At 58.1% G+C, this 54,039-nt stretch overlaps 1 protein-coding gene across 1 annotated transcript; it reads left to right on the top strand.

Moving 5' to 3' along the window:
• Window positions 1-1,198: 1,198 nt before the first annotated feature.
• Mcm5 (minichromosome maintenance complex component 5) lies at window positions 1,199-20,178 on the top strand. The gene is made up of 15 exons (XM_015482778.1): window positions 1,199-1,429; window positions 1,512-1,640; window positions 5,725-5,897; window positions 7,215-7,370; window positions 9,086-9,252; window positions 10,530-10,701; window positions 11,489-11,600; window positions 12,927-13,070; window positions 13,382-13,447; window positions 13,613-13,789; window positions 14,537-14,649; window positions 16,129-16,257; window positions 17,083-17,225; window positions 18,757-18,884; window positions 19,878-20,178. The coding sequence occupies exons 1-15, from the start codon at window positions 1,214-1,216 to the stop codon at window positions 19,977-19,979; spliced, it is 2,127 nt and encodes a 708-aa protein (XP_015338264.1). The 5' UTR covers window positions 1,199-1,213; the 3' UTR covers window positions 19,980-20,178.
• Window positions 20,179-54,039: the final 33,861 nt, after the last annotated feature.

Here is a 54,039-nt window from a genome sequence, read left to right as displayed (position 1 = left end):
GTGATGGGTCCACGGCGCATCCTGCTCCCCTCAACCCCCGGTTTTGCTTGCTTTGTTTTGCCCCCAGAGTTAAGGTTGGAAGGAGTCACCTGTCGCGTGGGCTGCCAGCAGCCCAGCTAGAGCAGGGCCACTTCCTAGTTTCCGTCCTTGCACGTAGTGTCTATGACAAGGTCCCTGCGTTCTCAGTGGCACAAAAGTTGGGGATGGCAGGTGTGATTCACTTCCCTGCCCGTGCATTAGTTCTGGTTTTCATTGGTTCTGGTTTTCATCTGGTTGGGCGCCTGCTGCATGCCAGGCACTGTCGTGGGAGCTGGGCGGCCCTCCTGCTCCTGGTCCACTGGGCAGCCGGCCACCGCAGGTGGAGCCCCTGCAGGCCTGGCCTAGCCTCCCCCTCCCCCGGCACCCATGACTTTTGATGCCACAATGTGAATTCACAGTTCCAGCAATGGTAGCCCACTGCCTCCCCGGGGGCAGTCTCTGTGGGCCTCAGTTTCTTTATCAGAAGGATGGGTAGAGCCATTCCTGCCACCATCTGTTGGTGCAGCAGCTGGCATTGCCTATGTGCCAGGCACTGAGAAACCGACATGGAAAGACAAACTGCCTGTCATCAGGAAGCTCATAAGTCTGGGGAACAAGGTGTGGGCACCAACGGATTCCAAGTGGTACTGCCTCAGTGGAGGGAGGTGGGGAAGGTTTCCAGAGGAGCTAGAGTTTAAGGTGACTCGCTGAGTGGACAGTGCCAAGCATGTGTGGCATTCTAGGTAGGAGCAGCCGTGTGCATGGAGTAATGTGTACAGGGTGTGCTTTTACAGCTAGGGCCAGAGTGCACATCTTATTGGCTCCTGGATATAAGAGGTAGGAGGGACTGGATCTGTGATGCGGTGGGGCTGGGAGCAGATTGTGTTTAGGTCCATGGTCCCCAGATATGTCCTTGGGACAGGAGCCCATGGGATGCTCCTTATAGAGTCTGTATGGTAGTTGGCAAGGCAGATGTGGGTTTGCTGCTGCCCTGGACCCTCTAAGTTGAGGCATGTGTCCTGTTGCTCTCCAAGAGTGAGTTAATGGTGCTGAGGAGTCCTGCAGTGTAGGAACTGGTTGGCCAATGTGTGTCCGTCACTGTGCTTGGACGCACCTCACTAGCTGCACCATGGAGCTGTTCTTTGGAAGACGTTTCTGTTGGCAGTAGGGAGCCTCTGCAGGGCTAAAGGGTGGAATGAGGAGTGGTGGGGCAGGTTCTGGGGGTGCAGGTGTGCCACAGCCAGTTATTTCCCTCTTCTCTGCACCCTTCCCTGCCTACTCCAGAGATGAACTCAAGCGGCATTACAACCTGGGGGAGTACTGGGTCGAGGTGGAGATGGAGGACCTGGCCAGCTTTGACGAGGACCTGGCCGACTACTTGTACAAGCAGCCAGCCGAGCACCTGCAGCTGGTGAGTGGGACCCTGCCTCAGCTCAGCCCCCAGGGTTGGCCCTACCCAACCACCAACAGCCTGTGTTCTCCCTCCTCTCCAGCTGGAGGAAGCTGCCAAGGAGGTGGCTGATGAGGTGACCAGGCCACGGCCCTCTGGTGAGGAGGTGCTCCAGGACATCCAGGTCATGCTGAAGTCAGACGCCAGCCCGTCTAGCATTCGGAGCCTCAAGGTGGGTCCATAGAGGCCAGGGATTTCAAGACAAGCAGCCCTGGGCCTAGCTGTGTAACCCTGAGCAAGACACTTGGCCCTTTTGAGCCTGTTTTCTTCTCTCTAAAGTTGGGTCATTGGACAGATAGTTATTGAGCTTATCCCGTGGGCAAGACATTCGGCTGAGTCCTGGAGAAGCAATGATGAACGTTATACTCCCAGCTCTTTCCTGTTCTCAGTTTATATCTGGGGAGACCAAGAAACCAGTAAACGTCACATATTCTTAGATGGTTGGAAATACAGTAAAAGGCATTAAGAGAGGGACCTGAGGGTGTGAAGCCTCTCTAGGAAAGATGGAGAAGCCTTCATGGAGGAGGTGACATCCAAGGGGGTTCAGCTGGTGCAGAGCCTGAGAGGGCATGGTGTATGTGTGTGCACATGCGCCAGGGCAGTGCTGGCAGCCCCCCACCGTGGCTGAGGAGTCACGAGGAAGCAGGAGAGGCTGGCAGAACAGTCTGCTGTCTACTCTCTGTGTGTTGTTGAGCAGATGCGCTGGGTGCTCACTGTTGTGAGCAGAACAGGCGCTTGCTTTCTTGGAATTTACAGTGGGAGAAACAGGAAAGGAACAGTTAGAAGATCGCAGCGTGATAGAGGCATGAAGAAAAGAAAGTGGGTGCCACGTGAGCCTGCCCGAGAGGTGGAGGGTGGCTAGAGAAGACCTCCAGGAGGAAGTGGGTTGGAGTTGGAGCGTGCCCATGCCCACCCAGCCGGGTTCCAGTCTGTGAATCAGCTTTCCAAGCTCAGGGAGCAGCGTGTGCCCAGGCAGAGCAGCAGCAGAGGGACGTTCAGGGATCAGGAAGAAGCAGCTGGAACCCAGAGAGCACAAGGTTGGGGAGAGAAAGGTGGAGAGGCCAGATTGCAAGGGCCTTCATGGCCACAGGAAAGAGCATGGGTTTTGTTTGGAGCACAGTAGGGAGCCAGTGAAGGTGTCACCTGTCACCTAGTGTCACCTCCATCATGCTCTATGTCTGAGAAGGCCGTGCTGTGTTTACCAGAACCCCACAGTCCTCGCAGCTTTGTCAGGGTCGTTATCCAGCCTTCCGTGGTTAGTAGGACAGCAGGTCTGTTCCCCAAAGCTCTGGGCTCTCCAGTCTCTGGATGGTGTCCACTTTGATGGGGACTCTGTGAGCCTGTGTGGAGCCAATTGAGTTTCCCTGGAGTGCCTGCCTGTAGGGTGGCATGGTTTGGCAGGGCAGTGCTAGATCAGAGGCCGACTTCTCAGTGTCTTCTGTCTTGCTCCGTAATGAGGGGTCCACTTCAGTGAGCATGAGCCCTCTCTGGAAGGATTGCCTGTTAGGGTGGGTCTAAGGGGGCGACCTCAGGCCCTTTGATCCTGGAGAGCCAGGGGCCCTGTCCTTTGCAGGTTGTTTTGCACAACACTTGCTCTGTGGGTTGTTGCAGGCTTCTATGTCCCTGGTCTGGGCAGAGCCTTGTGACTCTGGACATGTTTACTCCAGAGAGGTGGCCAGCCTCCTGTGTTTCTCCTAAACCTCAGGCTTCAGAGGGGGCTGCAGCATGGATGCAGCTCCTCTGTTCCAGAAAACCTACTGGAATAGGAAGAAAAGATGATGGAAGGGACTTTTTTTTTGGTACTGGGGATTGAACTCGGGGACATTTGACCACTCAGCCCCAGCCCTATTTTGTATTTGATTTAGAGAAAGGGCCTCGCTGAGTTGATTAGTGCTTTGCTAAGTTGCTGAGGCTGGCTTTGACCTCGAGATCCTCCTGTTTCAGCCTTCTGAGCCACTGGGATTATAGGTGTGCGCCACTAAGCCCGGGCAGGAAGGGACTTCTCTTTCTTTTCTTTCTTTCTTTATTTTTGGTACTGGGGATTGAATCCAGGCACACTTAACCACTGGGCCACATCCCCAGCCCTTTCTATATTTTATTTAGAGACAGGGTCTCGCTGAGGTGCTTAGGACCTTGCTGAGTTGCTGAGGCTGGTTTTGAACTTGCAGTCCTTCTGCCTCAGCCTCCCAAGCTGCTGAGATCACTGGCATGCACCACTATACCTAGCTATTTTTAATTTTTATTATGAAAAATTTCACCCCTATACAAAAGTATAGAGTAATAACGTGCCTCATATATCTTCACTACCCTNCTATTACCTTAGCTATTTTTTAAATTTTTTATTCATGAAAAATTTCACCCCTATACAAAAGTATAGAGTAATAACGTGCCTCATATATCTTCACTACCCTTACTGATTGTAACATTTTGCCTTTTTTTTTTTTTTTTTTTTTACTCTTTTCTGAATTTTATTTTTTTACTAAGGAATTTTAAAGTAAATACAGATGTAACACTTTATCCCTAAACACTTTAGTATGTATTTTTAAAATATGGCTTCTCACATACTCCGCACTATCAACACCCAAACAAAGTTAACAAAGATCCCTTGGTATCAGATGCTGAGGCTGGTTTTGAACTTAGTATCAGATATCATATAGATTCATATTTACCTAATTCCCTTAGATGCCTTTTTTTTAAAATTTAATTTTTAGTTGTAGTTGGACACAATACCTTTATTTCATTTACTTATTTTTATGTGGTGCTGAGGCTCTAACTCGGCCTTGCACATACTAGGTGAGCTCTCTACGGCTGAGCCACAGCCCCAGCTCCCCCATGCTTTTTATAACTCATGTATTTCAGCAGGACCAGGAATTATATTAGCTTGTTATATGGAAGTCTTCTTTAATCCAGGGAGCCTCCTATATGTTTCTGGATATAAATATTTTCTCAGTTATATTAGAAGGGGCTCATTGTCCTGTAGAAGATTGTGCTGCCTTGTCAATTTATCTAAGGCTTCCTTGGGTTGGTGGCATGCCCCTTGCCACCCATGAATTTTGGAACTTGGGAATTGGGTCCAAAGGTCTGGTTGTGTTTGGTTTCACACTCTGGGCAAGAATACTATTGAGTGGTGTTGGTGTTTTGTGTTGCATCCCAGCAGAGGAGAGGGATGGCTTGGGTGCCCGTCATCAGCCATGTTGGTGCTGATCAGGTCCCAGGTTAAGGTGGCAACAGCTTCATCTTCCCATAGTGACAACACAGGCACAGACCCTTGAATTTAGCCTCTTTCAGCCTCACTCCTTCCCACAGTGCCTGGTTTGTTCAAGAGCTCCAACGAAGCCTTGTGCCTGTGTCTGTTCTTTCATTCAGCCCAAGGTAGCCCTGGTGGAGAGCTGGTGGAGAAAGATTGTCCTAGTCTTGCAGACTTGTGTCCTAGGAGCTTTGTGAGCTGGGGGCTGGCAAGGAAGCAGCAGGCGCCTGGAGTTTTCCTTAATGTTTTAGGATTTAGAGATTAGGCTAGTGGATTCCTGTACCTCTCACCCGGCTCCATAGCATCTGTAGCCAGTCTTGCCTCCTCTGTGGCCCTGGGGTTCTTTTGAAGTGATCCCCATACATCGTCAATTCATCTGAAAATTTTCCGGTGTGTATCTTGAAAAGACAAGAAAGCGGGTAACTGCAACTTCACACTTACAAATTCACATTATTGCCTTGGTGTCCAGCGTCGGGTGGTCACTGGTGGAGAAGCTGCGGTGGGTGTTTAGTCTGTGGCAGAGGTGTGCTTTGCATACCCAGGACTTGATCGTGGGCACTAAAGCGGGAGGAGGAGGATGGGAAAACTCAGGCTGAGAGAGAGGGCCCTGTGTGGCTTTTGACAACTTGAAAGAGAACCTGGGTCCCTGCCTCCAGGTTGGTGCTCTGGTCTGCCCTGGTCCAGGGAAATTGCTGTCAGAGCTGGGTCAGGTCTCCTGGCTCTGCTGCTGTGGAGTGGAGTGCGTCTCCTGGTCTCGCCCCTGTCCCTTTCCCTTGTGTGGTGAAGTCCTGAGAAGCAGAGGCTGCACCTGAGGCTCCTGGAGCCCTTGTTTCCAGACAGCTTGGCATTTGGTGGGTGCCCAAGAAATCTTCTGAGCTGAGCAGAAGAGCTGCGACCTTCCCTGTGGCTCAGGGCCACCTCCTCCAGACCCTGTGCAGGTCATTCCCCAGCAGCTCTATGGTGTCCTCTGGCTCCCTAACCAACAAGCCTTTTGATGGCTCCCTTACAGTCAGACCTGATGTCACACCTGGTGAAGATCCCTGGCATTGTCATTGCGGCCTCTGCAGTCCGTGCCAAGGCCACCCGCATCTCCATTCAGTGCCGCAGCTGCCGCAACACCCTCACCAACATCGCCATGCGCCCTGGCCTGGAGGGTTACGCCCTGCCCAGGAAGTGCAACACGTGAGTGTGGCCAGGAGGGACTTTGGGGCCGTAAAGCAGTGGAAATTGGTGACAACCCTGCCTGCCGCATCTCATTAGAGACCTGCTGGGACAGGCTGGGGCAGGCTGTGCTGTGATACCTGGGGTGTGATGTCCTTCTGCCACAGTGAGTTCTGTCCCTGCCAGGATGCCCAGACAGCCTGAATGGGCAACCAGGTTAGGAAGGAAGCACAGTCCAGGGCAGAGTCTGTTGGAAATCCCCTAGAGCAGCCTGGCTGCTGGCCAGGTGCTGCATGTGAACCGCATAGCTGCGCGCCTTCACTGCATGTGGCCATGGCTGCAGAGGCAGAGCCTGTGGCCTGTGCTCAGAGCCTGGCGTATTCACTGCCTGGCCCTCTAGAGGACTCCACGCTCACACTGGCTGCTCCTTGGCCTCCACTGGCACCTTCCTGGCTTCCCAGCCACCTGTGGCATGTCTGCCTCAGTCCCTGCTGTTGTGTCTCACCTTGGAGTCATGTGGGCTTAGGCCCCTCCGGTCTGCTCCACCTGCCGCCAGGCTGCCCTCACTGCAGGTGCTGGGCCTTCCCTCAGTCTGCTCCGCCTCTCTCTGGGCTCTCCCCACTCCTCTGTCACCTTTCTGTTCCCAGCTTCAGGACCTCTGAACTTGCTGTCCCCTTCCCTCAGGCTGCCAGTCTGTCCTGAGTGCTCTTCACACGATCCTCGCAATAGGTGTCTTGCCCACCCTCATCTTGGTCTGGTGCACACAGTTTGGCTACTCATCTGCCTGTCTCTACCTTGGAGCACGTGCCGGTCATCCTGTTACTGAGTTACTTGCTTGTTTTGTGTAGAACTTGGCTCCTTGAGAGCGGGAGCTTCTGGTTCACCGCCGTGTCTGGCGCAGTGTCTGGAGTGTGCGAGTGCATTGCTGTGGCGTTGTGCCCATTGCTGTTGTGTTGGTTGAATGAAGACTTTGCATAGGGTTTATAGAGGCCCGGACCCTCAGAATGGCCTGCAGGTGCCTCGAGTCTCATGAGAAAAGGTCCCGGGATGTGAGTGGGGTTCAGTAAGGGACCTGATGATCTCGACCTCTTCAACTGTGGGGTGCTGGGCCCTGGCAGGGGATTGTGAGTGAGGCTTGTCTGCTGCCTCACCATGCTGGGGGGCCAGGCCTCCCATCACTCCCCCGACTCCTGTGTGCTGCTAGTGCAGCAGACCTGCCCTCCATTTAGGGCCTTTCCTCAGTGACCTTCAGCCACATCTTGTTGCTGACCTCTGGAGTGGATGAGCCCCAGCCTTTGGGCTCTCAGGGTAGCTCTGGTGACTATCCCTCCCGAACAGGGACCAGGCTGGACGCCCCAAGTGCCCGCTCGACCCGTACTTCATCATGCCGGACAAGTGCAAGTGCGTGGACTTCCAGACCCTGAAGCTGCAGGAGCTGCCTGATGCAGTGCCCCACGGTGAGATGCCCAGGCACATGCAGCTCTACTGTGACAGGTGAGGTGGGCAGGCCCGCGAGGGGGCCTTCGTGAGGGCTGTTGCCGACATGGATCATTTGAAGCGTGGGCGGTGGGAGGAGGATGGCTCATTGGGTAGCACTTTCTCTGTGCCTGGTGCTTCCTGTTGGCTTCCTCTTCTTGGCTTCCCTTAGTCAGCCGGGGCACATCAGCTCCTGTTTTGTATGTGAAGAAGTGTAACTTGGAGAGGTTGAATGACTGAGCGGAGGAGCCGCCTCAAGCCTGCATCTGTTGCTTGCCAAAGCCCATGTTCGTCCTAGGAGATCTCCACAGCACTCTCAGGACCCACAGGCCCTGGGCACATCCAGCTAAGCAGCAGCGTGGAAAGCCTCTGCCCAGATCACCCCACCCCACCAGGCTTTCTGTTGAGTCTGCTTTGGGAGCTGGTTGTGGTGGTGCATGCCTGTGATCCTAGCCACTTGGGAGGCCGAGACAGGAGGATTGCAGGTTCAAGGCCACACTGGGCAATTAGCAAGATCCTGTTTCAAAAACTAAAAAGGGCTAGGGATGTAGCTCAGTGCTGCCTCTAGGTGTGATCCCTAGTATCAAAAAAGCCTAGAGTTTTGCTAAATAATTGGAAAGGGAGAGGTGGGTGTTTGGTTTGGTCCCCCACGGGGACCTGGAGAGGCTTAGAGACCCTGGCCTGGAGTTCTTAGCCTGGCCTTGCACCTCTGAGGTGGAGGTCACGTGTTCTATATGTAAGCGTACTGTGGAGTGATAGTAGCTTTCCTGAGCCCCACTGGTGGCCATGGAGGGTGCAGGACAGGTCAGACTTGAGCTAGTTACTAGTTTGCCAAGCCCTGGTTTTCTCATGTGTAAATGGTGACAAGCACAATCTGATCTCTGAAAGGGCTGCTTAAAATACAAGCCAAGAGCTTAGTAAAACCCCTTAACACAAATTAAGGCTTGGGTTATTCTTCAGAGGTACGTGTTCCTAAAGTTAAGTAGGGTGTGGAATGAGTCATTGGGAAAATGACGGGGACAGTGGTGGTCTTTCACTAGACGTGACTCTTGGTGGTGTGTGGAGCACCTTTGTATTTGTTACCTTACTTAGTTCCACTGTGGCTGAGGCAGGTTAGAAATAGTATATCACCCCCCAGGCTCAGAGTTGCAGTGACTTCTTTGAGGTCACATGGCTACTGTGTGCCTGCTCTGTGCTGCCCAGCTTTGGGGGGAACTTGGAGACTTCCCTGTTGCAACATTTTATTTCTAAAAAGAGGAAATGAAAGCCCAGAGGCAAATTGATTTGGCTAAGCTCGTGGGGCGAGGTAGAGGCTCAAGTGGGGAGCACCTCAAGGATGGCCTGGGGAGGAAGTCCTCCCAAGATGGTGGAAGGGATCCGCACAGGAGCCTGACTCGGATAAGACCAGAGGGGGCTTCTCAAAGACTAGGGGCAGGACCCTGAGCCACCTCCTCGGACACCTTACAAACGAGCTCTTGAGTTCAGAGTGAGGCTGCCACGCCAGAGTGAGGCTGTGCTCTGAACAACTGAGCCATCCAGGCATGGGGTGGTGGTGTTGAGGGGAGAGGGACCCTCCTCTGGGCCTGGTGTGGGTGGGGCTGGCTGAGGGTGTAGTGCTGGAGGTGGGAATGCCAGGGTGGCTCTGGGTGCTGTGGGAATGGGCGTAAGCAGGTATTTGCTGTCCCCACCAGGATCTCACTCTTCTCTCTCTTCCTTCCCTGCCCTCATCTTAGGTACCTGTGTGACAAGGTTGTCCCTGGAAACAGGGTCACCATCATGGGCATCTACTCCATCAAGAAGTATGGCCTAAACTCCACCAAGGGTCGTGACAGGGTGGGTGTGGGCATTCGGAGCTCCTATATTCGTGTCCTGGGCATCCAGGTGGACACAGATGGCTCTGGTGAGTTGGCTTTGGGGTCCTGGTGTGGCCCCCTGCTGGAAGGCTGGGCTTGCACACTGCCCTCAGCAGGTAGCGCAGTACCTTGGGAGGCAGCCCAGACACCCTTGTGTTGTTCATGCCCTTGAGTGTTGGTGTTTTAGAGTGAGCAAGCATTTCTTGGCCTGACACTTGCACCTTTGGTCCCTGTTGTTGGCCCTTGACTGAGGGTGTTTGCCTAGATGCAGGGTTGAAGCTGGCGGGGAATTCCTGCGTGGCGGTCTGCATCACCATAGCAGCAGGTATGGGAGAGGGGAATGCAGGCCTCTGGGAGGCAGGAGCGAGGAGTGTCAGGTGCTGGGGCGTGCAGTTCCCATGGGGTGCTGAGTGACTGTGGGGTGTCTGAGCTGGACTTAGAAGGCTGGGGGAGGTCTTCTAGGTGGGAGGGGATGGGTTGAGCTGGTGAGGACCCTGGCCTGGCTGGGGGGTGTGTGGAGAGTCAGTGGGAGTCTGGGTGGTGAGTGGGTGAGCTGGGTAATGGAGTGGAGGGCATGTGATTACAGCTGAGGGTGGGAGAAGTCCCTGCCCTCCCGCTGCGGTGAGTTGGTTTAGAGGGGTCGCTGTACTGCCTGGATAGTTGAGTCACCTGTATGCTGTCAGTTTGCATATGTCCGTCTCTAGCCTGGAGTCTCCCTGTGTCAGACTCATATCCAGCCGTTGACTTGGAGCATCCAAGAGGCGTCTCAGACTCAGCGTGGCTATGGCTGATCTCCTTTATCCCCTGCCCCCAAACTGGCTCCCTTTCAGTCTTTCCTTTCCCTCTCTCCCCTCCTTCCTGCTGCTCAGCAGAACCCTCCAAGACCTCCTCAGTGCCTTTCTCCTCCCTGTGCCTCATCTGTGAGCATATCTGGCCCTTCCTCCTTTAAATGTGCCCAGGATCTGACCACTGCCCATCACCCCAACCTGGTCTGAGCCTCTGCCCTCTCCCCTGGATTGTTGGTCCTCATCCTGCCTTTCCCATTCACGGTAGTCAGAGTGAGCGGTGCTGTTTGAAGACATTACTCCCTGGCCGAGATGGCCAGTAGTCCCCAAGGCCGACACCCTCTGGCCCTCTGAGTCCTCCGTCCTCCTGCACCCAGAGCCTACGCGGCCCTCATGAGGGCTTGGTCTCCAGAGTAGCATTTACTTAGGCTGCAGCTGTGCTGTGCGGGCCCTGCTTTCGGGGTGCCTGAGCGGGGGCCCCGCTGGACGGTGAGCTGGAGTAGATCCCCTCACACTCTGCACCCTCCCTGCCCACCTAGGACGCAGCTTTGCAGGGGCCGTGAGCCCACAGGAGGAGGAAGAGTTCCGTCGCCTGGCCGCCCTCCCCAACGTCTATGAGGTCATCTCCAAGAGCATCGCCCCCTCTATCTTTGGGGGCACAGATATGAAGAAGGCCATTGCCTGCCTGCTCTTTGGGGGTTCCCGCAAGAGGTGAAGGGCCTGGGTAGTGGGGGCTAGTGACATGGCCTGCAGGACCAGTGCTCTTTCCCCGTTTCCCAGGCTTGCTGTTAGCTGTTCGTCCTGGTGCCAGTCTCGGGCTCCTCTGGCCCTGGGTGGAAGTGGGCTGGGGAGAGCTGGCAGGAGCAGTGAGAGCACTGGCTTAGAGTCTGGGTACCACTGTTCCTTACTGTGTGTCCTTGGGCGAGAGACACCACTTATCTGAACCCAAGTTTCTGTGTGAAAGAAATGGGTGAAAAGCCTGACACAGGACATTATGTCCTTTTGAAACGCTAACAGCTGCCACTTCCTGCAGTCCCACTGTGCTCCAGGCTTCTTCCTGAGTGTCTGAAACCCAGCAGTCCTTGCAGGAACCCTGTGAGAACGCTGCTCTTGTGCCTGTTTTATAGATGAGGAGATTGAGGCAGAGAGAGCAAAGGGACTTGGTCCTAGGCATCTGGGTGAGCCACCCTCTGGCTCCCTTTCCATTGTACATGCACAGCCCACCCACAGGCAGCGGCCTTTCCTTTCCAGCTCTTGCTGGCTGTGGCCCCGCACAGCTATAAGCACCATTTCCTTTCCCTTTCCTCCCCTGGGAGGTAGTTTCTGTCCTCCATTGTTAGGCCAGGCCTGCCATGGTCAGGGAGCCACAGAGCTGGCTGTGAACCGAGGTCTCAGACCAGAGCTCCTGCCTTCTTACTGCTCTGTCCTCACGAGAGGCTGGGGTGACCAGCCCAGGTAAGCCCTCACTCAAGTGAATTCTCTCTCCCTCTGTCCCCAGACTCCCAGATGGACTCACTCGCCGAGGAGACATCAACCTGCTGATGCTGGGAGACCCCGGGACGGCCAAATCCCAGCTCCTGAAGTTCGTGGAGAAGTGCTCTCCCATCGGGGTGAGTGGCCTGGGATACCCTTTCCCAGCTGGCTGTCCCAGCAAGGAAGATGCTATGAGCGGGACTGTGGGGTCCCTGGATGACCCAGGGTGGGCTGGCTCATTCAGAACCTCCTCTTCCCTCCTAGCTGTGTTGGGACGGCAGAGGGGAGGGAAGAAAGGGAACCTACAGGCATGTGCAGGTTGGGTGTGGGGGCGAGCGCACTAGACTGAGACTGGGGCTCTCAGCCAGGGCAGTAGTGGACAGTGGATATTGAGCAAGTCTCCTAATCTCCCTGAGATTAATGATATTGGTAATGATAATTGTGAAGATCAAGGGCCAGGCACTGCGGAAGTGCTGGGGTGTGTTTACTGACCCCCCAGCTCTGCAGTGAGAGCCATTACCCCACGTTATGCCTGAGGGAACGGAATGGAGAAGTGTCTTCCCGGGGTCCTCCTGCTGGTGAGCACCAGGTCAGGGCTGGCACCAGCCATCTGAACCGGGCCCCCTGTGCATCGAGTGGGTCTGGCTGTCCAAATTGGGGAGGGAGTGGCCGCTGGGGTCAGTGGACAAGGCTGCACAGTGGGTGGCGGGAGTAGAGGAAGTGTCCAGCTCTGTCCCATGGTAGAGGCTCATGTGACCTAGGAGTGTGAGCCGTGCATCATTTTCTGTCTTCTAGCAGCCACACTGAAAAAAGTGAAAGGGATCAGAAATTTTCTCAGTGTGATTTATGTAGCGTGATTTAAACAGTTGTGTTGATGGTGGTGGTTTATTTTGTGGTGCCGGGAGAGGAGCCTGCGCTCTGCAGGCTAGACGCTTGCCTTAAGCCGCGCTGCACCCGCCCTGATGCAGCAGCTATCGAGGGAGCGCTTTACGCTCTTGTTAGTGCTGTGGTCAGTGTGCACCTGGCACTTAAATGGCATCTCAGCTTGGTCTCGCCATGTTCCAAGGGCTCAGTGGCAGCATGTGGCACCCAGGTCTATATAGATGCCAGGGGGCTCTGGGTGGGGCCAGCCATATGGGAACCAGTAATCCCCACCCAAGCCCTGAGGCTACCTAGCAGTGTGTCTCCCTTCTCTGGGGGTCAGTGCTCTTCTCATGGGAGATGGCAGGACCCGCTGAGCCATGCTTTTTCCAGGGTGAGTGTCCAGGCCAGCTGAAGCCAGGCTCCTCCCTGCCAGAGAGAGGGGCTCTCAGTGAGCCTTGAGTTCTTTGCAAGTTTCATGGTTTGCTTTGATGTGAGACCTGGGCCATCATGACCCACGGGGCCCCTTGACTGACATGCTGAGTCAAAGCATGGGTTGGAGCTGGTGTTGGGCCCTCGCCACCGCCTCTGCCTCTCCCCAGGTGTACACGTCTGGGAAGGGCAGCAGTGCTGCAGGGCTGACCGCCTCGGTGATGAGAGACCCCTCATCCCGGAACTTCATCATGGAGGGCGGAGCCATGGTCCTGGCCGATGGTGGGGTTGTCTGCATTGACGAGTTTGATAAGGTGAGTCTGCTGAGGTGAGTGAGTGGAAGATGGGACCCAGGTGTGTGACGTCAGGTGCTCCTGACTTGGGAGACTTGTATTTATTCTAGAGCAAGTTTGGAGAGTTGTTTAACCTCTGTGAGCCTCAGTTTCCATATCTAGAAATGAGGGAGAGTAAAGCCAAGCCCATGTGCTTGTCACCATGATTAGAGGTGACCAAGTTCCTGCTGTTGCCACAGCCTGTCCTTGAGAATGGTAACTCCTGCTGGTTTTTCTTCTGTTACTGCTTCCTACCTGGGTAAGCGTGGTGCACGTTTCTCTCCCCCTCTCAGATGCGGGAAGATGACCGTGTGGCAATCCATGAGGCCATGGAGCAGCAGACCATCTCTATCGCCAAGGTGAGCACCCTGGTCAGCCTTCTCAGCCTGCTCTGATGGGCTGCCCTGGACTCTGCTTGCCCAGACTTGTGTTGGCAGCAGCAGGCCTAGAGGTGAGCGTGGACCACCTGGGCATATGTGGGACAGACCTGTCTCCCCGCTTCCCCTCCTGCTCTGTCTCTGTAGGCTGGCATCACTACCACCCTGAACTCACGATGCTCCGTCCTGGCTGCTGCCAACTCAGTGTTCGGCCGCTGGGATGAAACAAAGGGGGAAGACAACATTGACTTCATGCCCACCATTTTGTCCCGCTTCGACATGATCTTCATTGTCAAGGATGAGCACAACGAGGAGAGGGATCTGGTATGTCCAGGGGCTCCAGACCAGCCTGTGGTCCTGGAGGAGGGGGAACAAGGTGCTTGGCCAGTGAAGCCCTCACAGTCACATAGGAGTTAGCGGGGAGAACACAAGATGGTAGCCTGGAGCCCTGTGGCCTGCCTGGCCTCTGCCAAGAGGGAGACCCTGTGATTTCGGCCCAATCACCCTCCCTGGGTGTCACCTTCTTACTGTGGAACAGAGGGGCTGATGCTGGGTTACACGTAAGAGAACCCCTGCTCTGGTTAGTGGGTTTCTGAAAGAAAAGAACTTAAGGCTTGTAGAACGGACGTGCCCAGCAGTGGGTCCAGGCTGTTGGGCAGCTCTTCTTCCTCTGCTTTCCCGTGGAAGCTTCGTTCTCAGGCAGCTGCTCTCCTTGAGGTGGACCAATGAGCTTTTGTCTTTGAGCTGGTAGCTTATCTGCCCCTAAGTTAAGAGGAGGGTCCAGCAAAAGTCCCAGGGTGGAGAGTTGTTGGTTGGATCCAGTGTCCATTCTTAAAATAGACACATTCCCAAGCACTGGAGGCTGGACTCCATCTGAGCCATGGTATCTGGGCAGATGTGCGCAGAAGGGTTGGGGCCTGTCCTGTGGGACGAGCACTGTCCTGAGACCTGAGCACTCTTGCTGGTTTCATGATGCCAGGACCCCATCAGCTCTTCTCGCCTGCCTGACCTTTAAGGGGACCCAGGCCCAGGAAGGTCTGTGGGATGACCTGGTGACCCCTCTGTTCCCAGATGCTGGCCAAACACGTGATCACTCTGCACGTTAGCGCGCTGACACAAACACAGGCCGTGGAGGGTGAGATTGACCTGAACAAGCTGAAGAAGTTCATCGCCTACTGCCGAGCGTGAGTGCGGGGCACAGCCCCCCGCCACCCCGCCCCATGTGAAGGGAAGGGGCCCAGAGGCCTTGGTCCTGCCTCCTGGCTTGGGATGCCTCCAACAAGGCTGTGTGGAGTGGCCCTGTGGGATCTGCATTGCTCCTCTCCGGCCTCACACATAGGACTCTGCCTCAGTTTCTCTAGCTCCATGAGGAGTGGGAGTTAAGATGGTCTTGAGAACCCCTAGAGTCAGCCATAGGGAGGTCATCGTGGACATGGCTCTGGGTAACACCCACCCTTCTTGACCTTGGACAGTGTGCTGGACTCTGTAAGGATTGCACAGGACGACAAGGACCTGGCCCAGCCCAGCACCAAGCAAGGGCCCGTGAGTGGCAGTCAGGGTTATGATAACGCTCACGGGTTTTCAGTAATTATGATCATACACGTAGAGTTTCTTCTGTGTGGGGCGTGATTCTGAGTGTTTTGTTAAACTCCTAGTTGTCCCCCCAAACCTGAGAGGTTAGGTGATGAGGTATACTATAGTTTTATTACACCAGTCGGGAAACCAAGGCAGAGCAAGGCTCAGTAGCTCTAGGGTCTCACATAAGAGAATATGAATTCAGCCGCCTGCCTCCAGAGACAGGTTCTTTATATTTTAAACACTTTTTTTTTTTTTTGTAGTTGGGCACAGTAGCTTTATGTTATTTATTTATGTGGTACTGAGAATTGAAGTCAGCACCTCACCCAGATTCTTGACACACAACACCTTAGTTATCTTTTATTTGTTTTTGACGATGGGGATTGAACCTAGGGCCTCTGGCATGTGAAGCCAGCACCTACCACTGAAGTCATCCCATCTCTCGGTTATCTTTTGAAGAGGCTAAACCTCAAGGGTAGAGGGCTCTTGGTCCGTCCACCGTGGCGGTCAGGTAGGTCCCTAATTCAGACGCCTCTGCCAGGATGAAGCTCGGAGTCTTCAGAAGCTAAGGCCCATGTTTGCAAGTCAGGGAGCCCTAAAATATAGTCTCTTCACCACCAAATCCTGGGGAGCTGCTTCTTCCCTCTGGTCCTCAGTCTCCTCAGCTTTAGGGTGCCCCTAAGTCAGGTTGTCAGTTGGCCTGGGGTGGAGAGGCCGGAGGGAGGTAGAGGCTGACCAGATTTCCCTTTGCCCGTCCAGCCTCTTGTGGATGTGTCCACAGGTGTGCTGGGGTGGAGGAGCAGGAGGCTGCTGTGAGGATGGCCAGCTGGTAGCCACTCCATGATGTCCAGTCGTAGGGTTCACCACTGGAAACGTGCTTAGACCTCCTCCACCCGTTTCTGACAGAGGCACCTGTTTTTGTCCCCTGCATTGATCTCTGGTGCCTGCCCACAGGCAGCCCAGGTTTCTCTTCAGTCCCTCTCATTGATGTGGCTAACCCATGCCAGCAGGAGCTCTGACTGGGGACACGGTGGGCACCCCAGGGTTCCTTCCTGGGCTCAGGCTAGTTGTTCCCTACCGTCCTGCAGGAAGTGTGGCCCTCGGCTATCAGCAGAGGCTGCGGAGAAGCTCAAGAACCGCTATATCATCATGCGGAGTGGGGCCCGCCAGCACGAGAGGGACAGTGACCGCCGCTCCAGCATCCCCATCACTGTGCGGTGAGTGAGCAAGGGTTCCGAGGTCCGCTGCTGACCACCCTGCACAGGCCCGGGGAGGGTCCAGGTGGGGAGGGCCCTCAGGAGTCTGCACTGTGGCCTCCTGATGACCTGCCTTTCTCAGTTTGTTGAAGTCTGTCGCCTCTTTTGAATTTGGTCTGGCTTCCCGCTGGGGGGGTGCAGCCTGAAGGTGAGTGAAGGACCCAGACCTGGAAGTCAGGGTGTTGGACCCAGCTTCTGGCCCACAGCGACTGCGAGAAGTTGCAGTCGTAGTTTTCTTAGCCTCCACCCCTCCTTGCTGTGAGTGTGGAGACTGCATCGTGGATGGATTAGGGGCCTATGCGGTTGAGTCCTCCCTGGAGCACTGATTGAAGTGGATTTGGCTGTGGCAGTGGTGAACTCAAGCAGCTTAGGTAGCCCGGAGTTTATTTCTAGTTTGCAGTGTCGGGAGGTGACGGCCCGTTCAGGTTCTTTAGTTGTCGCAGCGTGTGCTCTGTCAGCCCGCTCCTGCCGCAGAAAGCTGCTCTTCCACGTTGCAGGAGCAGAAGGGATAGAAGGGCACATGCTCTGAGGATCCTTCTGACGTCCCCTCACAGGGGTCAGATTTGTGGCTTACTGGGCACACTTGGTCACACAGACACACCAGAAGAGACTGAGAAGTGTCCTTTAGAGGGTTGGCAAGTGCTGGAATAAAGCACAGAGTTCCATTACTAAGGTGGACTATAGGCAGTGGCCATCTCCACCACAGTACTGCTGCCTTGGACGAGTCCCTCCCGGCCACGGTGTGGGCTGCGCCAGTCCTGAGCACGCCTACCTTTGCTCCCACAGGCAGCTGGAGGCCATCGTGCGCATTGCAGAGGCCCTCAGCAAGATGAAGCTGCAGCCCTTTGCCACTGAGGCAGATGTGGAGGAGGCCCTCAGGCTCTTCCAAGTGTCCACATTGGATGCTGCGTTATCGGGCACCCTAGCAGGTGAGCAGGTGCTGGGGCCGTGTGGGCAGGGCCATGGGTGCCGACGGCCTGCGGGTGCTGCTTCTCTGAGCGTCCTCTACGTACTCTCCCCCAGGCTGTCCTCTAGCATGGGAGGAGGCAGCTTCTCTCCAGACCCTTGAATGCAGTCATTAAAAGAAATCTTGGGTGCCTTGGCGCACACCTGTGATCACAGGAACGTCCAGGGCCAGCCTCAGCAACTTGGTGAGAGGCCCCGGCAGCTTAGTGAGACCTTGTCTCAAAAAATAAAACAGGCTGGGCTGTGGCCAGTGGTGCAGTGCCCCTGGCTCAGTCCCCAGTCCGGGTGTTTGGGGGTAACCTTGTTGTTGCTTAGGAGCAGTCGTCAGCCCTCCGTGTGCTGAGCTCAGAACTGTTTTCAGTGCTTCCCGAGCTGTTCTCATTTTCCTGCATGGCCACACCCAGAAGCTGGTCTGGTCTGTCCGTCCTTCCTGTGCTAGCCATGAGAAAGCCAACCCTCCGGGAGCCCTTCTCATGGTGCCCCCGGTCAGGGGTCTTGGTGGGAGTGCAGGCTGCCTGGCCCCTGTCCCTGTGCACACCACCTGCTCCTGGCCAGCCTTCCAGCAGCCCTTCTGAGCATGGATGTGCGCAGGCCCTTCAGAGGTGGGCCATTCCTTCCCCACAGGCGGCACTCTCTGGGTCCTGGGGACTAAGCAGACCATCACGAGGTCTCTGCCCTGTGGGCTCAATTTTTCTTGAGGGGAAGAGGTAATAAACAGACAAATGCAAGTGAAAGGTGCCCTGGGGACATGACACAGGACCAGGATACTGGAGAAGGAGTGGTGCTACTTTCCATCGGGTGGTGGGGGCTCTCAGGGTGACCTGTGTGAAGTGAGGTACTGGGCTCCCTGGAGACCCCAGGTGGAGGGAACACTGTCAGCTCAGGGAAGTTGGAAACCATGGACCTCCTTGCCGAAGGCTGCTTGGCACTCTCTGGATGTGGTCTCTAGGGTGGCCCGCCCTCCCTCCTGGGTCACTGTTGGTCCCCTCCACCTTGGGTCTTGGCTCTACATCAGGAAGTTGTCCTGTGGCTGTCCAGCTGGACAGAATCCGTGGGTCCAGTCTTGCAGGACTTGCTTGCCAGCAGTTGTCACACAGTGGCCCGTGTCCTTTCTTCAGAGCCCTGCAGTGGCTCTTTCTCTCACCAAAATTGAGACAATCATGTGCTGTGGCCCCCGGGGGCCCGTGGGAGCTGGCCCTTAGTCACCATGCTGGCACTGGGGCCCCTAGACTGTTGAGCGAGTCAGGCGTATCCCCCCTCTGCGCTGTGCCCGCTGTGTGCTGTGCCCGCTGTGCCTTCTGCCTGTAGCGCCCTCCCTCACGTGGCTGGTCGTGGCTGGCCCTCACTGGCCCTCAGCGCCCTGTGTTCTCCAGTGCACTCTTTTGGACTTGGCTTGGGCCCCTTTCTTGGGTTGGAGGCCTCCATTTCTCCAGGCCTCCCAGCTTGGGCCAGAGGTCCCCAACACCCTGACACCCACCCATCTCACACCTGCAGGGGTGGAGGGCTTCACCAGCCAGGAGGACCAGGAGATGCTTAGTCGCATTGAGAGGCAGCTCAAGCGCCGCTTTGCCATTGGTTCCCAGGTGTCCGAGCACAGCATCATCCAGGACTTCACCAAGCAGGTGGGCTTTTGCTAGGGCTAGGTGGGCAGGGCAGGATGGCTGGGAGCCTGATGGGGTACAGGAAGTGTTCTTTGGCCCAACTCCTACCACCCAGCACTAGTGTCCTTTTGCTCAGTAGATGGGCCCTGTGTGGGGTGGGGGTGCTACAACTGTGGTTCCCTCCCGGGGATGCTTCAGTCAGGGGCAAGGATACTTTTTGATATTTCCCAGGGGATAGGGAAGGGGCTACTCAGTTTCCCCTAGTCCTCCTATTCCTCCCCTCAGTTGCCTGGCTTCTTACGGGGCTGGGAGGGCCAGAGCCAGGAAGGTGAGCCTTCCCGCTCATTGAGGACAGGGTTACTGATCCCATAGAGAAGAGGTAGGGCCGCACATGGTGGTGAACGCCTGTCATCCCAGCAACTTGGGAGGCTGGGACGGGAGGATTGCAAGTTCTAGGTCAACCTCAGCAACTTAACAAGGCCCTAGCAAGATCCTGACTCAAGAAAAAAGGTCTGGGGATGTGGGGATGTGCTCAGATAAAGCCACCCTGGAGATAAATCCCCAGTGCCAAATTGGGGGGAGCTGCCACCTTTAAAATCACGGCAAGTCCTCGTTTTTGGTTCCCCCTGCAATATTGTTTTCCATTTTCATCCCGAGAGCACTCTCTGGGGCCCGTGGTCTCTAGCTGACTGAATCTTAGGTTTAGGGATGACAAGGCTTGAGGCCTGGAGTTACAGGGACTTAAGTCTCAGCTCTGCCACTTAATTGCCATGTTACCCCAAGCATGAGAGTTAACCCTCTGTGCTTCCGTTTTTTGTGAATGGGGCTGTGCCGGCTGCATGGGGTTATTGGGGGTGGGATAAGTTAATGCCTGGTGCACAGCAGGCGCTCCGAAAGTCTGAGCCCTTCCTACAGCCAGGGCAGCCTGGAGTTGAAAACTTAGCCGTCAGCAGCAGGTACGTGGGCTCCCGTGTCCCGGGGGACATGCTCCTATATCTGTCCTGTGCTCTGCAGAAGTACCCGGAGCACGCCATCCACAAGGTGCTGCAGCTCATGCTGCGCAGGGGCGAGATCCAGCACCGCCTGCAGCGCAAGGTGCTCTACCGCCTCAAGTGAGCCGCCTTCCCGGACGCCAGGCCGCCAGCTGCACCTAGCTCCTGCGCCATCAGGACTGTGCCATCGCTTCTGCCACCGTCTGCCTCCCTCTCTGCTCTGGAGGAAGGAGCCCTCATCTGCCTCAGGCGACTGCCTTCACTGCAGTTTCAGGAAATGTGCTTTTTGTCTGTCGAAAGAATAAAGCGAGCTGTGCTCGGTACCTGGGGCTTCTGCACCTGGTGGCGTCTCCATCATGGTGGGGCTAGCTGGGGCAGAGGCAGGCTTTGGAGCCAGCCATCCTGGTTCCCAACATGTGCCTTCACGCAGGCGCCTGGTTGAGTCGCTAACCTCTTGTGCCCCGGGGTCTTCCTCTGTCGGGGCTGCACTGGCCTGAGTCCCTGCCAGTGGGTGCAACGAGGCAGTGTGTGCCTGGGTGCTCTGCACCGCAGGTGGGTCTGACCCCCCTCGGCAGTCCGGGCATTGCTGCGTGGTGGAGCTCCTGTGCCCAGCAGTTGGACTGCCCTGCCCTGCTCAGCCCTTCTGTGCCTCAGTCTTCGTTGTCCTAAGCAGGGTGAAGCTTCCCTGCTCCTTGGGGTTAAGAGCAGGAAAGGCCTGGCAGCCCCTCAAAGCTCCAGTGGCATGTGGAGTCTGGCAGCAGGGGTTTCTACCAGCCTTAGAGCATAGCAGGTCGGAGCAGAGGGCTGGGGTCCCGCAGGCCCGTAACCCTGGGTCGGGGGCACGGGTCGGAGCCCAGGTGTTGAGGTGACGATGAGCACTGATTGGCCAGAAGCACGAGGGCCACGGGGCCGGAGGGAAACTGCTGGTGTTTTGTCCTTATTTTTCTTAATATTGACATAGTTTGTGTTTCAGTTTTTAGAATCTAAGATTCACAAAATGGAGGAAAAGTTAGTGAAATAAAATCTTTGATACTTAAAACATTTAGAAATGTGAAGTCTAAGGGAAACCTGAACTTTGAGTTCTGCTGGAACATCTCCTGGTGCGTTATTAGCGGGTGACGTATTTACAGATAAACACTGTGAGTGACAGGAGGCACTCGAGGCTACTGAGCTGGGAACAAGGAAGCCGGCATCGCTGTGGTCATTGTTCATCACAAGGGTGTTTTTGTGCGTAGATTGCCAGTTGCTCAAAGACCTGGCGTCCCTGTTCCAGGAAATGGTGAGATGAGAGGAGCTAAGTCACGTTCCCCTGACTCACTACGTTCAAAGCCTGTTCCTTTTCTGATTTTTAGGAGAACGTGGAACAGCAGATGCTTGCTTTGGGTGGCATCTTGGTTCCTTGCACCTGAGGCGGCATTTCTGTTTGCTATGAGCCTTTCATCTTGTTCAGGTGGAGGCTTGCATCCCCCAGCCTGAGCACTTCCTGTTTTGTGTTCATATTGGACTTGAGTGACCTTAAACCTGTAGCAGCAGCTTGGTGTTGCTGGTGCCCTTCCCCCAGTTGGGTGTGGTGCCACCAGGATCATCTCTGTCTTACGGATGGAGATGTAACTGGGAGGGAATGCAGCAAGGTCAGGCTTCAAGCCAGGCTTGGGCGAACCCCATGGCACGTGGCCTCCATTCCCTTCCCGGGCATTCCCTGTGGCCAGTCTGAGTGAACACTGGGCACAGATGGCCATGGCCTTCTGGAGTAGCTGATCAAGTGGGGGAGACGAGCCCTGCTTGGCTACTGTCCCACAGGGCAGTGGCGGGACCAGAGCACACTGCTGGCTTGATTGGGGTAGGATGTGGGGCTCATAGGAATAGCTGGACTTGGAGCGTGTCCAGCTACCTGGTGGTCATGGGGGTTGGAGCTGAAGAAAGACCTGAACCAGGAAATACCTCAGGCCTTGCGCAAGCTAGCTGAGCCTCAAAAAGCCAAGGGGAAAAACAGGAAGAAGCGGGCAGAACCCAGCTTCTGAGAGGGGAGCCCTCAGCTGGGTAATGGCAGAGGCCTGGAGGTCTGTCATTGCAGTAGTGCACACCTGTAATCCCAGCCACTTTGGAGGCTGAGGCAGGAGGATGGCAAGTTCAGGCCAGCCTCAGCAACTTAGCCAGGCCCTGTCTCAAGAATAAAAATAGGTGGAGGATGTAGCTCAATGGTACGGTGTTCCAGGGTTCAACCCCCAATACTGGGGGCAGGAGGGAGCTTGAGCAGATGTTGAAGAGGACAGATGGGACACAATAGGTCTCGCATGGCCTTCAGCACACCCACCAGACCAGAAGTCTTGCAGAGGACCATTCGCACTTGCTACTTGAAACTATGTGAAGCTATGTCCAACTTTGTTTTCTATTTGTTGGAAATAGACAATCCACACAACATTAAAGTGTTAATGAAAATGTGTAATTTTAGATGTGTTTGTAAGTAGTGGCTTTCTCTTCAAGAAAAACTATCAAATTCCAAAAATGTAAAAGGTCAGCCTTGCAGACAGGCTGGTGGGAGTTGTCATGCTTTGGGATGCCATAGCAGCTACTCATTTAAGTTTAAAATGGCAGTTTGGTGTTTGTTTAACAGGGTTTAACTGGAAGCTTCAAGTCTGGGTGAACAAAAGTAGACATTTGTTTTAGAACATTTGGGGACAGGCATGTGCCCAGTAGCAGAGCGATTGCCCAGCACATGTGAGGCCCTGGCTTCCGTCCCCAGACTGCTTTCCAGTGGTTTCCATTAAGGCTTTTGGTAGGATACAGACCCCCAAACTGCATTTTCGTCTGGAGGTCATGAGGAGTGGGGGTGTAGCTCGGGGGTAGTGGACTTGCCCAGTGGGCTGTGTGCGGACCTGGGTTCTTCCCCCCGACCCCAAGGGAAAATGTTAAAGGCTGAGTGAGATTCAGGAGGAACACGGGCTTGGCCAAATGGCCTGGGTTCAAATCCCAGCTCATCCACATCCTGTACCCCTCAGCCCTAATTTACTCACCTGAAAAGTGGGGATACTGCCTTGCCATGCCCATCAAGGAGGACCAGGGCAAGGCCTGCACAAGGTGGTCGGTCTCCACCTCGATAGTGCTGGGGACATTCCAGCAAAGTGGTACAGAGGTTATTTATAACCTGATTCCTGTGAGAAGCACTTGTGATCTCTGGGTTCCATTTTCTGAGTCTTAGCTCTGGTAGTGGGGAGTTGGGTAACCAGCCATGGGGGTGAGTTGGTGACTGGCACCTTCCCCAGTGTCTAGCAGAAGGCCAGTGTGGACAAGCTTGGAGCAGGCCCCAGGGAAGAGAGGGATGCCAGGGGCACTTGCTGGTTTGCTAGGAATGTCCTAACAGAGCCACAAAGTGGGGGAGGGTGTACCAAGTTCATTCTCCATTCTGGAGGCTGGAAGTCCTAGATGGAGGTGTCCAGGTTGGCGTGTCCTCTTGCCCGCTGGGGCTGGGGGAAACCCCAGGGCCTGTGCATGCTGGGCAAGAGCTCTGCCACCGAGCTGCACCCCCAGCCCAGTGTTTTCACAGTCCACCGTTCTGGGGCCCAGGGGCTGGGGCTTCAGCAGATGGACAGGGCAGGGGCACAGTATATCCTACAGGGGAGGGGTGGTCAGGGCAGAAACGATCGGAGGCCTGGGTGCCCGGGACAGAAGGGAAGTCCCCTGGCCAGCAGAACGGGTTTTCTTGGAAGCTAAGGAGGGACAGTACAGTCTGAGTGCCCCTCTGGTAGCCTCAGCCTGTCTCACCAGAGATGAAGTGGGAAAGGCACACGGCACGGTGAGCTCAGAAGGCAGATGTGGCTGCTCAGCAGTGAGCCAAGTCCCTGTCCCTGTAGAGAGGAGGACAGGGAAGGATTGGGGATGAGGCTGGAGGGGTGCTGGAACAGGTCCAGCGAGGCAGGATGTGCAGGTCCTGGGGTTCCCCAGTGCTTGAGTGGTAACCAGATCACACCCGCTGCTCAATGGGCCAGGCACTGCAGAAGCACTGGATGCACATCCTGATCTCAGCCTCCCACAGCCCTGTGAGTTAGTGGGTTTATTCCCATTAGAGGTAAGGAACAGCCCAGAGGGGTTAGGTAACTCCCCCAGAGTCACACAGCTGTTGAGTGGTAGCCATGGGATCTCATGAGGACTCTGGCCTTTTCATCTTGGACAGACACAGATGTATCTGAGCAGAGAACAGACTGCAGGTCAAGAGTCTGTTTTCCAGTCTGTGATGTCATACTGGGGCCCAACGATCCCTGCGACCTTTGTCAGGGTTTCTTCTCAAGCCTCTGTAGTTCCTAGGGAGGACTTTGCAGTCACAGAGCCTGGGGTGCATTCTTGCCCTGGGACGTGGATTGTTGGGGGCCTGTATCCCCTGGAGGGGCCCCAGAAGCTGCTGGTCAGACAGCCTGACCACTGGGCTTGCTCTGGATGGAAGTTCCTGGTCAGCGGGTCAGTTCCTGGGGAGTGGGCTGGAGCTTGGGCTTCATTGCTGGGAGGAGAGGAGGTGCTCACAGCCAGGCTCCTACTCCCAGAGCCCTGGTGGCCAACAGGTCCTGCTGTATACTGGGCTGGGGGCCTCAGGGAGGCCTCATACCTGCGCTTAGTCTTCCTCCTTCCACGAGAGGGCGCCAGAGCACCAGTCACCAGGCAGCACTTCCTGCTCTGCAGGGGGAGCCCTCTCTGGCTTGCACAGCGCCTCACCAGGGCTTCCCAGGACTCCTGGCTCCCCACCTGGGAGTTGGAAACTTCTGGCTCCCTTTTAGAAGCTGGGCTCGGGCAGCTCTTCACGCCGGCCTTGTTTGGACAAAGGTTTTTGTGGGTCCACACCCTGGGGTCATGCCTGACACACTGGTCTCATTTAATCAGTTCTTGATCCAGGGGAAGTAGGTATCTCCATCCCCATTTCAAACCAGGAAACTGAGTCACAGCGAGTTAAGTCCCAGCAGTGGGTGGAGCTGGGATCCAGACCCAGGGGTTGCCAGCTGCCTGTGAGAATCATAATCTTAGAGGCTCAGAAGGTGGGATTCAGGAATTCACACACACACGCACGCACACACACGTAATACCAGCCAGCCAGCCAGGGCCCTGGCAGGTCAGCCTCTGCGGCCCCAGTCTGGCTGGATGGGCTGTTGGCTGTTGTCTGCTTCCCCTCAGGAGGGGCGCTCCGGGGGGCAGGGCCCAGCTGAGTTGCACGTCTCCCCTCCACGCCCAGCTTGGAGCAGTTGCTCTACACTTACCCCAACTCCCTTGGCCAAACCCACCATCCCTTTTGGGCCCATGAAACTGCCTCTCGAGTGAGCCGTGAGGTACCAGGCGGCCTTTGAGAACTAGCTCTGTTCCTCCAGGTGAGTTCCTGGGGAGCAGGGCCCCGTCCCCACCCCTGCAGGGGACACATTGCTGGAGTGAGAACTGAGCCTTAGTTATTCTGGAGCCATGAGGCTGTTTGTTACTCAGTTTAATCTTATCCATCCTGGCTAATACAGATCAGGGAAATGGGGATAATGATGGTATTTTTGCCTCTTTTTGGTGGGGGGGTACCAGGGATTGAGCTCAGGGGCACTCGAACATTGAGCCACATCCCCAGCCCTATCTTTTGTTTTTTTATTTAGACACAGGGTCTCACTGAGTTGTTTAGCGCCTTGCTTTTTGCTGAGGCTGGCTTTGAACTTGTGGCCTTCCTGTCTCAGCCTCCAGAGCCACTGGGATTTCGGGTGTGTGCCACCACTCCCGGGGTATTTTTGCCTTTTACCTCCCTGAGGTTGCAATAGTCAGGAGAGCTAAGATGGTGGGGCGGAGGTGATCCCTCCTTGTCACTCATGCTTGGTGCCTGGAGATGGGTCTGATCTCTCCTGGGTCAGTACCTTCCTGTGGAGAGACTATGGCCTTTTTTCATCCATCCATTCACGCCACGGGGTAGTTCCGCCTGCACTGGAGGGCGTGGGCGAGGTTTCCGTGTGTCCACGGAGTTTTTAGAGTGCCCGGCACAGGTGCACTCCCTGGAAGAGTCTGTTACGGTTATCGATGTTTTTAGTTCATTTGACTAAATTCACCAAGCAGCCACATGTTTCCTGGACAGGGGGAATACTTGGGGGAGAAAGATCCAGAAAGAACATCAGGGCTGGCACAGAGGGCCTGTGAGAGCACGGATTGGCATGGCCCGAGAGGATGCAGCCAGTGAAGGCCTGGGCTGCGGGTGCAGGGTGGCCCTGTGCTTTGAGATGCAGCCAAGGGGCTGCTGGGAGTCGGGTGGCAGGCAGCTGGGAGCCAGGGTACTGTTTTGACAGTTGTGTTCACAGCCCCCATGTGGAACAGCTCCTTAGCAGCAGATCTGGGGAGGAGAGGGGACATCACAGGGTCCCACCTCTCATGGGGAGGAAGGCCAGACCTGATCTCCAGCACAACCCTTGGTGTCTGTTAGTGGGCCCAGGCCGCCTGCTCAGCCCTTCCTCCAGTCCAGTCTGGTCTGGCCTCTTTGAGCCCCATGGGGCACATGAGGCCAGATGGGGCTGGGGAGGGGCAGTTTGGACTGTGGACTCTGTGAGGCCAGAGCAGGCAGCTCAGGGAGGAGACCAGGGAGCCCGGCGCTCAGGAGGGAGGCAGGGTTGTTGGATGTTGGGGCAGGTGCTGCTGGGGGCGGGCCAAGGCCCTAGGTGGTGGGCATCTCATCATCCTTCATCTTTATCTTCCAAGAGGAAGCCCTGGTGTGTGGGTCCTAGGAGTGTTCCCTGGGTGTGACAGAAGAGGGAGTTGTGACCCTTGGAGTTGACCAGACCTGTAATACCAGATCACCGTCCTGTTACAAATGGAGAGACTGGGGCCCAGAGAGGGCATGCAACTTGCTCAGACACACAGCCTGTCTGTTTTCCCCAGGACCAGAAAACAGACCCAGTGGCTCCTTGCATAACACCTTGCTGACTTTGGGGGCCTTGGGACTTCCTATTTTGTTATATTTTTACAGCCCTAGGGGTTGAACCCAGGGCTGCTCTACATCCCCAGCCCTTTCTGTTTTTCATTTGGAGACAGGATCTGCCCAAATTGTCCAGGGTGATCTCAAATTTGCAGTCCTCCTGCCCCGGCCTCACAGATAGCTGGGATTACAGGTGTGCACCACCACATCTGGCTGGGGCTTCTCATTGTACCAGAAGTCGGATGTCATGCCGTTGCCCCGGTCGGCATGCGTAACCCTGCCCTTGCCTCTCTGTCCTCCTCTAGCTTGGCTGGATCCCACAGGAGAGCATGGGTGCACAGGAGCAGGGGACAGCCCCTCCTGCCCACCTGTCCCTTCCCTTTCCTCAGAGGCCTGGAGCTGGACTCTGGAGCAGCACCTCTCTCGTAGGCCCGGGCTGGGCAGCTGCTTAGATAACCCTGAAAGTCCCCCATCTGGGGCCCACACCCTGTGTCATCCGTCCTCCCTCCTGAGTGTGGCTGGCTTAGGCAGCAAAGTCTAGACCCAGTGGGACGTGGTGGGGGCCACACCTGAGACCAGTACGGTGGGCTGCGGCTTCATCTTGGTCCTCTCTCTCTCTCTGCCTCCTCTCTCTCTCTCCCTCTCTCTCTCTCTCTGTCTCCCCCCTCCCCCCTCTCTCAGCCGAGCAGTGAACTGCGTCTTGTGGGATCCCGCCCTGACTGTACTGTGAGAGGCAGCAGACCCTGCCTGCAGGAGACCATGAGAATTTGCTATTTCCAGCTTCTGGGTTTTGGGGACCTCTGCAGCCCCAGGTAACTTCCTACAGCACCTCTCTCTTTGCCACCCCCTCTGGGACCCACCTAGCTGCTCCCTTTCTTTCCTCTTGCGCCGTCCTCTCCCCAGACCTCAGGAAGAGTCCCGATCTCGAGTTCTAGTCCTCCCCTCTAGTCCTCCTGGGCTGAGGCTCTGAGCTCGGTGGAGCCATCTCTCGCTCCCTGGCTCATTTCCCTCTGGGTCAAAGCCGTTCACTGAGGAGTAACACAGTTGTCCCAGGTGCACAGGTCAGAGGGCTTTCCCACCCTCGGTGTCTCCCTGACCTTCCTAACTGCTCAGATGTGTGGTCTGAACGCTCCCAAATGACAGTGAGTGACTGAGGCCCTGAGAAGAACGATGGCGCTGGGAGACGGCGGGTGAGGACAGCAGGGCCCCTGCAGGGGACTCCAGTAGCAGGGCAGCATGGGAGATTGTAATAGCATTGCGGTGAGGGGGAGGGACAGCGCCTGTGCGTGTGCCAGCTCCTCACCCTGCGGGGTGCCGCCTGTGCAGCAGCCAGACACCTGAGGACCTGAGGACCATCAGCTAACACTGGACGTGAGTTTCGAGGGGACAGGGAGGGCACCGTGCGTCTGCCTTGCTGTGTGGATCTCAGCCGAGTGCAAGCCTAGTTCTGGAGCCTGCGGTTGTCGCGGTGGCTTCTGGGGAGGCTGGAGCGGCCGTGTCCCCGGCAGCCTGGTTGTGCAGTGAGTGGTGGACAGTTGTCCCTGGAAACCCAGCCACTTCACAGGTGGAAAAAAAAAAAAAAACTTCTTTCACGTCGACTATGGATTTTGTTGGCTGTCCCTGAACCACGACAGGTTCTCCTTCTCCACGGTGTGTGGGACACAGTCACTGAAAGTCCCAAGTAGTGACCTGAACACCCCCACGGGAAAGCAAGACCGCCCTCCCTCAGCATCCAGAGACCAGTCCCGGGAGCTCTCGGGTTGGCCCTGCCTGGGCGTCCTCATCTCTTGGAGCCTCGAGTTGCCAGAGCCACGAGCTGCCACAGTCTGCTGTCAGCTCTAGCTACTTCTTGTACCGGGGTCAGGCAGGACGGGCCTGTCCCCAGAATAGGGCGGGAAAGCCTGGGGTGCACGTAGGCATTAACGACCGCACCCCATGCCACAGGGGCGGGCTGTGAGTGAGTCCCACAGGGGACATTGCTGTCATTAAGCCCCAGGAGAAGGAGTCCCCGAGTCCCTGCTCGTGGGTACTCACAACTCTGCTGTACCGTGACAGCCAGGAGGATTCAGAACCGTCCCTCTCTACCCCTACAGTGCTTTGGGTGGGGCAAGAGAAGCAGGCTCAGAAGGGAGAGGAGCCCCGAGGGAGAGCAGGGCTGTGCAGGACCCTGGCCAGGGCCTCTGCTTGGGGCCCCCGTGGTCCAGCCAGCAGAATGAGGATGATGCAGGCCACCTCGCAGGACCCCACAGGGCCAACAGGACAGCATGTGTGGGGGAGTGCCTATGGTGGCCTGGCTCATGGGCATCTCCTGGTGACGGGTTTGAGGGGGGGTGGGAAGAGTCCATGGCCCATGGAGGACTTTCCAGCTTCTGCAGAACAACTTTGCCGTTGCCATGGTGACCAGAGAGAGAGTTTGGTTTATTTTGGAACTTGGTCTTTATAGCCACCTTTGTCCCTAGGTCCCCCTGCTGTGACTTTTGTCCTGTAGGCCTGTCCCCTGATGCATGAGGACAGCAGACATGAGTTGGACACAGTTCTGGTCAGGTGGGACAGAGCCTGGCCTCCACCTTGCCAGCCTCCCTAGCCTGGCCTCTCTGGCCCAGGCTGGAGGCAGGAGGCCTGGTTTCTTGGCCTGCCTCTGCCACAGGCCTGCTGGGCCACCTGTCAGGCTTGTCCCTGAGAGTGGACACCCAGGGTGTTAGCAGTGCCTTCCTTCCTCATGCACTGACCACGGAGCTGTGTGGAAACGGGAAGATGACAAGGACAGAAGGGAGAGTCACCTCGAAGAACACCTGTTTTCCTGTCACCCACCGTCAGCCTCCGGTCTCTCTGCAGTCCTGGGTCACGCGCAGACACGGTCTTCACACACCTGAGGTCCCGCTGCAGGGCAGAGCGGGGCCCTGGAACGTCCCCTAAAGTCTTATCCCAACTCTCGAACTTGGGCAGAACCCACGATGGAGGGTGTCGGTGAAGACCAGTACGAGAAGCAGGGGCTTGGCTTGGGGACAGAAACCAGCACAGAGCGTCTGGGGACAGAGGAGGCGCACAGCGGGCCCCTGGGAGCCAGGCTGGGGGTGGCTGTGGACTACACAGGCCCCGGGCCTTGACTCCTCCATCTGTGAAATGGGAACGTCCTGATCTCTGACTCCCATGAGGGATCTGTGACCCATGAACGGCCCGGACACGACGGGGGCTGCAGGGCTGGGAGGGGGAGGCATGGGCTGTGCCCCCACTGGGGGCTGCAATTCCAACCCAGGGTCTCGGGCTGCAGAGGGTGAGTTCAGACAGCTCCCCTTGAACCTAATCTGGTCCCAGGAGGCTGGCGCAGGACTCGTGATCCCAGAGGCTCTGAGCATGGCAGGAGCCGCCAGAAGCTGGGGTCACCCCATCTCGTCTGGATATTCCCACGGCTCAGCCCAGGGGCAGGAGCCTGCAGAGCAGTGGCCAAGGGACTCTGTATCCAAGGTGGGCCCTGCCCAGGGCTGCTAGCGGGAGGGGCATGTGCAGGAGGCTGGGAACCCCTGGGAGAGGCCCGGAGGCCCTGGGTGAGACATCACAGGATGGGTGGGGATTAACTAGCTGTGTGCCCGCTGCAGCCTGGGCCCCGGGAGGCTGGGCACTGGCCAGACCTCTGCACGTCCAGGATCTATTTGTTCCTCACAGTAGCCCTAGGAAGTGGGCGGTTCACCCCTAGTGCCATTATACAGAGGAGGAAACCCGGGGTCAGGGAAGTGAAGCCACCTTAGGGAGTGGAGGGGATCTGAAGCCAGGCAGCGTGGTGTGGCAGGTGGGCATGTGAGCAGAAGGGGGCATGGGATGAGCAGCCCTGAGCTGGCCTGGGGGACAGGAGGGGCTGGAGGTCCCACCAGGGACTCGCAGGGAAGGCTCCTTGGAAGCGATGTGCTTCGCCCAACGGGAATCTTGGAGCCTGGGAAGGAGGAGGAAACGCAGAGTGAGGGTAGACTCACAGGTACAAAGGCCTGGAGGTGAACATGGCAGGGTGTGCAGGTCCAGGCAGGACCAGGGCCGTGGCAGTGGGCTGAGCGGACCCAGAGCACCTGGGTTGTGATCTGGGCAAGTCTTCTAGCCTCTCCACACCTGTTTCCCCTTCTGGACAGGGACAGTGCCTGCCTCCTGGGATTGCTTCAGTGATGAAATGAGATGATGCTATACAGGAAAAACCTGTTGCCCAGCAAAGAGCAAAGGCTCGTCTGTGTTGGCATCAGTGCTGTGGGCATGTTAGGGACTCAGGGAACCGAGGCTGGATTGATGAGAACCAGGAGGTGAGAGAGAGGGAGGAGAGAGGGAGGAGAGGGGGCTGGGGGTAGGAGGCGGGGGGGGTACTTCTGGTGGTGAGATGGGGCGGCAGAGCGAGCAGAGGGCATCGCCAGGGTCTGCCGGCTCAAGGGAGAGCTGCTCCATCACGAGGTGCCATCTGCCAGGCAGCTGCTCTCGAAATAGCTTCCCCTGCTGGACGGGGGCTGCGGGAGGGCAGAGTGGAGGACCCATCTGGACTCAGCTGGGTCCAGAGCGCGGCCAGGAGCCCCCGTGCCCCCTTGTGTCTGAGGTGGGGCTCAGCCAGCCCCTGTGTCGTGGGTGGGAATGGGGAAAGTGGGGCAGCATGGGGCTGGCTGGATGCTGGGGACAGGCAGGGAGGGGCCACAGTGGTGACGATAATGACAGTGCCGCTATCAGCATTAGGGACAGCTGTGGCCACTGTCCCTTCTTTCTTTCAGGAGAAGGCAGGAGTTTCTAGGGCAGCCCGGGGACACCTGTACCTCCCAGACTCCTTTGCAGCTGGAGGGACCATGTGACGTGCTCCTGGCCAGTGAGACACCAGTGGAGCCTTCCAGGTGCACTTCCTCTTTGGGAGCCGGGCTGCACTGTCCTGGTGAGAACGTAGACTCGGGTCACGCAGCTGGGGTTTCCTCCCAGCTCTGCCACCTGCTGGCTGGGTGAGCTTCCTGAGCCTCTGTCATCTCACCTGTCAGGTGGGGGACACACCAATGCAGCTGCTCCCGACAGGGACCCTGGTGCGTTCCTCAGTCTAATGGGCTCCCGGGCCTTCGGGGAGGTGTATCCCTGCGGGGACTCTGCTTTGGAAACGTTTCTGCCACTTGGTTTGCTCTAGTTTAGTGGAGACGTTAGTAACAGCTTGTCCTTGGAAACTAGGAGTGACACCCAGACTGTGGTTCCCGCTCACCTCGTGCTGTAAGTCCTGATCTTCAAGATCCGTGGTCCGGTGTCTGGTTCCTTCCAGATCTCCAGCGCCAACCCAGCGCCAGGCACGAGGAGGCGCCACTTCCATACGAACCCACGCAGGGACCCGACTAGACTAGAACATTCCAGCACCAGATTCCCCACTGAGAAAGCCAAGTGCCCAGCTGGGGGTCAAAGGAAAGCCCTGCCTCAGATTCTAGAACTCTCTCTCACACCAAGGCTATGTCCGACCTTGTCCCCTTTGTTATATTCGCAGCACCCCGTACTGCTGGGCACTGTCCCTGGGTGAACAGATGACTCAGGGGGCAGCTCCTGGCCTAGTGGACGAGGCAGACACAGAAACCCCCGAGGAAAACGCCCTGAAGGGTGTGGGGATGTGCAGAGGGGCTGCCTCAGCCGGAGGGGGAGGGCGGGAACTGGGAGCTTCCCCGACTCGGCCTGAAGAGCTTTCTAGATCAGCTTCCCCTCAAGACCCGGCCGGAGCTGCTCTTCACCACGAGGCTGCCCCGCCTCCCACCGTCGAATTTCCCTCTCCATTTTCCTGAGCGTTGCCCCCCAGATTCTTCCTCAGAGTCTTTCTAAAGGCAGGGCCAGGCCTAAGGATTCGGTTCCCTCCATGGAGACAAAGCAGCCCACAGTGTCCTGGCCAGGGCCCAGACTCGCAGGTGGGGTCCCGGGGCCCCTGGCTGAGCCAAGCCTTCCTGGGCCTCGGTGTCACCTGCACAACAAGACATCGGATACCAGCTCGTGTCCCCAACCCCAGGAAACACCCTGTGCCTGTGAGGACCATGCAACCAGCTGGGGGTGGCAGTCGGGGGCCAGAGTGGCTTCCCGTCCCTGGGGGGAAGCAGCCTCCCCTGGGGCTGCTGGGGTGACCTGGAGCTCTGTGGGGACAGGCTTGTGAACAGCAAAGGGCAGGAAGACGGCTCCACTGTCGGCCCCTCCCTGTGGGCTTGGGACACTTTGCTGCCTGCATGAGGACCCCTCCCCAGGGACTGCTCAGCCGGCCTCTAGGGTCTCTAATCTCAGGAGTGGCTGACGGGGACTCACTGGGTGGCTGATGGGGACTTGCTGCTGCTTCAGGATGAAACCTGTGGGAGTGAGCAAGGAGAGGGCGCAGAGACAGAGGGCCGGGAGCAGAAGGGCAGTTGTATGGTCTGGTGAAGCCCCCTGCCCTGTGCTTCCTTGGTCCCCACCATCCTGTGTCCCCACAATCCACCCAGGGAAAGGGGTCTCCAGGGCTGGCCATTGAGCCACCCAGGAAATGGCTCAGCAGTTAATGAGACCATATAAAGCAGCACATGCTCCCCCTGGGTCCCCACCCCTGGTGGGGAGCTGTCCTTCCTCCTTCACACTCTGGTGTCCCCCTGGTGTCACCTGAGACATGAGACTGGAATTCAAGGGCATGGTGGAGGTCAGCATGAGGACCCAGGGCAGCCCTGCCTGGGTGGGGAGCAGCCCTGGCCAATGGGAGGAGGTCACTGTGGACCGCAGGTTCCTCTTCTGGAGGGTGGGGCTTATGACTAGAAGGTCCCACACCCTCCGGGAAAGGCTGAATCTGTCGTAGCTCTGCCTCATTCTTCCCAGGTCTGCCTGCTCCTGTGCTCCCTCCAGAACCCAGCACCTCACCCCCTCTGCACCACGCAGGGGCTTCCTCAGCTTCCTTCCCACTGACGCCCACTTCCTCTCACAGCAGCCGGAGTCTTCCTAAACCACGTGTCTGATCATGTCGCTCTTCTGCCAAAGGCTTTCAGAGTCACTTCTTCTTTCAACCCCTGCCTGAAGTTGTGCGATGCACAGACCCTGTACGAGATCCTGATACAGGTGGGGGGCCTGGCCCTGGAGGGGCTTGTGGTCTCCTGTGGAACAAGGAGGGTGGCCACACAAGGAGAAAGCTGCTCAGTGCCGTGTATCTGTCAGCTGCTATCATAATCATGCCATGTAACAAACAACCCCCAGATCCAGAGGCTAGAACAACAGTTATTGGTGTCTGCTCTGCAGTCTGCAGGTCAGCAGGGGATCAACAGAGGGTGCAGGGCTCAGTGGGGCAGGGACCTCTCATCCATGGACCACCCGACTACCTGGAATCTGTTTGTCCCATGCTGATGGCTGAAGGGCCAGGAGCATGGGGAACCATGCAGTGTCTCCTAAGGCCCCCACCCAGGGCTGCAATCCATTGGTCAGAGCAAGTCTCATGGTGAAGCCCAACAGCTGGGTGCTGGGGAAATCCACTCTGCCCCTGGAGGGAGACGTGGCACAGCCACAGGGAAGGTGGGGGAGTGGGAGGGGTGAAGAGCCAGGGCCAGGGGAGCCGCCTGCCGTGGGCTCTGCAGGGACAGAGGTGCTGCCCTGGAGATGGCCACCTTGGATGGCTGGCGAGGGTTGGCCCAACAGCACTTCCTCCTGCCTGGACCTCAGAAGGAGCAGGGCATTAGAGGCCCACCCTAGGGAGGAATCACGTCACCTTGGGACTGGCAGGAGGCGGGCGGGTCCCCCCAGCACAGGCCTGGTTCCTCTTCCAGCCTTGGGACCATGCTGACCTCCAGCGCTGTCCCCACGACCTGCCCTGGCCAGGCGGAGCAGGCAGCTGACCAGCGCCCAGCCCGACCTGCCGGGGCCTCTGGCTTGCTGGGTCCTCGGCTGGAAACCCTGCCTGTCCCTCCACTGACTACCCCAGATGTCACCCTCTCGAGGAAGCCCTGCCTGGGCCCAACCCTGGAGGGGGTTCCCTCTGGGGGTTCCAGCAGGTCCAGGCATGTCACCAGCAACCAGGGCCTTCTCCCGGGACTGACTTGGCAAGAAGGGGTGTCCTCAAACCTTTGTTGAGTGAGTGACTGAAGAACGTCCGTCTCTGAACCCCACACCTGCGAGGAGAGCAGAGCAGGGCCGAAGGCTCCGGCCACAGGAACACACCTCAGCACTGCATTGAGTCTTTTGGATGACTTGGCCAACACTTATTAAGCACCATCTGTGTTCCAGGAGCAGCCTGAGGTACAGATGTGGGCACAATCAAGCCCTGGCTCTCAGAGCCACCTGCAAATAGACACAGGGTAAAGTGTCAGGAGCGGAACACGCAGGAAAGTGAAACAGGATGATGGGAGAGAAAGTGACGGAAGGATTTGGTTTCTGTTGTTTAGTATTTTGAAAATTTTTATTTTGGAAAATTTGGGGCCTCTGGGAGTCCGTCCAGAGCGATGGCTACAGTGGCCATCTTGCTGGTTTACCCTGCCCCCGCCCAGCCCTGCCTGAGTTTCAGCCACAGGAATGAGTGTGAGAGGCTCTCTGCAGGGAGGACATTCTGGGTGGCAGGAGACGAGGGTCAGGGTTCCAGGGGGACAAGGCCTGGTGGACGTGGGGGAGCCAGGCTCAGGGCAGGAAGTGTAGTTGAAGGGCCAGCAGCTGGGGGCCACCTGGGCTGAGTGTGGGGGAAGCGAGACCCCAGAGACAGACCTGGCCCCTCTGCAGCTGCCAGCAGTGGCCAACGCGGAGGCCACAGACGGCCTGGGTCCTAGACCGCATGTTCCTTGGTCAGTGTGAGCTCTGCCTGTATCACTCGGTGTTTAGATGGTGGTTTCCTCCTCTGGAAGGGGGCGGCTGAGGGGGCTACAGCTCCCCGGGCCCCGGGTGGTGCCCTACCTTCCCGTCTTCTCTACCCAGGCCTCGCTCTCCCGAGGGGCTTCGGGGCTGTTCATGTTGCCCAGACGTCTGGTGTTGACAGCCCAGGCCCTGTCCCAGCTGCTGCCTGACCTCCCAGCCCTGCTCCATCCCCTGTAGCTTGGGCAGATGCCCTGTCCCCTACCAGGTCAGGCCCAGGTCCCAGCAGGGGGCTGGGTGTTCACACTCAGTGAGGGGGAGGGTGGACTGGTTCCGAGGGGCAGGGGACAGCAGGGTGGAAGAGGCCGCTCTGAGCCCAGGCGCCGCCGCGTGACCCCAGGGGAGCCGTCTGATCTTACAGATTGTTTTTCTCATCAGCAGAATGGGATAATGGAATCCGCCTCCTAGGACATTATGAGAATTAAGTGAGGAAATTTGGAAAGAACCCCGCCCACGTGGGTTCTGGATCAGCTGCGTACTTTGGGGCGACCTTACTCCACCTCTGTAACCTCAGCCTCCCAGTTTGCAAAACAGGAGAATGGAAGCTTCCTCCTGGGGGTGTCGGGACTACCTAGGACACATCCAGAGAGTCCATAGGACAACAGGCCACACCCTGGGTGTCCCATCTCCTCTTTCCCCATCCCCCTCCTCCTTGGACAGACCTGGGGAAGGGAGTGCACAGGCTCGCTAGCACTTGTCCTCTCTCTCTACCCGTCCTGTCTTGGCCCAGTTCCCATGTGGGTACCCTCCTACCACCAGCTGCCTACCTGGGGATTAACCCTTTCACCCCCAGTGAGGGATCAAACCAGGTGAAGAGGCCAGGCTCAGTGTGGTAGAGAGGCCCAGGCTCAGTGTGGTGGGGAAGACTCAGGCTTAGTGTGGTGGGAGAGACCCAGACTCAGTGTGGTGAGGGCCTAGTTCAGTGTGGAGGGGGGAGACTCAGGCTCAGTGTGGTGGGGCCTAGACTAAGTGTGGTGGTAGGGACTCAGGCTCAGTGTGGTGGTGGGGACTCAGGCTCTGTGTGGTGAGGGCCTAGGCTCAGTGTAGTGGTGGGGACTCAGGCTCAGTGTGGTAGAAAGCCCCAGGCTAAGTATGGTAGAGAGGCTCAGACTCAGTGTGGTGAGGGCCTAGCTCAGTGTGGAGGGGGGAGACTTAGGCTCAGTGTGGTGGGGCCTAGGCTCAGTGTGGTGAGGGCTTAGGCTCAGTGTAGTGATGGGGACTCAGACTCAGTGTGGTAGAAAGCCCCAGGATCAGTATGGTAGAGAGGCTCAGACTCATTGGGGTGAGGGCCTAGACTCAGTGTGGTGGTGGGGACTCAGACTCAGTGTAGTGCAGAGGCCCAGGCTAAGTGTGGATGGGAAGACTTAGGCTCAGTGTGGTGGAAACCCCCATGCTAAGTGTGGTGGGAGAGACTCAAGGCTCAGTGTGGTGGAGAGGCTTAGACTCAGTGTGGTGAGGGCCTAGGTTCAGTGTGGTGGTGGGAACTCAGGCTCAGTATGGTGGGGCCTAGGCTCATTTGGTGGTGGAGACTCAGGCTCAGTGTAGTGGAGAGGCCCAGGCTAAGTGTGGTTGGGAAGACTCAGGCTCAGTGTGGTGGAGAGTCCCAGGCTAAGTGTGGTGGAGAGTCTCAGACTCATTGGGGTGAGGGCCTAGGCTCAGTGTGGTGGTGGGGACTCAGGCTCAGTATAGTGGAGAGGCCCAGACTAAGTGTGGTTGGGAAGACTCAGGCTCAGTGTGATAGAGAGGCCCAGACTCAGTGTGATGGTGGGGTCTCAGGCTCAGTGTGGTGGGGGAAGCCCAGTCTCAGGGTTTGTGAGAGGCCCAGGCCTAGAGTGGTTGGGAAAACTCATTCTCAGTGTGGTGGTAGAGGCCCAGGCCCAGTGTGGTTGGTGAGACTCAGGCTCAGGGTGGTGGTGGGGACCTAGGCTCAATGTGGTTGGGGAGACTCAGGCTCAGTGTGATGGTGGGGACTCAGGCTCAGTGTTTGTGAGAGGCCCAGGCCTAGTGTGGTTGGTGAGATTCAGGCTCAGGGTGGTGGTGGGGACCTAGGCTCAGTGTGGTGGGGGAGACTCAGGCTCCGTGTGATAGAGAGGACCAGACTCAGTGTGATGGTGGGGCCTAGGCCCAATGTTTGTGAGAGGCCCAGGCCCAGTGTAGTTGGGGAGACTCGGGCTCAGTGTGGTGGTGGGGAACTCAGGTTGTTGACTCGACTCTCTCCTTTGATGTTCCCAGTATCTTCAGAGCAGTTCTATTCTTGTGCCCCATTTGAGATGAGGGAAGAGTTAGGGAGTCCCGATGAAAACCCGGACTGTCTGACACCAGAGCTGGCACTGTTTCTGCTCCCCTTCTCCATGTTGAGAGCTGTGTGTGTGTGTGTGTGTGTGTGTGTGTGTGCAGGGGCTTCCCGGCCTCCATCCACCGGGCACTGTGGACGAGCACACAGGTGCTCGGGGTGCCTGAGCCAGCAGGCGAGGGGATGAATGAGCCTGTCTCCTTTCCTGAAATGTCCCCTTGGTCCCCGTGCCCTACCCTGCATGTGTTCACCTTGTCCTCCCACAGCTGGGACCCTCCTCTCCCCTTAGGCTGCTGCCTTGGGCCACAATAGACAGACCCCCACCCCAGCTGCAGCCCACCTGCAGCCTCAGGATGCCTCGAGGGAGTTGCCTTGGCAACTGCAAGTTTCCAATTGAAGGGAAAAGTTCCTCCCAGGGTTTGTGGTGGAGAACGACGGGGCGCACCAGCGGAGATGGTTGCCAGGGCAACAGGAATATTTCAGTCAACTTTTGGGTCTCGGTGTGGGGGAGATTATCCTTAGCAAGGCAATACCCTGGGCCCCCTTGCCAGGTGATTGCCCACCGGAGCCACGGGCTCCCAGGGCAGGAGCAGCCCCCAGGCCGACTCCAGGGGCTGAGGGTGTCCCACAGGGGTTGACCTGGTGTCTTGGGTCTCCGCCTGCTGAGGAGCCGGGCTGGGTGGGAGCGAGCGGGCTCTGGATCTCCTGGGCCTCCACGCTGGCGCCCCGGGGCCGGGTGTGGGGTTCTGCTGCTGTTGCTGCCTCTTGGCCTCCCCGCCTGTGGACATGTGTCCCTTGTCCTCCTACAGAAGCGGACAGTGCTCTCAGCTCCTGACCAAGTGGCTCCCTGGGCCCCGCTTTGTCAGCAGTGTTGCTGGGGGTGAGAGGAAGGCGCCCGTCACTTGGGGAGAAGGGGGAGGCAGAGAGGGCGAGGAACTGGGCCAAGGTGGTGACCACGCCCTGCGTGGAGAAGGCCACTTACAGGGAATCGAGGCCATTTGGCTTCTGAGGAAGAGCCCCCAAGGCACGGTCCCCTCTCGGTGTGCCTGACCTCCAGGGGAGCAGCTGCGGCTGGCTCAGAGGAGCCTGGGCCCTACCTGCCCTGGGCTGCCAAGGTCCCGGCTCCTGGCCTTCCTCCTTTCTGTCCTGCTCGTCTGGTCCTTGGTGACCTAGGCAGGCCGACAAGGAGCAGGATCAGACTCAGGGAGGGTTGAACTTGGCTCCTGCCTTTGGCGCTGGGGGCCTGGGGCTGCGCGTCCCACCGGCCCACTCCCCCAGACCCCCGACAGCAGGCCCTGCAGCGACTGCCTCTCCCAGGGCCCTGCTGGGTCACCCCACTGTCCTCCGTGACTGACCCCTCCCACTTTCCTGTTCCCAGGGCCACTCTCCGAAACTCTCGTGTTTCTACTGTCACTGCAGCGGAATGCGGGCTCTGCCCTGTGGGGACCCCGAGTCCCTCACATGCCGCTTTTGCCTAAGGCAGGGGGCAGGCCTGGGGCCTCGGGTGCCTGTGGAGTTGGTGTGGAACGGGTGGGTGGGTGACCCTTGGCTTCCCCAGGTAAAGTGATGCTGCTTTGGGTTAAAAGAAATGCCACAGGGGAACGCCTGGCACCCGGCAGAGTGTCAGCGACAGCAGCCCACGCTATCCTCTGTGCGCTCGGGAGCAGGGTCTTGCCCCCGCTGATGTCCAGATCCCTGCCTGGCTCCAGGCCAGGGTGGCCAGAGCGGCAGACAGAGGGGTTTACGCAGCTCGGCCGCTTGGGGATTGGTTCTCATTGAGCAAACCTGTGCGGCTGGTGGGAGGGAGGGAGGGACACCCGTGTCCTCACTGCTTTGCTCCTTGGGCCTGCTGGTGGCTCTCCTTGCACCTCACTGAACTCCTGCGTCAGGCCTGAGAGGGTGACCCCCCCCCCCTTGCAGACGAGGAGACTGAGGCTGGGAAACGGAGGAGGGCCTGAGCCTCTGCACTGGATCGAAGGCCCCGTGGGACCCGCGGTGCCTGCTCCCCGGGAGCTGCTACCAGATCCCCTGGTGCTGCTCCACCCTCTGCCTCCTGCTCCTTCTCTCCCTGAGAACTCTGTCTGTCCAGGAGTCTGGCACAGCATGGCCTTGGCCTCGGCCCTCCCGGCCACACTTGCTGCAGACCACAGGCTCCTTGCTCCAGACACGGAGGCTGGGTTCCTGGGGCCCCACCAGAGCTCGTTACCCCTGATGCGACCCTCCTGCGCGCTCAGACAGGAGGGACAGAGATAAGACAGAGAAACAGCATCAGGGACAGAGACAGGCACTCAGGAGAGAGGGAGGGAGATGCCAGGGTCCTCGGGAAAGGCCAGTCAGAGAGGGACAGAGGGACAGAGACACTTAGCCATGGAGGACAGGTCCCCACCCAGGGCTCTCCCTTCTCCTGCCACAGCCCTCACCCCGCCCAGCAAACCCTGCGTGCCCATCTCGGGGGTGGAGCCTGGGCTCCAGCTGTGAAGGACCCCCCTTGGGTCTCAGTGTCCTCTTCTGTCCAGTGGGAGAGTGACAGCCCTGCCGGGTCTCTGTGAGGCAGTGTGAGGACCAGGCTGTGGAGGCTGGGCCTGTGGGTGCAGGAGGGGTGACTTCTCTTGTTCTCAATGCTGTCCCACTCAGAGTGACGGATGGTCTCCAGGGCTTCGCCTCCCTCTAGGGCACTGTCCTTACACATGAGCTTTGGGGGACACCTCCTATCTGGACCATAGCAGTGGACGAGGCCAAGATTCCCCCACCCTCCTTCTGCACACCAGGGGTGGGCCTGTAACTCAGACTTGGCCGATCAGAATGTCCCCTGCCCTTGACTGCCGCTCAGGGCTAGGAATGTGTTATTGGCCCTCTTGGAGGCTCTGGTCTCCTGTAGAAGGCGATCCCGTCACAGAATGGAGAGAGAAATGGAGTCTGGCTACATCACTTGAGACCCTTGAGTCAGCCAGGCCTGAAGCCCACATCTAAGTCTTCATTCAGATGGTCCCTCAACTTTACAGTTCTTTGAATTCTATGAGTCAACGGATTCTCTTAAACTAGTTTCAAATATGTCACCACTGGTTGGCAACTTCTAAGACCATGGCAAGGAGGCAGGGAGGGAAAAGGGACAGAAGACAGAACCATCTTGCTCAGTGTCAACCCACGAGATGCTCAAGGAGGGGGCAGGGGTATTAGCCTTGGCCTTGTGAAGGCTGATAGGGAAGGGCGAGAAGACGCCCTGGAGACTCGGCTGTCTGGGGTCCAGGCTTGGACTGCAGGAGGGCAGGGTCTCCAAGATGGAGGTGTGACAGGCTGGTTTCCTCCGAGGCCTCTCTCAGTGGCCTGTAGGTGGCTGTCATCTTCCCGGGTCCTCATGTGGCCTCCCATTGTGTGTGTGCCCTGATCTCCTCCTCGTTTAAAGACACCAGTGGTACTGGATTAGGACCCCTGAAGACCTCGGTGTGACTTCACTTCCTCTGTATAAAGCCCGTCTCCAGCTGGGTTGGGGCGCAGAGACACAGGCCACCAGGGGACAGGCCTGGCCCTGTACCAGCTGGGCTGCAGGCAGCACAAGGCACAGCTGGGAGGGGTACTGGCTTGGCTCGTCCACGGCCCCAGAGTCCCCTGTCGCCTGCATTGGGAAGGCTCCCACAGAGTGGGCAGTGAGAACTGGGTCGTCCTGCCACGGAGGCGGTGACCTGGGAGTCACAAGGGCACCACACGGAGGCTCCTAGACGCTGCCCCCAGGGCACTCACAGGGACCTGGAAAGCCACCATGAAGGGCACAGGGACTCCAGATGGGCACATGGACACCAGGCTAATAAAGCTGTGGGGCAGAAGGAGCCGGAAGTTTCCATCTGACACAACTGACCAGAAAGAGTAATGGGGTGAAGATTCACCACGGAAGCCTGGACTTTGGTGCTTACGTCCTTGTCACCAAGCTCAAAAACCACAGTTAATGTGATGAACTGACTGCTGTCAAGGTTACAAAATAAATGAATAAATAAATAAATAAGAATAAAAGAAAAGAAAAGAAGAAAGAAGAGAGCCCAGCTCTGCGCTGTGGCATTCCAAGGCACAGGGTCCGCTCTTCACCATACGGATTTGATGGGACCCTTGCCACCTGTAACATCTGTGGGGTGACCAAGAGGAACACACTCAGCACCCCCCCATGCAGGACGTCCTGCCCGTCCTGGGAACGGCGCGCTGGGCTGGATTCCATTTGCTTCTGATTAGAAGCGCTGGGTTTTGATGGAGGAGACGTGCACATGGGACATGGTCCCAAGGCCCAGGGGCATTCAGAGCAAAGTCCTCCCCTCCCACGCTGCCCTCGTGTGCCCTGGCCACCTGCTGCCTTCCCTGGGAACCGGGCGTGTGGTGGTGCCTCGGTCCTGCCCCACGGGCACTGGGACCAGGCTCCTCGCTCGGGCCCTGGCGCCCGTCAGCGGAGCCAGAGTAGGGCAGGCCCAGGGCTTGTCCCCACAGAAGCAGACCCCAGCCTTGGCACCACGTCCTCAATGCAGGAAGAGGAGAGAGGGAAGAAGGGGCCGCCTGCCTGTGCCACCCCCCCACCCTGTTTCCTCTTGTGATGCCCCCTCCGATGGCATCGTGGTCACCCCCGTTTTACAGGGGAAGCGGTGAGACTCGGGGGCAGGATGACCCCCCAAGATCTCCCAGCCAGATGGTGCTGATGCATGCTCCCCCGAGCGCCTCTGTGGGGGGACAGCAGCAAACCCTCCCGCCTGGAGCCTGAGACACACAGAGGGGAAGAGCAAGCTCCCCAACCCTCCCTGCCCCCGGCCTCTCATTGGCCCCCAGGGGCCTGCCCTGCTCCTCCAGCTGCCCGGCCCTGGCCCCTTCTGACCTCTGTCTTCATCCTGTGCCAGGACTGTTCTTCAGCCTCACACTGTCTGATCAGGGACTGAGCCACCGACCCTAGAGACCAAGGCCTACAGAGAAGAGATGGGACCAACAGAGCTTTGAGCAGTGGGGGTGGGGGCAAGTGGTCTCCCTGAGCATCATTTACCCACCCACCCATCCCCCACTCCATCCACTTACTCATCCACCCATCCATCCACCATCTATCCACGCATCCACCCAACTGCCTCCCCACCCATCCCCCATCCACTCAGCCACCCACCTTCCATCCTTCCATTCAACCAATCACCCACCCACCCACCACTCCATCCATCCATTTACCCATCATCCACCCACCCACCCATCCCTCCATCCACCCACCCACTCATCCACCCATTGTTCACCCATCCTTCCTTCCTTCCCTTCCTTCCTCCCTCCACCCACCCACCCATCCACGCACCATTCACCCACCCATCCCTCCATCCACGCATCCCCCCCTCCATCCACTTATTCGTCCACCCATCCATCCACTAGCTTTCACCTAACTGCCTTCCCACCCATCCCCATCCACTCAGCTACCCACCCATCTGTCCATCTACCCCTCCTTCCTGTCATTCACCCTCCATCCATCCTCCCTTGTGCTATGTGCCAGGCCCTGGAGATACAGCTGTGGACGAGGGCACACCACCCTGTTCCCAGTTCAGCAAGTTACTGAACCACTCTGTCCATCTGCAAGTCCACCATGAAGTAATTGCATTAAACCAAATTCTTCAGGTCCACACCTGCCCTGTTGCGGTGGCCCTGGGCAATCTTGCTCCCAGTCAAGAGGGAGACAGACTCTATTTTAGCACAAGATACAAATGGTAGAGAGCAAGTGTGGCTGTCTTTGGGGGACCCTCCCTGGGACCAAACCTGGGTGCTGATCAGTTCAGCTACGGGGTGTCCCCCAAAAGCTCACACATGCAAGAAAGCTTAGAGGTGAAGGTGGACGAGTTATGGAGCCTTAGCCCAACCAGCGCATTAGTCCACTTGAATGGGTTAACTGGATGGTGACCACAGGCAGGCAAGGCGCGGCTGGAGGAGGTGGGTCGGCGGGGGGCGTGGCTGGAGGAGGTGGGTCCGTGGGGCGAGCCCTGGGGTATGTATTTTGTCCCTGGTGAGTGGAACAGTCTCTCTCTCTGCTTCCTGTTGTCGAGTTCTGAGCTGCTTTCCTCCGCCACTCTTTTCTGCCATGATGTCCTGCCTCACCTTGAGCCCACAGTAACAGAGTTGGCCATCCCTGAAACCAGGAGCCCCAAATAATGTTTTCTCCTCTAAATTTGTTCTTGCCGATTAACCGTGGTCTCAGCTCCTCCCCGCCCCCACCCCTTCTAGATGCAGAAGAAATGGAGGGACAGGTGAGGGACCCAGGAGGGGCTCCAGGAGGGGCCACTGGATGGTGTTGTCCAGGGGTGACTTCCCCTGGGACTGCTCTGAGAACCTGCACACGGTGCCAGCTGCTAGCAGAATGGTGTGGCCACAGGGGACCATCAAGGACAGGAGAAGGCCCTGAGCAGACACTCTTGGGGACAGATAGGAGGTAGTGGCTGCTCAAACTCTTCAGGGGGAAAGAGAATGGTGGCTGAGCATGGGACCCTGAGCCAGTCAGGGGCAGCTCCTGGCCTTTTACTAGCTGTGTGGCTCAAAGCAAGTTACTGAACCACTCTGTGCATCACTTTTCTCAACTCTAATTAGGAACCCCAGTAGTGCCTCCCTCTAGGACCTGGGACCATGGGGCTAATGCAGGTGAGAGCTCAGCAGGGCTGTGATTCCCAGGATGGGCTGGGGACGTGGGCAGGCACTTGGGCCTCTCTGAGCTGCAGTTTTGTCTCACTTGTGACAAGAATAAGCCCAGCATGGACCTCACCTGGGAAAAGCTCTGAGAGGGGGCGAGTCCCCCTGGGACAGGAGGGACAGGAGGGACACCTGTTCTAGGGGTGAAGGCCCTGGCTGGGGACTGCTAGGTGCGCCAGGGGTTGGTGGCCATGGGATGGTGCAGGCCTTTGTCCCCGTGCCAGGCTGTGCCGGAGCCCAGGGACTGGTGCCCCCTCCTGGGCATCCCGTGTGCCGCGGGCCTTCCTCTCCCCTTGGTTTAGAACCTTCTGTCAACTCTATTTATTTATTTATTTATTTTTGGTTCCAGGTATTGAACCCAGGACGCTTAACCGCTGAGCCACGTCCCCAGCCCTTTTTGTATTTTATTTAGAGACAGGTCTCCCGAGTTGTTAGGGCCTCGCTAAGTTGCTTTGACCTTGCGATCCTCCTGCCTCAGCCTCTGAGCACTGGGATTGAGGTGTGTGCCACCAGGCACAGCTCTTTTTTTTTTTTTTTGTATTTATAGATGCGACTTTGAGTCAGGTTTCTTGGGGTGTCATTTTCTCTTTTTAAGGCGCAGTCCTGCGAGTCTTGACAAATGCACACAGTCGTATGGCCAGGGGCACAATCAAGCCAGGTGACAGGTCCCTCACTTCCCAAGTTCTTTAGTCTCAGCCTCCAAATGTCTCTGATCCAGACCTAGCCGTCCCTGGGCAGAGGGAGGACGGGTCAGGCTGCGAGTCTCTGAGCCGTGGGCCAGGCTGGCTGGGCCATCTGCTAGGGGCTGTCCCCTAAGTCTGAGAGCGCCAGGTGAGATGGGGCTCGTGGGCCCAGGACAGCAGGGCTGGAGCCGAAGCAAGTACCCAAGCTGGGGGCAGCTCCTGGCCTCAGTGAGAGGCTCCAGCCTGGCCAGCTCTGCTGCCCCCTTGGGTACCCACTGGGCCAGCTCCCCACTTCCTGCCGGGCCTCGCTCCCTCTTTGGGGCCTGAGGCACCGGGAAGGAACAGCGGAGTCAGGCATGGCCCTGGGACCAGCGCCAGGCTCAGGAGCCCAGTGTCCTGCCCTGCACAGGGCCTGGAGGTGCATGGGTCGGGGACGGACTTGCTGGTGAGGGAGGGGGATGAGGAGGCAGTTCTGTTAGCAGGGCTTGAAGGAGCCTCCAGCTGGGCCTGACCCCCAGGGCCAGAGCTGCCCCATGTGCTGCCTCAGGCTGGAGCTCCCTGAGTTCAAATCCCATCCTTGCCACCATGGCTTCGGGAAGACGATTCATCATGCCTCAGTTTTCCTGTCTCTCAAATGGGAATGGCGAGAATAACGCCTATGTCAGAGAGTTGTGAGGGCTAAGTGGGAAAACGCAGATTGTGACAGGTGGCACTTTTAGACTTGCTGAGCTTTGCCATCCTGAACTTGGCTACCCTGAGCGCTTGCTTTTCAACTGTGCTTTGTTACCTTGCAGTGTCAAAATGGCTGCCAAGCTTCATGACCTTACACCATCATCCCCATAAGGAAGGATTAAAGAGGCCAGCCTGTAGGTGGATGGAGTGCAGGGAGGGGGGAGGACACAGAACTTTTCTAGAACTTGCTCAGCAGACACAGCCAGAACTGGGACACATGATTGATGCTAGCGCGAGCAGGCTGGGAAAGGGTTTGGCAAAGGAAAGCCGTTGTCAATGGTCCAGAACACTCATCCCCAGCCCCGTGCTGGGCATCGTGACGTCCTTCCTGCCTGGGATTCTGTTCGCAGGGACGAAATGAGTCGGCTCTGGGGTCCATAAATCCCGAGTCTGCTCAGAGACCTTCAGACCACACCCACTCTGCTTCCTGTCGAGGCCGTGCCTTGAAGGACGCCGTCCAGCCCAGCTCCAACAGGGCCCAGCCTCGCTGACCGGTGCCGGCCTCCTCCCTCCAGCTGTGGAGAGGTGACGCCTGCCAAACGCCCCTCTTCCTGTCAGGCCTGGCTGTGCCCCTCGGGGTCCCGGGCCCCGTGGGCCTCCCTTCCCAGTGAGTGCCTCCCTCATCCAGCTCTGAGGCCCTGGTTGTCCCCTCCAGCCCCCGAGCCCCTCAGCAGCCCCCAGCCTTTCTTTCTCGGGTCCTCCCTGGAGGGGCTCCTCATGATCGTTATTAATGGTGCCCATGGACGGGGACCCGCGTGACACTTCTGCACCCGCGAGCCGCACGCAGCCACCAGATGGTCAGCGTTAGCGGTTCCATGTCCTCAAACATTAAAACAAAGTTTGTTTTACGAACTTGTCCTGGTCGCCCTCGGTGGGACCCAGTGAGGGTGCTCCCTGTTCTTAAAGCCGTGGGGGGTTCTCGTGGGTGTCAGCAGCCACCCTGTCCGTGCTGGGCATTGGTGGCCGAGAGCCCCTCTGCCAGGCCCTGTCCTTCCCCTGCCCGAGGCCACTGAGGAGCCATCGTGGGAGATTCCTCCCCAGGAAGCTCCCGATCTCTGGGTTGGCCTGGGAGCCCCTCGTCACCCCTGCCCTGCCCTTCCGCTGTCTCTTGGCCCTGGACTGGGACCTCATGAGGGCAGGGCGGTCACGTGGTTCTGCCCTTCGGGGAGCTGGCTGGGCAATGCTGGCGCGTGGCCCTCTCCTCCACCCTGAGCAGGGCCAGGTGGCTTGGGAGCAGGGGAAGCGCGTGGCTTTGCCATCTCGGGAGGTGAGGATGGCGCTCCTGGGGTAGCCTCTCCCAGATGCTCCCTGGCCTGAGCCTCCCTCCTGTGGAGCTGCAGGGTCAGGTCCAGCCAGGTACTGGCTGGGTGTCCTCAGGCAAGTGACTTTATCTCTCTGGTCCTCAGTTTTCTTATTGTCAAGGTGGGGATGGGAACAGTCCCCTCATAGGTTCTGGTGAGGGCTGAGGGGTTGCACACGCGCGAGAGCCTCAGACTTAGGACTCGGGTTCCCGCCTGGCGCTCTACAAGGTTTCACCTGTCCCCTGGGCTGCAGGATGGTGGTGGGTGACAGGTCGGGACGCCAGGCAGCCTGGAATAAATAGCCAGTGGTTTCAAAGAGGGTGGGGCTTGGCATTCCCTCTGCAGCAAGTCCCAGGGGACAGGGAGACAGCTGGGAAGTGACATTCTAAGACAAGGGTCCCAGACCACAGGCCTGATTTCCCAGGCCCGGGGGAGGGGGGGAGCTGATGGGCGTCTCCCCCTCCCCCAACCTCCACACACAGAGATGAGGGCCAGGTCCAGAGAGGTCAGATGACTTATCCGAGGTCACACAGCAGCTGGCCCCTGACGGTTTTGTGGCCCAGATTTATTTATTTTTTTCTTACAGGAGAACACCTCCTATGGCCTCTCCTTGCGGGTGGCCAGGACAGGAGCCACTTTGCACTATCCTGGTGACACAGAGCTGACCCCTGGCCGTCCCCCAGTTTTGTCAGAGGAATCCTGCTGAGGGTGAAGAGCCTGGGGGTCAGCTGCTCCGGGGGGGGCGGGCCTGGCTGAGCCTGGGCTGTGCTGTCTTCTCTCCCCTGGGCCTTTGCACGTGCGGCCCTGAGCTGCGGCCAGGCGGGCGCCCTTCTTCCGCACCGTCGCACGGGGCCCAGGAAGCAGCGCTGGGTGCAGAGGAAGAGGCCAGCTCTCGCCCGGTGCCTTGGTGGACTGCGGCTTCCGGAGGGCAGTACTTTATCGTCACCAGTCATCTGCCGATGGCCAGCACTGGGCAGTGACGGTGCCCTGGCCCTAAGAGGTGCCGTGACTGTGCCCACGAGCGGCAGACAAGATGGAGACGGAGGACGGAGAAGACGCAGTGCGCAGGCCGCCAGCCCCCGGAGCTGGGAGGGAAGGGGCAGCCCAGGGCCTGGTCCCAGGCCGTGGGGAGGGGTCCCGAGCTCTGTGGCTGGCCATGCCCCTGACGTCCCTGGCACAGCACCCTGTGGGGGGCCTCAGAGACCCTCTCCCAGGCAGGATACAGCAGAAGTCGCAGTCCTCACCGAGGGTCACATGACCCTGAAGACCCTGGGTCGGCCACGCAGCCCAAACTCGAGCTCCCTCTTCCTGACCACCCGGGGCCTCTCTGGGGAGTCTTGTCCTCATGCCCAACGGCAAAGCTGGACTTAAAGAGCCAGGGCGCCGGGGCCGGGACCGATGGACGAGGGTGGGCGCTGCAGCAGCTCTTGTAGGCCAAGGGCAGGCAGGGGACTCATCTCGTGGGCACTGGGAGCCACGGGACGGTCCACCGAGGGGCAGGGCTGCCCATCAGACTCTAAGCCCCACACACTCCTGTGTGACCTTGAGCAGGGGCCTCCTCTGAGGGTAGGAAGCTCCTGGATCCCGGGAGGTGCCTGGCCCTGTTGGTCCTAGGAGCCATCTGGTGCTGGGCTGGGAACACAGCCTCCCGTCCCTGGGGTGATGCTGAGGACCTGGGGGGCTGGTCCCTTGACTGTCCCAATGTCGTAGCTCCCACAGGGCAGGGCATCTGGGGCTGGGAACCCTTTTTTCTAAACTTCATGAAAATATTTGGTCAAAACTATTCTTTTTCCCTTCAAAACTCATAAGTTAGAAATTCTGCGGGCACATTTAATTGACAGTAGGAGAAAAACCACAGACACAGCAAAGACAAAGAGGCCATGGAGGAGGCCCACAGAGGAGGCCCACGGAGGAGGGGGCCTACGGAGGAGGAGGCCCATGGAGGAGGAGGCCCATGGAGGAGGCCCACACAGGAGGCCCATGGAGGAGGCCCACACAGGAGGAGGCCCATGGAGGAAGAAGCCCACAGAGGAGGCCCACGGAGGAGGAGCACCGTTGGTGTGCACACCCTGATGCACAGCTTGTTCTAAACCCTGCCAACGTACAGCCCGACTGTCACCCAGGTGGAGGGACGGCCCGCCTGCCTTGGTGGCCTGGCTGGGTTCAGAGCTCGCCAGACTCCAGGCTGTCCTCCCCTCGCCCCCTCCTGTGCCCTCCACAGCTGCCTTGGAAAGAAGCGGTTTTTATTTTATTTTATTGTTTTGGCATTTTATTATGAAAATTGCCAAACACACTCAAGGCAGAGAGACCGTGACCCTGCTGACCCCAAGTCTGCACGCTCGGTTCCCCTGTTTTGTCCCAGTGTTACGTCACGGTCCCCAGCAGGGGCCTCCACAGGCCTCCGAGCTGCAGGCTCTGGGGATGGGAGGAGCAGGGGACCCCGAGAAGCTGACTCAGGGGAGGGCCCTGCCCACTGGGCACCAGGACAGGAGCCCTGAGGAGACGGTGGGTGCAGGCCTCCCGCTGCCTGGGGGCCAGGGCCCTAGGGACCATGCGGGTGGCACCTCTTCAGGGTGAGGGACAGGAGCACAGGTGGAGGCCTTCAGCTCGGAGCCACCCCTGCTGACAGCCCCGTGGCCTCCAGGGCTCCCAGACAGAGGCAGAGCCGGCCTGTGGCTCACGGCGGGGGTTGGCACATCCCTCATCGAAGTGACAGGGTGGGACTTGGGAAAACCGCCATAAATAGGTGCGTGGTGGAGGGAGAGGGCTGGCAGGTGGGGCAGAGAAGGCCGGGGCGGCCTGGCGGGGCAGTGTGGCGGGCACGGCTTACGTCCATGAGTGAGGACGCAGCTCCGGCCTGGGTGGCCTGCCCAGGCACAGAGGCTCCGCCAGGCGGGACGCGATGCAGATTCCCAGGGGCTGGGCCACTCCCCTCACCAAGGCCCGCAGCTGCCCTAGGCCAGGTGACAGCAGGCAGAGGCCCTGCCTCTGCAGACCTGGTGTCCGTCCCCGGGAGAGGCCCAGCCTCCTCCCTCCCTGGGCCCCTGGAGCCGATTCACCCTGAGTCAGGAGTCAGACCCGATGTCCCCTGCGCTGCCCAGCAGGACGCGGAGCTCTCTGCGGAGTCCTTGCTCCCTGCACGACTTGGGGGACTCACTGTCGCCCTGAGATAAGGGACGAGTTCCCTTCTGTCCTCTCTTTGCCCGGGGACAGCCTGGCAGTCAGAGAGGAGGCGGGTGGGCAGAAGGAAGCCCAGCAGGGGGACATTGGCACGTTTTGAGCAAACCCAGACCTGGTGGCCGTGAGGCCGGGTGAGGCCTGGCCCCGCCCGAGGTGAGTCGGCAGCCGCAGCCCCGCTCCCAGCCCCTGCCTCGATGGGCTTCAGGGTGCGAGTGCCCACAGAGACCAGGGGCCACGGCCACCCCATGGTGGGGGCTGAGCCTGGAGCAGAGTTAGACGGGGAGGAGACGGGGCGGGGCAGCAAACACAGAGGGTTAAAACAGAGGCGGGGACAGAGGTGTTGGGGGGGACTCAGGGCCCACAGCACAGCAGGGAGGTCTTCAGTGGAACCAGGGCTCCACTCGGCTCCTCGCCTGCCCCACCTGGCCCCACCTGGCCACTGGCCCCTCCTGCCCCACCTGCCCCACTTGGCCCACGTGGCTGGTGCCTCCTGAGCCTCGAGGCCTCCTTGCCGTCCGATGGTCCCTGACGCACAGCAAGCCGCTCCACCCCAGGCCTCTGCCCAGACACTTCTGCCACCCAGAAACCTCCTGCCTGACTCTGTAGTCCCTCAAGTCCCCTCAGGATCTCACCTCCCCAGAGAGGCCTCTGGATTGCTCTACCCACAGCCGGTCTCTCCTCCAGGGTCCACTGTTTGTTTCATGCATAAAACTTGCCACAATTTATAATCCACTCTGCATTGTCTGGGTAGCCATTTCCATCCCTCTGCCACTAGACTGCCCTCGATGGTAGAGCAGGGGCCAGAGGGTGCTCAGTAAATATTTATTGATCGTCGGCAAACATTTATTGAATGTCTGTATGAAGGAGATACTGGTTTACCTGGTTTTGGAAAGCTGAGTAGGATCTGGGAAATTGAAGAAAGGATGTGTTTAACTGTAACAAGAGCTAGCCCAATTATCAGCAGCTAAACTTGTGAGGGCATCTATTGTTAGTTACAGATGTGGATGAGGTTTTTATAATGTTGATTCTGCTGCTTAACAATGTCATTAGTCACTGTGGTTCTTTTAATTCTTCCACACTGGTATCCCCAACATAATAGCTCTTGTCTTTCAAGCTTGATACCTCATGGTCACAAGATGACTGCCACAGCTCTAGGCATTATATCTTCCACAACAGTGTCCAAAATAGGAAGAGGGGTAAGGGAGCAAAAGAGCCTCCTCTTCATATGCCTTTTGCATCCACAGAGAGGAAAATCCTCACTGCCACTCCTCACACCCCTTGGAGAGTCCTCTGGACATTACCGTCACTCTTGAACTGGACCACATGCCCACTCAAGATCAATGAATGGTAAAGCACAGAAATGACCACGATTGCCTTTGGCCAGTGGGATTTATCTCCTGGGCTGTGTTCAACTCAACCCAGGAGCCCACAGCAGTGCCTGCCCTGCCCCGTGGCAATGTGGGGTGGGCAGGGCTGCTTCTCCCTAGAGCTGTTCCTTCCTCTTGGTCATTTGGGAATACAAGGTTCAGAGAGGCTAGGAAATGTGCACAACATCACGCAGGAAACTGGGAGGAGCAGAGGTCAGCTCCCACCCCATCCCCAGGCCCCAGGAGCAGCTGGGCCCTGCACGGCCCTCACTCAGCCCTGCTGCTGCGGTGACCGGCATCTTTCCCATGAGGCCGTCGCTCCCTACGTGTGGGGACCTGGGATCTGCCCACCATGTTACAGAGCCCAGCACCGCAGGGGTCCCAGGCGTATGGGACAGAGGACATCTGGCCTGTGGCTTGACACCCTGCAGCAAGTGGGAACGAGAGCCCTGGGCTGGCGCAGGCTGACGGGGAGGCTGAGAGGTTCTGCTGTGTGGAAGAGAAGGGGCAAGGAGGCCACAGCCGCAGCCGTGGTGGGAGAAGCTTCCGGGGGACAGCCTCAGCTCGGCCACCGTGGGTGGTGGGGAAGTGCTTCCAGAGGTGGAAGGTGTCCTCCGGGTGCTCCGGGAGGGATGCCATGGGCACCGAGATGGGAGGCCCGCGAGTCCGCGCCCCAGGGCCCTGCTGGAGAGTCTCCACAACACTGCCACTGGATCTTACAGTAGGGGACTTGGAAACTCAGAGAAGGTAAGTCACCTGTCCAAGCCACACAGCTGATGGTGGAGACGGGATTTGACTCAGGTGTGAGTGCCTGTCCCTCCTCTTGGTCACTAGGCCACACGGCCTCTCACGGTCCTCTAGCGGCCTAAGGCTCTGTGATTCTGGAATCTGGGCTCCATCACTGTTAGGATGTGTCTCTCTGATTCTCTGATTCAGAGCAGATTCGGGGATTCTGAGAGCCCGTGGTGTCACCCCAGGCCAGCAGGATCCTTGGGATCCGCCATGACATTTGGTGTGATGGAAGGTGCTGGCTCTTTGGGATCAGCTACCGTGGGCCCTCTGCCTGCAGGCCTGGCCGCCGGTCCTGGGACCTGTGGCCGCAATCCTCAGGTTCCACACCAGCATCCAGCTGGCTCCAACCCGGCTCCCCCCAGCGCTGCCCCACGGCCAGGCGGTGTGGGTGCTGCTGTGCGGGAGGGGCCTGGGGGAGGGACCCAGAATCAGTGGGAGCCAGGGCAGGCGCCGAGTAACTAGCACGCAGAAGTCCCCTCTCTGCGCCTGGTGCCCAGTCTGCGGGAGTGTCCTCCCGCAGGGCAGCCCCAGCGCCCAGGGAGCCTCTGCAGGAGCCCAGGCGGCGGTGGAAGGCGCAGGCACTGGGGAGAGCTCCGCTGAGCCCTCTGGTTTCAAGGGTGTCCCCGCAGCGGCCTCTGAACAGCCGGGCCTGGGACAGGGGCGCGGGGCCTCCCGTCCGCCTTCCAGACGGGGAGCCTTGCTGACTGCAGGTCACTCTGTCCCTCTGTCGGTCTCCCCTAGCTGCAGAGACAGGACACTCCCGCCCTGGCGCTCTCGGGCTGCCGGCCACCCCTGCTGCCCACCAGAACTGCTCAGCAACCCACCAGCCCACGCCACCCTGGCTCCCCAGCCCCACCCTGGCCGGGTCCTTCCTGTTGCCAAGTTCCAGCGGCGCCTGCTGAGGTAGCACAGGGACCGTCCCTCCTCAACCTGAAATCCTGGTGCTCTTCACTGAGGAGGGGCCCCCTCCCCTGGTGTCCCCCCTCCCTTAGCCTCCCTCCAGGCCTCCCCTGGCTGACCTCTAAGAGCCCAAGTCTCCATGGAGCCCCAGCCAGCGCGCACCTCCCAGAGCCCGCGGGTGCGCCCACCTGAGCCGAGGACTGAGCAGGCCACAGCCTCACATCGCCAAGAGGAGCTTCTGCAAGTGGCTCTTGAGGCTGTTGAAACTAAAAGTAAAAATTTAATTGAAAGTATTACTGACTCCCAGAACCTGGGGATGCTGTCCCCATTAGGGAATCCTGAAGTGAAGCTACTGTCACTCGGGAGTCGGAAAAGCCCTGAACATCGCAAAATGTTCCCCAGCGGGGAACACAGGGAAAGTTCATCACACCACTCTCAGAATCACCCACCCATCCACCCACCCATCCATCCACCCACCCACTCATCCACCCACCCATCCATCCATCCACTCATCCATCCATCCATCCACAGATTCATCCA

This window comes from Marmota marmota, unplaced genomic scaffold (assembly GCF_001458135.2).
Source record: "Marmota marmota marmota unplaced genomic scaffold, marMar, whole genome shotgun sequence".
In the NCBI taxonomy this organism is placed as follows: Eukaryota; Metazoa; Chordata; class Mammalia; order Rodentia; family Sciuridae; genus Marmota; species Marmota marmota.
This window is presented reverse-complemented; position numbering and strand designations above follow the sequence as displayed.

Excerpts from the sequence above, each read along its gene's own strand:
- Mcm5 (XM_015482778.1), top strand. The coding sequence starts at position 1,214 with ATGAGGAGTGGTGGGGCAGGTTCTGGGGGTGCAGGTGTGCCACAGCCA. Across the intron at positions 11,601-12,926 it reads AGAAGTGCTCTCCCATCGGG|GTGTACACGTCTGGGAAGGG; the intron begins GTGAGTGGCCTG and ends GCCTCTCCCCAG. Across the intron at positions 13,448-13,612 it reads AGACCATCTCTATCGCCAAG|GCTGGCATCACTACCACCCT; the intron begins GTGAGCACCCTG and ends CTGTCTCTGTAG.